The 60,948-nt window shown below is 41.2% G+C and overlaps 5 protein-coding genes across 7 annotated transcripts in view; 3 read left to right on the top strand and 2 right to left on the bottom strand.

Annotated features, from left to right (window-relative positions):
- The first annotated feature begins 2,236 nt into the window (after positions 1 to 2,236).
- Positions 2,237 to 13,493, top strand: LOC147862819 (uncharacterized). Its single transcript, XM_087321705.1, has 11 exons — positions 2,237 to 2,369; positions 5,599 to 5,658; positions 8,678 to 8,717; positions 8,797 to 8,908; positions 8,988 to 9,057; positions 9,189 to 9,227; positions 9,314 to 9,400; positions 9,490 to 9,550; positions 12,952 to 13,076; positions 13,183 to 13,271; positions 13,369 to 13,493. Exons 1-11 carry the CDS (start codon positions 2,322 to 2,324, stop codon positions 13,481 to 13,483), a joined length of 846 nt encoding a protein of 281 aa, XP_087177831.1. The 5' UTR covers positions 2,237 to 2,321; the 3' UTR covers positions 13,484 to 13,493.
- A 963-nt stretch (positions 13,494 to 14,456) lies between these two features.
- Positions 14,457 to 25,840, bottom strand: TOP6B (topoisomerase 6 subunit B). Its single transcript, XM_087321623.1, has 19 exons — positions 25,705 to 25,840; positions 24,177 to 24,229; positions 23,271 to 23,368; positions 23,079 to 23,184; positions 22,859 to 22,996; positions 22,709 to 22,760; positions 17,520 to 17,584; positions 17,284 to 17,390; positions 17,046 to 17,148; positions 16,865 to 16,950; positions 16,504 to 16,700; positions 16,303 to 16,418; positions 15,880 to 15,965; positions 15,669 to 15,741; positions 15,507 to 15,598; positions 15,268 to 15,406; positions 15,067 to 15,161; positions 14,814 to 14,988; positions 14,457 to 14,653 (listed from the first exon to the last, which is right to left on the bottom strand). Exons 1-19 carry the CDS (start codon positions 25,766 to 25,768, stop codon positions 14,492 to 14,494), a joined length of 2,007 nt encoding a protein of 668 aa, XP_087177749.1. The 5' UTR covers positions 25,769 to 25,840; the 3' UTR covers positions 14,457 to 14,491.
- Positions 25,841 to 29,288: 3,448 nt separating this feature from the next.
- LOC147862817 (putative pentatricopeptide repeat-containing protein At5g65820) lies at positions 29,289 to 30,624 on the top strand. The gene is made up of 2 exons (XM_087320632.1): positions 29,289 to 29,735; positions 29,844 to 30,624. Exons 1-2 carry the CDS (start codon positions 29,377 to 29,379, stop codon positions 30,433 to 30,435), a joined length of 951 nt encoding a protein of 316 aa, XP_087176758.1. The 5' UTR covers positions 29,289 to 29,376; the 3' UTR covers positions 30,436 to 30,624.
- A 2,378-nt stretch (positions 30,625 to 33,002) lies between these two features.
- On the bottom strand, positions 33,003 to 36,950 carry LOC147862816 (uncharacterized). 3 transcript variants are annotated; one of them, XM_087321829.1, is made up of 2 exons: positions 36,721 to 36,950; positions 33,003 to 33,335 (listed from the first exon to the last, which is right to left on the bottom strand). In XM_087321829.1, exon 2 carries the CDS (start codon positions 33,326 to 33,328, stop codon positions 33,152 to 33,154), a length of 177 nt encoding a protein of 58 aa, XP_087177955.1. In that variant the 5' UTR covers positions 33,329 to 33,335; positions 36,721 to 36,950; the 3' UTR covers positions 33,003 to 33,151. The 3 variants fall into 3 exon arrangements, with proteins under 3 accessions (XP_087177955.1, XP_087177954.1, XP_087177956.1); XM_087321828.1 differs by lacking the exon at positions 36,721 to 36,950 and adding an exon at positions 36,483 to 36,505; XM_087321830.1 differs by lacking the exon at positions 36,721 to 36,950 and adding an exon at positions 33,823 to 33,965.
- Positions 36,951 to 60,157: 23,207 nt separating this feature from the next.
- LOC147862815 (protein TIFY 10a-like) overlaps positions 60,158 to 60,948 on the top strand; it is a 3,105-nt gene continuing 2,314 nt past the window's right edge. Inside the window, exon 1 of the mRNA XM_087321601.1 lies at positions 60,158 to 60,313. Coding sequence (XP_087177727.1) covers positions 60,286 to 60,313 — 28 coding nt within the window. The 5' untranslated portion in view covers positions 60,158 to 60,285. The remainder of the gene's footprint in view (positions 60,314 to 60,948) is intronic.

The raw sequence follows: 60,948 nt of genomic DNA, 5'->3' as shown, positions 1-60,948 counted from the left end.
AGGCTTAGCCGGTTTGGCCTGATCCAAGCCAAACCGGCTAAGCCTAAACCGTTTACAGGATCTCAAACCTGAGCCGAGCCGAGCCGAGCCGGTTCACAAACCGGTTTAGTCGGTTTGGAAACCGGTTTAGAAACCTCCGTCTCTCTCTCTCTCTCTCTCTCTCTCCCAGATGATCCCTCCCACTCTCTCTCACGTCTGTGGTCTCGACTCTCTCTCCCTCTCCCTCTCTCTCCCCTCTATGTAGTTCCTCTCTCTCTCTCTCTCTCCCCTCTATGTAGTTCATCTCTCTCTCTCTCTCCCCTCTGTGTAGTCTCTCTCTCTCTCCCCTCTATGTAGTTCCTCTCTCTCTCTCTCTCTCCCCTCTGTGTAGTCTCTTTGTCTCTCCCCTCTGTGTAGTCTCTTTGTCTCTCCCCTCTGTGTAGTCTCTCTCTCTCTCCCCTCTATGTAGTTCCTCTCTCTCTCTCTCTCTCTCTCTCTCCCCTCTGTGTAGTCTCTTTGTCTCTCCCCTCTATGTAGTTCCTCTCTCTCTCTCTCTCTCTCCCCTCTGTGTAGTCTCTCTGTCTCTCCCCTCTATGTAGTTCCTCTCTCTCTCTCTCTCTCCTTATATGTTGTCTCCCTCCCTCTCTCTCTCTCTCTCCTTATATGTTGTCTCCCTCCCTCTCTCTCTCTCTCTCCTCGTCTATGTAGTTCTCCCTCCCTTACTCTCTCTCTCTCTCTTTCCCCTTGTCTGTTGTCTCTCTCCCCCTCTCTAAAGTTTATAAACGGCTTAAACGGTTTATCCGGCTTAGCCGGCTTGAGCCGGTTTGGCGAGGCTCAAGCCAAGCCGAGCCGAGCTCAAACCGTTAAGGCAAGTTCAAGCCTAAACCGAACCGAGCCGAGCCGCTAAGCCGCTAAGCCGTTTTCAAGCCGGCTAAGCCAAACGGTTTAGGCTTGAGCCGAGCCGTTGCCGATCCCTAGTGGCTAGTCCTTTATATACCGTAACATCTAAGGCTCTTGACCATTACTTGTTCCCACTTGTTATAGGTCTATACAAACTTGTCCCAAATCTTAAGATAACTAATTTCTCGATTATCTGACCCATAACCCATTAAATTTGGCTATAGAATTGGTCCATGGTTATGCGTATACGGTATAACAAGTGGCATGCAATCGTAACATCTTTTGTCAAAACTCGACTATAGGATGTTAGCTTCCTCGACCAATCCCTCAAACAATGTCCTATTTGATTCTCCGTAACATAAGACACCCCATTCAAAACCACATCCTTTGCTTCAAGTGCTTCTAAGCACTTTGGTGTCTACTTGATACTTTGTTCATTTCGCTTCGCATTAATGTTTCCCGCTAATAATTTAAGTATCATTTAAAAACAAAATATCTATATATGTTTGAGGATTTATGGTTCTTATTCACAACACCACCCACATATCACACGTGGTTTCATGGACAACAATGCTTTACATGTAGATGGTTTGATTAATTGAGATGCCTCAAATGAGGTACATCAATGATCTCTTAACCATTGAATAATTTTAGGTGAAACAACCATCAACAAGGCAAACCATCATATGCATTGTACACTTTTTGGGATCCAATTAACATGCCTCAAACCATGTTAATGATCTCTTGATAAGTTTAATTACCAAAGCATATAACCATAGGTTGGATCAACCATTGACAAAGTCAAAACTTTCTACATAATCCATATACATTAGTGGACTTATGATTATCCACAAGCTACAATTTCAAAGCCAATATGCCAATTCGTAGACAAAAAGTAGCATGTGTAGATTGTATGCATGTCCAAAATTTTAGTTTGTGCTTAACCATGGTTTTTTTGTATGATCGTGAATCTCTTAGACTTACATTTCATTCCCTAAAGTAAATTAATCACACATTAACGAGTGCAATTGAGATAAAGCAATGACAACAAACTAGTAATCACTAGCAAATTAATTACACACACAGTTAGCTCATTGAATGTAAAGTAATGAATGACAAACTACTAATCACTAACAAATTAATTACACATGTAATTAGCTCTTTGAATATAAAGTAATGAACAACAAACTGGTAATCACTAAATTAATTTCACATGTATTTAGCTGGTTGAATATAAAGTAATCATTGATCAACAAGAAGCAAGTAATCACTAAACTATCAGTAATTAATCAATTAATTTGATTGATCATTAGTCGTAAACTCAAACTTAAATTCATCATAGTTTTCTGCTCAGAGAAGAGAGAGAGAGAGAGAGAGAGAGAGAGAGAGAGAGAGAGAGAGAGAGAGAGAAGACAAAGGCGAAGAAGCTTGATTCTGTTCTCATGGCAGCTCCTGCTCTTACCACGCCGTTTCAGCCTTATGTTTACCAGGTAAGGATCTCACAAATTCCATACAAACTTTTCAGAATCTTTAGTTCTTCTTTAGATCCAACGATGTGTATCGAAACAGACAAAATTTTAAGTTCTGGATCTACCTCTCAAATTGGCCTAAGAGAAACAGTCATTGAAAATGCTCAGTCTTTCATCCCTTCTTTCATTGAAAATATAGCGCTGCCTCCCCACATCCAGATTGTGTTTTGTGTTTTCGAGACATAGATAATTTCTCGTTTTCCTGATTCATGAGATCTCGGAGAGAAAATAATGAAAAATTTCCGCAATTTTGCACAGTTCTGTAGCAAATGACGACAACCTCACGTTCCACTTCTGATTCTTCCGCAATACTTTTAATATGAAATATAAAACGTAAAGTTTCAACATCCACATTGTGTTTTCTCGACAGAGATAAGTTCTGGATCCCCGATTCCTGAATCATTGCTTAATTTCGGCATTGTTATTATCATTATCCCTGATTCATGGTATCTGGGAGCAAAAATAATCAACGTTTCTGCGTCACTGTACTTTATAGCAAATGGTGATGATAATTTCATATTCTACTTTGCCTTACATTGAGTAAAATGTTATTTTTTCAAATATATTAGTTTCTTCCAAGAATCTCAAAGGTGCAATGCGAACAACACTTCTTGCCAACAGATATGGTATCAGAAGCCAGAACTTTTGCCACACATGAATATTTTCACAGTTTAGTGATTTACTATCTGTTTCATCACCATTGATTGATCACGTTTGGGAGCCAAAGTGCCAAACGTTTCAACTTTTTTTAAGGTCATTCATGTTTGTTTTGCTACTATTGCAAATGATGATCACTTTCATATTTTGATTTGGTATATTTTCCTCCATTTATTTAAGTTTGAAGTTATTTCCTTGGATTCCTTAGATGCCTTTGAAGAACCTCAAACACAATTCCGAAAACTAAAATTCTTGCCAAGAAATACAATTGTACTTTCAAGACCAGGTTGTATTCATAATATCTACGTATCAGTCTTCTCACGACAGATAACTTTTCATGACTGATTCATAGTACTATTGGTATCCCGGTATCCCTCTATTATCACAAGAACTCCAATTTCATGACATTTCACAACCAAATTGTCTGTAATTTTGATCAATTTTCAGAGTTTTGTAGCAAACAGTGAGCACTTTTATATTGTTTTGGTTTTATATCCCTTTAACAAGTGCGAAATTATAATCTCGGAACTCCAATCTCGCAATGCAGATCAATCGTGCCATGAAATATGAATGTAGTCGCAGTAGACATTGTATTTCTAGTTATCAACCTTCTGTTACCTGCTTCATGATGGATTGCTTGTTTTCTTTCTTGTTGTTCCTGATTCACGGATTTGAGGTCCTTTGCTTTTCTTGCACTTAAGTTCTTGGTTTTCCATCTAATTATATTTAGTTGTTGTTCCCTTATATTTCATATTGTGAAATCTTTGCATTCTGCTTTTCAATCCAACCTTTTCTATATTTTTTCATAGTGCTGTAGACTTGAACCTTGTTAATCAGTTTGATCTCGCTGGCTAATTCAGCCTCTAGTAAATAAGACACTTTTTTAGTTTTTTCCTTCACCCATAAGAGAATGTAAGTAATCCGTTTACTCAATTTACACAGGGCATATGATATAGTAGTATAACTGAGTCTAAATGAGGGTATAAGTATACTAAAATAGAAATTTGGAAAGTAAGTTCTGGTTTCTAGAAATTTACAAATTGGTGAAACATTCTTGAACTGGCTTCTTTGCTTTTATATTGGTGGGACTAGTGCTAAGAACCCCAAACTCATCTAGGGAGGATTGAGTGAGATACCAAAGATATGATCTATTGAGCAAGATCCAAGATCAATTGAGCCTGGATTGATGGAATTCTGAAAAGTTCCTTTATATTGATTTATTGCATGAAAAGTTCCTGGAAGTTTGAGTGTGTAAAGGTGAAGTTCAGTACTCAGAGAAAATATGTAAGTGATGCAAAGTGTCTGTCATAGGCTATTGTGTGGTGTCCTGATGGGAAACTTGTTCCACTGTGATGGAACCAGCTAGGGAAGAAAGATTAATTAAGCATATTACAACTACCTTTATTGATGACATCCTCTTCTTTGTGGAGTACAATCTCCCCTGGGGTGACTGGTAGCTGCACAATAAGGAACCATCTTCAGGGTTCAGTGATGTATTAAATTAACACTCCCACCATCAGTTAATCTGAGAAATAGAGAATGCAGAGATAGGAGAGGCAATTATATATCATACACATGAAATCTGAGAACATAGGCAAAACTCTCGTGATAAAGCAGTTCATCCCATGAGATCACCTCTGGAAATTATTGGCAATCTCAAACATTGATCCCAATGACACTCCAAGTCACAAATTCTCCTCACAATTATTTTAATAATTACTCAGTGTCTCTTTAAAGATCTGGTGTACAATACTTATACTCCATGCAGCCATCCATCTCAAAAGATGTGCACAGTTAGAAACCCACCATCCAAAAGAAAACACAGAACCTCTAAAAAAATGCAGTTGTGGAGGTTGTGAAGTCCATTTTTGCCATTTTCTAATCGAAAACAATGAACCAGGGGCTGCTGGAGATCAAAATGAAGCTCCATGGATCCCATATGAAGTGATGTTTAATCCTCATCCAATTCTTTGTAAAGGCCTCATACATATACATTATCCTAGCAAGAGTGGAAACATGCAACTCACATATTTCCACACATTATTCTCATAAAATGAAGACCTATAAAAAGGAAGACTGATCAACGCGAAAAAGGTTCTCCACATACAATAACCAACATTCGACTCATAATCACTTTGTGTAACTCCTTCACCTTTGCATCTGAAAACATCCATAGAACACATGAATCCGACGATTCTAGAGAGCTGAAAATAAAAATATTCCCACATCCAAAACTTGTTCGATATTCAAACTACTCCAAAGCGCATGCTGGAACATTAATCCTACAAATGACAAAATTGATTGATCGAAATAGGATGCATGGAAGGACAAAATACTAGTTATTTATGAAATAGAAAGCGTTTTAAAACTGAAAGGTTTAGCAAACGAGCTCCAAATTGAAAAAATAATGCTATTTCTCTCCTTGCAATGATACGAAGAATCTTTTTGGCAAAAATATCTCCATCTTCATTGGCTTTTGTACTATAGGTTTTTTATTCCCATTAATTCATTCAGAAGTTCAATTGTGTTACAGAGTCCACAAGCAGTATGTATTCCTTTCCAAATACTTGGAGGTGAAGCACAAATTGTCCAGGTAATTTCATAATCCTCAAATTTGTATTTCAAAATTGTCATCACTTGCACATGCATATGCTTTCTTTCCCAATGTTATTTTTCATCCAAACGTCTAGAACTTGTCTTTTTAACAGCCAAAACAGTAAGAGCATTTCTGAAACTTGTTTGAAACACATTTCATTTTGATGGGCATCTGTGGAGCCAATTAATCAACTGCATTCAGTGCTGTAGCACAAACACAAGTGGAGGATCATCATGTTTTCCTTGTTACAAAAGATTTCTTTTACGCTATCATTGCATAAGGTAGGAGTTATCCTAAGCACTTAGATATAGAATGGCTGGGAATTTTTCGAGAAGACTTCAACAAGATATTTCCACTATTTTAGGAAGATCTTGAAGTGTCTCATTTTCAGAACCTGTAGATGATAGCTCATCAATGTATTCAAGTAAGAATCAAACTTTCAAACCATCCATATAGAATTCATAGATATTCCAATCCAACTTAGTTCACAAGTTGCATTATGACTTCCAACTGTTCAAAATGCAGTATCTGATTGCAACATGACACATTGTAGTCTCAATGTACAAACAATTAAAGATCATTTGCCAATTTATTAATACAATGACTAGTCTTCCCATTATTTTAATATCATGTTAAAGCTTGGCCTTGTATTATACAAATATGGGTTTCCTGCCTTCATGTTATAGGCATAACCTTACAAACCAATTCTACAGCCAATCCTAACAGCACTGTTTACTGATAATTTAAAAGGTAAAAAATGTAAATCTACGAAACCAATCCCTTGGAATGACCCTTTACAAGAATGTTTTACCATTTTCATTGAACGTGTATGCTTTGCTCCTACTCTTACATTGCATGTAGGGAAATATGAAACCGACCACAATCGGTCAACATGTGCATATGAGAGATGCAGAGATCAAGACAACAATACACAAGAAAGTATAGAGACACAAGATCTTTTAACGTGGAAAACCCTGAAAGGGAAAAACCACAGGAGTCCACAAACTCTAAACAAGTCACTATGGTAGGAGGGATATACAATAAGAAACTCCAAGGCAACAACCTTGAATTCTTCTTCGTCCATAGATGGTTACAGAGTTACAACTCTCACTCTCACCCTCCTACACACAAGTAACACTCACTAATACACTAGTTACAACAAATGCTACACAAAATTACACATAATGATTTGCCCTAGATGTATTTATACTAATACATACTATGTGCTATTTACAAATATGGCCTCTTCCGGATACATCTCCGGATCCAATCTCTCGTCTGGATCTTCATCCGGTTCCAGCACTCTTCCAATCCGGTTCTTGTTCTTCGAACTCCAATTCGATTTGTACTCTTCCCATCTGGAGGGACCTGTTTCCTAACATTGCAAGGCTCTTCCAAACATTTCGAGGTTGAAACTGATGCTAGTTATTATGCAATTGGCAGCGTTTTTTACCAAGACAGAAATCTTATTGTTTTGGAGAGCAGAAAACTTGATTTTACTCATTTTTTATATTTAATTAAAGAAAAAGAACTTTTGCAATAATTTATGCACTTAAAACTTGGAGACATTATCGGTATGTAAATCGTATTGTGGTCACAACATACCTCCGGTCTCTGAAATATTTTGTGATCAACATGATCTTGTTGGTTGTAAAGGTTGATGGGCAAATCTCATGAAGACTTTGATTTTTCCATTCTTTATTGCAAACGTTTAATGAACACAGTTGTTAGTGCTCTTATTTGTCTTCATGAGGTTAACATGCTTAGCTTCATTGAATTAAAATCTGATCTTTTTGATCAACTCCGAGGTTATCACTTTTAGCATGTCTGCAGAAATTTTGAGTAGGTGCAAATTCTCTCAGTTTGTGATGTACCATACTATCAGTTACATGGATTGGTAATAGTTCCCGCTCCAATGGAGCTTTGGCGGCTGCAACAGCTATTATGAATGAACAAAAAAATTCTCCCCGCATTTGCTAGAGTGAATAATCAAAAAGAAGATGAGAGAATGCTAACAATACCTTGATGGCAGATTCTTCAAAAGATACTAGAAGGGATCTTAGACTCACTAACAGAGTCTTGACGTCTCAAGATACCCTAATGAAGGGGATAGCTAGTCCCCGTTATCTAGCCCAACTCCTAAGGGCCCTAGACGTCCACATGTTCCCACGTGTCATAGGTTCTAATGGGTTTGTCCCAGTACCTAAGAACTAGTTTCTAAAATATCCTACCCTTAACCCATTGGTCCCATGTGTCATAGGTCCTTATGGGTTAAGGGTAGGATATTCGAGAACTTGTTGTCGAATATCCTACCCTTAACCCATCAAAATTAGCCGTAGAATTGGTCAAGGTTATGCTGGTAACACTTGACCAATTTCCAGTGCTTTTAACAACCTAAAATTTAGAAATTATGCTTTTTTGAATAAGGAAACTTCTCAAAATGATTGTAGATATTTTTTAACAAGCTAAAAGTTAGAATTTATGCTGTTTTGAGTAATGAAATTTCTCAAAATGATTGTAGATTTTTTTTTTTAATGAGCGAAAAGTTAGAATTTATGCTGTTTTGAGTAATGAAATTTCTCAAATGATTGTAGATCACATCTCTATGAAAATTTGACATACACATAATTTGACATCTCTATGAACTGCATTTTTCTTAAATAAAAGTTAGTGTGATTGACAACCTAAAAGTTATAATTTATGCTTTTTTCAATAATGAAATTTCTCAAATGATTGTAAATCACATCTCTATGAAAATTTGACATACGCATAATTTGACATCTCTATGAACTGCGTTTTTCTTAATTATCACCAAAAATATTATTGGGACAGAATAAGTTTCTGTAACTTTTCTGGTTACACTTAGGGTGAACATATTTGTTGCTTGTCTATAAAGAGGAAAAATCTGATGTATAATGATGTCGTCCAACATTAAAAGAATTTCTATTTTTCTTGGATATAAGCTGTCTTTTTCACTTTGTGTAGCGGTAATTCATTTTTGTATTTTTATTTGCAGATAATGCTGAAGCCTCAAGAAAAAATTCTTGCAAAACCAGGTGTGCAGTCTGCTGCATATGTAATTTTAAGGGCAAGTGGTATATTATACTTAGATAATGTTTTTTAAAATCTCTGTAGGATCAATGTGCTACATGTCAGCATCAGTACACATGGAGAATATCTTGCCTCCAGAGATTGGGGGTGTAAATGTTTTGCAGTTGCTTTTCGGGAACAGTCCCAGCACCACATCGTATATTCCTACTTTGGTTTCATATATATGAATAATTGCCTATGTGATTCTATGAGGGAATGACCTATGGAACTGGCAGGTACACCAACGTGGGTAACCAAGATGGTTATGTTGGCATTGCAGCACCATCCCTCTCTAGAATATTGCCGGTTTGTTTCAAATCTTATAACATGAACTAGGTTTCACAATGTACAATTTGAATTTGTTCATTAATGAACTGATTCTATTGTTTTATTTATCTACATGATCGTGAAAATTATATCATATCTTTGGTTAACAGATTGACTTGGCTAGGTTTGGAGGGGAGATTATTTGCCAGGTAAAAATCATATTAACCTTCTTTTAATGTGCATCTTGTTCCTCCTGTGTATTAAGGGATTCAATGAGATCTGTTTGGTGTCTCAGCCAGATGTCTACTTGTGTTCTATCAATGATGTAACCATATTGCCTACAATCATGCGAAGAGCTCGGGCGGGACTGTTTAGTGGTGAAGTATGTCTTTCATTATATTTTCTTCCTTTGCCTATGCATTGACTTCATTGACTTTCATCATAAGTATCTACTCTGTCAAACAATTGTAGGGATTTCTCATGCACAAGCTAACTGGACAAGGTCTTGCATTCATAACTGTTGGCGGATCTAGTAGGCTTTCACCGTTCCTAATCATGTTTATGTTGATTGACTTATTTATGTTTTTAAATCCATAAATGAAAAATATAAGAAAATAAATGTGTTGGGTGTGAGAACTCACTGTGTTCATCTATATATTAATATAATTTTTTAAGTCACCAGAAATGTGTTTCTTGAAAATTAGAAAGAAAGCTCTTACATTATCCTCTTATCTACTTTATTCTCTAGAATTCCTTATAAATCAATTGTTTATGTAGATCATGTCAAATCCAAACTAAAGCAAAAGTGTGTATTAAGTAGAAAAAGTTATACATGCTGTTACAGTTAGTGCACGACTTGAGTTTGTTCATGCCTTACTGTGACCTTTCTAGTTAGAGTCTGAGTATATGTTTCACCAATCTGATCTTATATATCTCCATCCAAACCAAAGGGTATCAATACAGCCTAAAGTTGAGAGCAAGAGAGAAGGGTAATGTATCAGCCATTTTTCAGCTTTATGTGCCTGTTATATGTCCCAATGTAACCCATGTCGACTAGTAGCATCCAGATGATAATTGAATTTCTAAATAGAAGGTTGAACAAGACTGTACCTGCACTTAAGTAAGGTAAGAAATATCAATGGTCAACCTTGAGAAATAGAAGTAGTAACTAGGATCAGGAGTGGTAATACCCAACTAATAATTAGAGTACGTGTTTGTCTGCAATCATATAAGCGCTATGAGAAGTATAAGAAAGTAAGTGTTGCAAGTTAAAACAATCTGGAAGAAATATAACATGGGTTTCCTTTCATAGTAAGATATTAGACGAAACATCCTCGATTCCACATGTGAATTGTGATGCTTCAATCCTCTAATGGATCCTCAGGCACTGAATGTTCTGAGTAAATATCTCCATTCTCTCTAAGGCTGGAGTCCACCATTGAGGCTGAAGCCATAGGACCTGCCTCCTGGATATTCCACTTGAATAAGTCAGTAGTCAGTAGTCTCTCACTCATTCAGTTACTCAGATTGTATACGAAAACCTCTCTGCTCAGGTGGCACATACCCGTAAAATTGCCGTGATACGAACTGCCAAAGAAAAAGGCCTTTCAATTGCTATGTTTCCATTATTCCATGTTGCACAAAAAAAGGAACGTGTTTTGTGTCCACCAATTATTGCGCCTATTGAACAAATTGAATTGCAAAAACCGTTATTTGCAAGGATTATTATGCATTCGGTGAACTATAGGATGCCATTTGGCAAGATTCACATATGTTTTCATGAAATGACCATCACATGCATCACAACAGATCCAGGCTGCGAAAACTATAGTTATGACATGTGAAATCCTTTTTTTTAAAGTAAAAAGCCAGAGTTCAGTCCACTATTGAGTTGTTTGACGTAGTTTGTAGCAGTGAAAACTTATTGCCACATGTTCAGTAGTCTCCAAAAGGTAGAAACGCCCATTCTTTAGGATTGCAGCCATGATTCTATGACACCCAATCATGCCTGGGGTGCACTCTTTAATCCAAATGCGAGGTTCCCGATCTAATGCATTCTGAATAGAGTGCAATAAGGGATGAAAACGTGAGATCACTGGGATCATAGACACTGTAAAATGGGTTGGAATTTAATTATGATTAATGAAATCAATATATACAAATCTTTAATCTCTGTTCAGTGCCGAGATTGTGAAAAAGACCATGAAGATTAAGATGAAGATGAAAGCAGAAACTCTATAATAAAATAACTTACAAATAAAACTTTTAATCATTGTAGAGGACACAAATAGCATAGTGGTTTCATCCCAATATTTTAGGATACTACAAAGTAATAATAAACTATTATAATTAATATACATAAGTTGGTGCTTGCATGTAACACCACTCCAACAAGATGTATATAAAATGCATATGAAGTTGTTTATTTTTTTTTGAAATGCAGTCAGTAAACTGACAAATAGAACATCTCATGCCAAATGGGTGTTGTGAATAGGATCCGTGAGTTGGCTATCAGTGAGTAACACAGTTTACATCTTAATCATGGCCAGAGTTATGCCTCCTCACCGAAGCTTTGGGACTGGATCCTTGTCTACCCTATGTTATGACATGGGTAGGAACATTCATCAATCTTTCCTAAGCTAATAACAATTGTGCTAATCAGTAAGGCGAACTACTCAGGCTGTACTACAGCTCCACTGCATGTGGTGGCTCTGCTGAGCACTGCCAAAGCTCTAATAATGGATACCCAAGATGCCTACATACTGTCTCCATAGATAACCAGTCTGCTAACCATGATCTGCTGAGTGTCATTCTGCACAGATGATGTGGACCAATTTATGCATGTTAAATTTCTCAGCCCAGAGAACAATGCTATTAAATCCCAAACCCAAACTGATAATCTCCTAGAGTGGGGAAAAGTAAATGAATTATCTGTAAAGGCTTGTTCAATAAGTTGGCTGAGTGTCATTCTGCACAGATGATGAGGACCAATTTATGCATGTTAAATTTCTCAGCCCAGAGAACAATGCTATTAAATCCCAAAACCCCACACTGATAATCTCCTTCTAGAGTGGGGAAAAGTAAATGAATTATCTGTAAAGGCTTGTTCAACAAGTTGGCTCTGATAAGGCAGTGTTAAACCAACCATTTGAACACCATTTGCCAATTTATGCAGCATTACCAAATTGGAATTGAAGCAAATATCATACACGGGGGAATTAGGGACACCCTCGCCTCACAGTTTTAATTACATGGATTTGATGCCACTTGATCAGAGTTTCTTGACACTGCACTTCAGAGAGGCATCTGCCATTTTCCTTGTCTGCAGAAGGACATCTTGTTGATACTACGAAACAGCATTATAACCTAAGTGATTCCTGTACACACCAAGCATCATGGCATGGCGTTGCCTACTAACATATCTTGGGTTGAGCTTACACTTGATTGTTTATATCTCAAGATGTAGCTTGAAGTACTCTTGGTAATTAACCATATTCTTTTATAATATATACGATATTCTTTCTGAAAGAAAAATAAAAAGAGATTCATTTGTGACCATGAACGCGAACATGCTACGTAAATTCGTAATGGTTCCTTGTACATACTACCTATCATGCAACCTAACGTATTATGGGCTGTGCTAAGACTCAAATGTTTTGTCTAAAGGTGCGGCCTCAAGAACCATGCTAATTAATTGTATTTTCTTTACATTACTATTTATGAAAGAAAAAAAATAGAGGTCCATTATTGCTCATGAAGAGGGAATACAATTTGTAAGGCTGTGATTTTCTGGACTGTTCTTTTTAGATTCTTCTGATATGTTTGTAATGGTTAACTCAGGTTTCTACTTTGTTATGCTTACTATCTTTGCATGTCGTACAGTGATGGAAGGTTTCTAACCTGTTATCATTATTTCCTTTGTACGTCGTACAGTTGTGCAAAAGAACCTGACTGAAGGGGAGACAATTGTAGTTGATGCAGGCTGTGTAGTTGCCATGACAAGATTAGTTGATATGCAAGTTAAATATACAGGCAGTGTGGGGCGGTCCATTTTTGGGGTTTGTCTCAATGACTTTTTAATGGCATAGTCTCATGTTTTAATATATACTTCTATTCTGTTAGATCTATATTTTGCCCTTTCTTATTCATTTATTCCTTCCTTAGGGCGGTGTACATGCAGCACATCTTACTGGACCTGGAGTGGTCTTCATTCAGAGTTTACCATTGCATCGTCTAGCCAATAAAATAGCGCGGTAAATAACCCAGTTATAAATTTTTATAATCGTTTATGAAACTGTCTCAAACTAACTCATTGGCAGCCACAATCAATAAATACATGTTTTTCTACAGGTCTGTAGCAGCTCCAAACTTCCGTGATAACCCAAGATTGTTGATACAAATAGCTGTCTCTCTATTTCTTGCTTATGCAGTAGCTCTTTATCTCTTGATCCTGACAGAAATATAAAAATTCAATTAATAGCATGATTTAGTGACTCAACACCCACATATTGTTGACCTTGAGAGTCAATAGTGTCAAATTCTTCATGTGGAAATTTCCAAAATACTGCTGGTAGTTCGAAGATTAGTTATATGGCAGGCTTGGAAAATATGCAGGCATTTGAAAGCTCTGGAGATGGCAACTGAGCTGGGAATTGTAAAGTGAAGGGCAGATTGATTTTTTACGACAAAGAAATTTAATGTTGCTGCAGTAGTTATACAGAACCGGCTTCAAACAGCATTTCAGGAATAGAAACTAGTGTCTGATTTCTGTTTCAGTGTTTAAAACAAGAACACTTGAGGAATAGTGACTAGTGAAAATTAGAAGTTATAGGCGATGTTAGTATTATACAAATAATTGGTGAAATAATGCTTGGGAGTAAGAAAAATGACATTTTTTTATTTTTTAAAGGTTCAAGATTACATTTTTTATTCCTTTAAAGGTTAACTATCAGTTCTGATAAAGTAATGGATTGTCGAATTTTGTTTCAAATTTCGTTATTAACACATTATTATATGACCAAGTAGAGTATCACTTGGATCTTATTAACTCTCCAATCTATTTCATTTGGTATCACTTGATCATTCTATTTCAAAAAACATATCTGACAATATCATACTCTATAAATTGTCCATCAATGCCAAAGTTTGGTATCACTTGATCATTACATTACAAAAATTACATTTCAGAACAGACCATTAATTGGTGTGAGTTAATATAACATTTTGATGTTGATGATACATGTGGAACTTCAATACCAACTACATTTATAAACAATTAGATGCTCATTGGAAAATTAAACTATTCCTCAAATATGTGTGCTATTTAGTTGTCAACTGCTTGCTGGGTTTCTATCAAACAGAGATTCTATTTATATTCCGCATCCAAGCCATTGGAAAATTAAATTACTCCTCAAGTATGTGCTATATTGAGCTGTCAACTGCCTGCATGTATTTCTATCAAAAGAGATTTTATTTATATTCCGCATCCAGAAAACAGTCTGAGGACACCAACAGGACTATGCAAATCAGTTAGAAAGGTTTGCTTCTCTTCTAAGCAATGCAAAAAGATGGATTCCCTAGCTGCTCCCACCATCCCACTTTGAGTTGCATACTCCAATGCCATTTCTATGTCCATCTGGAACCATAAAAAGTGCTTTCAAGCTATTAGTATGTATACGAACCATTATAGCTTATTAACCTTCATCTCTGACCATGCATGCACAGGTAATTTTGAAAGTAACTTGAAATCTAGACAATTCTACAAAGATAAAAAAAGTCGAAAGAAATAGGTGTACCTGATCCACATGTTGACTCAACTTCTGTTTAATTAAACCTTCTGTGACATCACGCGAAGCAACCTTCTCAAGGAGCTCCTTATCTTCTTCGTCATATTTCTGTCTCTTGGACTTGTGATGCTCTGACATTGTCAGCAAAGTATCATATATAGCCCGAGAAACACCAGGAATGTACCTGTTATAATACAAATATTAGCCATATCAGAACTTGCTCGCATGAAACCTAACAAAAAATACAGATTCAATCATGTACTTCACTAAAGCCTTCTTTCTCTCTTGCTTGTCCCATGCAGCTTGTTGTCTTGTAATTTTTGCTTTCAATTGGTTGCAGCACTGCTGAATGGCCATCTGCAATAGATGAAAGAAACATATTATGAAAAGTTCATAGAATAGCTAGGACGCCTTAGATCTTCAAATTTAATTTGTGAGACAGCTAAGATTTCAGCTTTTTAACCTTCACAGCAGAAGCGATTTCTTCCACATCATCTCCAATGTATTCTTTACCAGTTCCTTTGAAAGGTATCTTTGTACTTACAATGCTTACAAAAACTCCAACCTTATCCTGGTTCTCTTTGATCTTATAATTGCTCCAGCTGCGACATTATTTTCAAGTAGTGATTGCATGCCCAATAAAAGATCTACCAACAACACAAGCTTTTGCACTTAATCACTCCAATAATCTAGGAGACATACTTTATGCGCTTCATTGCTGTCCGTGTTACAACATCACCTCCCTGCTCAAACAGCAAAGGTATCCTATTTGCAAATCTAAATATATTCAGGCCCTGTATGAAACATTACTGACAGTAAACAACTGTTACGTAAGGTTTTTTTATCAAACAACATATTTATTACCGGTTTCACATCCCTGCCTCCTATACTAACACCAGCTTCAACAATAAATGGATGTCCTTCAAATACCTGCGGACTGATGGATATGCAAGAAATAAGGCAACAGGAATGACGTAAGAAAAAAATGCATTTCTGATTCTAAAAGCATCCTAAGAAGAGAACACGGTCCTGAGAATAAATATGAGCTATCGTTGAGAGATCTTGAGATTTTTACCTGCCTTGATGAGTAGCAACCATATCTGGATGCAACTCCTTTAATATACCAAGTCTCAGGTTATATTCCCCTGCTGGGCTGAGGCACTGACAAGCAACATTCATTTAGTAATGCATCTTGATTGTGAACTTCTTTACAGATTGCAATATATCATGATTGGCATCTTCAGTATAAGATCTACATATACAATAACTTATAAAGATGTAGATGGACATTTCCCAAGATAAAAAGAACCCCTCAAAAGTAGAAAGGGAATGCAAAAAATAGAAATATGAAGACAAGCTAAAAAGTGCAAGGTCATCAATTTTATCATGCACATCTGATGCAAGTAAAATTGATAAATCAAGGAGATACAATGAGATGATTACAAAATGGCCGTGAAGAAAAATTTCCCTTTATGGGGGACAGTGTAATCTACTATACCTCTCCACTTGGTTCATCAAATTTTGCTTGTCGAAAGAGTTGATGGATACGAACAATTTGCTGGCCTGTCAAGGATTTCACAGGCATCTTTGGTGAAAAGTCAGGACCCATCTCTCCTGGAAAAATATATGACAGCTAGTAAATGAAAATGACGTGTATGGGCATCCACTTCACTTCCCGATTCTCTTGATTCCATCATACCGATAAGGCGTTCAGCATATGCCTTGCCAATGTTAGTAAATTCATGCTGAAGAAACTGGATGAGGTTCAATTTTGTTGTTTCAGTGATTAGGCGTTTTATAAGAAGGAGATCAACCGCAGATGGGTGAAACTTGGTCTCCACCGGTGCAGGAGGCATAACATCTGTCCGTCGTGTAAACCGAATGGTCATATTTTTGCTGTCCATAAGCATATCGACAATCAGAATTCTAAAAAATGTTAGCACCAATACAAAAATTAACGGGAATATTTTCAAACAGGTTAGCACGATATCTGCAGCCCCTGTCACCAAACAAAGATAAACAAAATAATCTGTAAATACTATTAAAAAAACAATCCTTACTCTGATGTTTCTGTGATGTATCTGAAAAGGAACTCAGAATAGGGTGTAATCACTGCCATTTGGCGCATATAGTTGATAATTTTAGACTAAGAATACATGCAGAAAAAGAAGAAGCATCAGTCATATTTAGCCAGATGAGTATGAGAAAAAGGCCACAGAGAAGAGTGGAACAAAGAACTACACGATAAGTTGTCCAGTTTCCCTCGATAGTAACTGAAAGTTCTGCACCATGCCATTTTGATGTATTCTCTTTCTTCTCATGTAAGTGTATATGTGGGATGTTCCTGATGCAATTAGAAAACTTTCTCAGAGAAATATGAGGCTAAGTACATTCAGTCACACCAAAAGATATCTCAAAATTTAAACCTATAAATGTCTACATGCCAGCATAATTATATGCATTCAATCATGAAACATACTTGTGAATATCTATATCCAGGATGCAGTGAGAGACAAAATTCTGCCCCTTCATTGAAGCTATTACATCAATAGGTAATCCTGTACTCATTTTTGCCCAAATCAATGCCTGCAAAATAGAATTTTGGATCTACTCAGCAAAGGAGTGAATATACTGGTAAAACTACAGTAAGTGTGGTGGGTAACAACATGAAAATGGCTAAAATCAAGATTGGTTTACGTTCGAGTCTATTATTACCATCTTAGCTCCTAATCCAAATTTCCCTCGTGTCTGCCTGAGGCCATACTTTGTACCAGAGAGAACTGCATCCCATCACAAGAGCACAAGAAATTCTTACATATAGATCATTGTGACATTCTGAAACCCTTTTTCTACGAAATGGCAATGAAATCTATTCAACGGACAATTTATCTTCAAAAAGAAGCGCAAAATATTTATCAATAGAAATAACAATATGACATGCACAGGACATTGGCATGCTTATTTGTAAGTAAACGACAATGGAAGCCAAACATTTTGCATTGTGGAGATGCATTGCTAGTACATTTCCCAATGCACAAGGATATGGATGGAAGTCAGCATGTCGCTCTTAAACAAAGGATACCAATATGCACTAGAGGCATTGGAGGAATGCTTGTACTGTACAAAAAGGATCTCCATGACAGTGCATGTTGTCCATAAGGAAGCAGAAGTGTGTTATACGTAAACAAAAATCAACAGAGATCTTAGAGAGCTATACATTGCGATTGCTACTTTCCACCTTTATATTCGAGCGAGGTTTGCACCTCTTAAAGAATCACCATATTTACCATGATCCAATGATATGATGAGATTTCTAGGGGATATAATACTATTAGGAGACGAACCAACTATGTTTGACACAAGTGAGGTCATGTATGGAGAATCTATGAGTGAAGTAACAGAATATGGCAAACAATTTCTAGCCTTGGGAAGTGCACATGGATTTGTGATATATAATGGTTTGTCATAATGGATCAGATAATATGCTTTTATTATCATCCATAAAGAGACGAGGACTAAGTGATGGAACCTGAGTACACAAGTTTCCTTTTTAAGAAGGGATATTCATATTTCGAAGCACAAAGTGAATATGTGTGAATAAGCCTTTAATGCCATACCTTATATGCCTTTATATTTGAAGCATTTTGATGCCATAATGCAACTTCAATACCTACCTTGTGTTATTGAGTGCAAAGGAGTGTGAGAGCTCTATGAGAGTTAATACTCATGTTGGTAAAATGGTAATGATATAAGGTTGAATACGATCGATAGGCATTCTTGCCTTATATTGAACCTGAAGAGAATATGTGATCGGCCACAAGCGGTTCACAAGTACAATGAGAAAACAATAACCGAAACCCCTGAAGACAAAGAATGCGTGGACACAGAGACACAAGATATTAACATGGAAACCCTGAATTGGAAAAACCACAGGAGCCCACAACCTCCAAACAGAATGACTAAGTGGATGAGTATACAAGAGACTCAAGGCAACAACCTCAAGCTCGTCTTCATCTTACAGTTACAACAACACTCACTCTCTCTGCACTTTGCTCACTCACAATACACACACACGTAACAACTTTGTACATCTTAACATAATGATTTTCCCTTCGTGTATTTATACGTATACACAAGTATGGGCTATTTACAAATGTAGCCTCTAATCAGCTACGGCCTAGTCGGCATTCAGGTCTATGCCGACCTTCATCCGATTCAGCTCTACAACTCATCCCATCCAGAGGGACCAGTTATCCCAACAGAACCCAACATTCAGGGTTGATGTTTGCAATGTAATACTTTAAATTTGTCTTTTTAGCATCTTCCCACTTCTTTTTAGTGGTTTCATTAACCTTTCCTCAATAACTATGTAATGCATAGCATCGTAATTGACTCATTCAAGTGTGGCATGAATATGCAAATGTACTATACGGTATCCCTAGGCAGCTCTTGCTCCCCCACCTATATGGCTCACATCTATGTGAATCCACATTTTTTACTCCACAAATGCAGCTATAACATTACTACACTAAACTATATGGCTCAACCCAAGAGTCAGAATTGTGTAGGCAAAGAGGATAGACACACAGGTATTGGATAGGAAAATATACTTTGCATCATGTATTGACCCTCCATGCCCTTAATGAGGATGAAAAGCCCATCAAACGAGAATTTATTGCTATTTAGTGGATCTCTAAAAAGCCATCAGCATGATCTGTGCACTTGATTCATGTGGCTGCTAGATGCCCTTGATGTCTCCATATGTATGCAATGGGCAATCTATGCACTATGAATCCATGTTAGGAAAAGGCCCATCTCCCAATGGGTTGTCAGAGGCTATAGCTAGTACAATTGGAGTAAAATAAAAATGCCAACTATCACCAACATTACTATATGCTCATGACGTCGTGCTCATCTCAGACTCTCCCACGGGACTACAAAGACATTAAATGCCTTGAAAAATCATTTTGTACAGATAAAGATTTTTCAGTAAACCTAGAAAAACTCAAGTAATGGAGTTTAACACCACTAAGCATGGGTACCAATATCAGAACCAGAATTCTTCTTGGGAGAGGAAAATTAAAAGTAACATTCATAGGCCTTGGGTATCCTTATAGGAGGTTACCCTTACACTAGCACTAAGTATTTACAAGTCAAATAACTGAAAGATTTGGGAGACATGCAGTCTCAATGATTGCCCATTATAAGGACCAAAGCATCAGTGCCCCATTTTATAATTTGAACACAGATGAGAGCAGCCCCAATAATAATCGAGGCCTTATTTCAATTAATGACCAGTATCCAACAGCTTTAGGAGCTCCCAGAATGAAGGTACTTATGGTGGCAGTTATGTCATCACAACAAGTTGTTGAACACGGCAATAATCATTGTTGTTATGCTGACACATAACAATGGTTCGAGTCACTAAGCATAAGCATAAATGTGTTACGCCATTCCAATATAGCTTGGATTGTCCCCATCAACCCATGACTAAATGGAAAAGAATAGAATGATTCAAACTGATATGATCTAATTGGATAACGAATGAATATGAACCAGTGACACATCTCTTGCTAGGAAGATTCCTCACTACAAGACATACTTTTTACACACCTCCGAGGATGGATTTATCATCAGGCCCTCTTATATGGACATACATCTATCCCATGCACTACGTAGTGTGAGAGGGCAGCAAAAAACCTCTTCACATTAGTTAGAAATTGAGGTAGACAAATATGCACTCACACATCTGGAGGAAAGGATCTGCCAATTGTGTTATTGAGGAATGGATCTGAAAAATACTCTGTTTCCCACTTTACAGTTTTTTTAAGAAATAAGAGGGAGATACCATTGCCTCTTTAAGCAAAGCCTACTATGCAAGGTACTGGTATACGAGAACCAAGGTGCTGGCGTTTATTCTTGCTAGAACTCAAGAAACACAAGAAGAATTAGAAGAGCCTATACAACCACACGATCTCATCAACAAAGAATAATTACAACTTTCTGTAGCCCCATCATTACTACTTGTGCTACCGAATACAACATTACAAAGGGGTTATGTATTAATAAATTGGGCTATAAAAAAATTTCATACAGATAGGCGCCAGATTCATCGCCCATGTTCTTATCACCCTTTCATCAACAAATAAAGGCCATTATATCTCACCATCACAGATGCTTCCCTCAATTCAAAGATCTCTCCATTCTGGAATGCTAGAGATCTTTCGAAGACAAAAGTTAAAATCTACCTAATTTGAAAATCTTAAATTCATACATAACAGGTTTCTTTAGTCACTTTTGCTTTATACTTAGTTACATTTGTTTTTGTGTGTTGTTCTCAAAGAGGAGACAACATTTAAGATGTAATTTATTTTTTTGGTTTTATAGGCCATTTGAAGATGTAATTTCTTGTTGATATATCTTTCTTTCTTTCATCCACCCTCGTTTTACATGGGAGGATGGATACACATCTCCACGTGCTCAACAATTTGGTTTGAAAGTCAAAACTGTTACAAATTGTACTAATGATGAGCATTACAGTAAGACATTAAGGGAAAAAAATGGATTAAAGGTGCTTAACCACATGTACATCCCTTGAATGATAGACATGAGAAACATGAAATACCATTGGTATTCCATACCACCAAATGTTACCTTATGTTATACCTTGGTAATTGATTAACCAATCCAAAGAAGAAAGCTTACCCTCACCAGTAGAGTCTAAACAACATCTCAAGATGTCATAATGAAGGGGGTATAGCCAGCCCCCTTCATACAGCCCAACACCTAAAGTTCCCAACCACCACGTGTTTACACATGTCATAGGTCCTTATGGGTTTGTCCCACATCCAAGAATTGAACCATTAAAATTGGCTTTGGAATTGAACCTTAAGGTTATGCCTTTGATGTACTCATTGCATTCTTAGCAATGACAAACCAAAATCAAGGAATTTAGATTCTAGAACGTGCTCTTTCTCCCAAGTGGTATCATGCCAGTTGATCAAACCACTTAATTTTGAATTCTCAAATTTGTTTAGATCTCAAATGATTCGTTCAAGCATCGAGAATTTATTTTGAAAAATGAGGTTTAGAAGATAAAGCCTTGTTAATTACAGAATCTATTATCATTACTATGTTGTCGTAAAAGCAAATATGCTTTGTGAGGTTAACTAACACGAAATCATGATGAACAAACTCATCAACAAAGAATAATCACAACTTACTTTAGCCTATCACTCCTACATGCTACAAGTCAATCAAGGGCTACAAAAATGGGCTCCCAACCAGGACATAACGAGGGGGTTACAATAGATTGGGCAATAGCAATTTGTTGTGCACGTATGCCCCAGCCTCGTGGACCATGGTTTTACCATCCATGTCCTCAACAAATAAAGGCTATTATTTCCCACCATCACATTTGCTTCCCACGCTTCAGAGACCTCTCCATTTTGGATCAACTTATGTTAGAGATCTTTCGAAGATTCTGACTTGAGAATTTTACATGTACCAATAACAAGATTCTTTAGTCTCTTTTTATCTCTTTTTATCTCTTTTTTTGTCTTAGTAACACTTAAGATGCAATCTCTTAATTGGACTTATAGGCCATTTTCACATCTTAAAAGATGTCAATGTATCTTTCTTTCATGCATGAATTGGAATGTCAAAGCTAGGAATTTAGTAGGTTCACAAAACAAATCAATTGTAATGAACATTAAGAAACACATTATTAGACAACAATATGCATAAGAGTATTGAATCATTCTGTAAGGACAATGTTTGGGGGGATGTAAGAGAACTAAGATCACTTAAGTGCAAAGAACGCAAACACTTTATAATTGCTGCCCAGCTCTTAATTTCTTTTGTGTCAGAAGGGGATGATGATAATACGAGAAAAAGAGAAATACCTCTACCAAGCATATTGGGAATGTCATCATGAGGCATTCCTTTCCCATTGTCCTAGAGTTGGATAATACAAAGTACAAAAACATTTATAAATATCATTTCAGAGACCATGAACTTTCCAACCAGCAAAATCTTGTTTTGAAAAATTGTACCTTGCAAGTCACTTTGAAAAAGGAAGATTCTCCTCGTGATTTCAGAGTTTTTTTTGCAACGGTTTCTTTTACCTTTTTACCAGATGCTACGATTTTAGCTTGCTTCTCTTGTTCCTTAGCCTCCTTAGCTAGGCGTTTCTGCACAAACATTCCAAGTTTTTGTATTTACGATTTGTGAGATACTGCAACATATTATCAAGACTAATTACAGTTCACTCACATCTCGTGCTTTCTGAGTCTCATAATCATCATACAATTCTGCATCAATTCTTTCCCGATCTATGAGGCCAATTAAAGTATTGAATTTAGATTTGCTGATCTCCTCACTGCCCATAAAAGTCAGTTGGCCAACTTTTCAGTGTCACAAACAATTACAATCAAATGCATGAGTAATGTCAATGAGAAATCTCACATTGTTACTTCAATCACGGGGAGTTCTGCAATAGACTCGGCTGAATCAAGGGCATTTTCCACAAGTTCTCTTACAGTTGTATACAGACTCTTACCTGGCTGTAATAAAATAAGTCATTTAGAATCCCAAATTCCAATACAAACATCTTTTCAGCCTAGAAATTAAGTGTATGCAAGTGAGCGAGTGAATTGAACTGAAAGTTAGATAGATGCATTGACACATATATATACACATTCATGCCCCATGGAACCCAAAAAATAATACATTTTCTTTCTTAAAAGAGATAAAATAAAACAAATGAAATGAAATGCAACATAAACATCTTGAAAAGGCCAACATGACCTACGAGATCAAAAGCTACATACATTATCGAGGCAAGATGCAATATATACATCTAAGGGACATCGTTAGCATGTCAAACTATGGTCGATCCTTAATCGAGATGCTTTCACTTGCATGAGTTAGCGTCTACAAGAAATATACAAGACAATTAAAGGGAATTTTTATGCAAGATAAGTCAAGGGATTTCCTATGCAAGTCCAAAACTGTGTCGAGTAGTTGACTTGCGATATTTCTGGGTTTGTGTGATATAATATCTATGCCTGCCTTTCCAACCTAAATACTCAATAATGTAGAGTGTGCTATGCTAGAGTGGCAATATGGACATGACCATGTCCTTCATTCCAAATAATTATCAATAACTTGTCTTTCTTAAGACTCCAAGCCTCCACCAAAAAGAGATAATCTTCTCTATATAATAATTTAGACTTTAACCTGACATTAGTATCATATGCCAAATACATTGTTATAATTTTGGACTCATAGATCATTTGATATTTAATTGATGTTGATATGACATTTTATTTCATTATACCTTGTTCACAATCAAACCATAGAATAGCTTACATTATCAAAGCCTGCTATGTTTTTGTTCTCAGAGAAAAACTCTGCTGGTGATTCTGCAAAATAGACAGATGAATATTGACTTCTTGTAAAACACCATTTGCATTACAAGTTTCAGACTGAAAGCTAGGCTAATATTAAGCATGCAAGTATCAACAACAAAGTTCATCAATTGCATCACCAATTTTTATAATTGCCTCTCGATTACGAAAATCTGATTCCATTACCAAATTCATACTTAAGTCACTAGGTTAAGAAACATCATTGCAATTACACATTTCATATTTTTAGTTTGATTAACATCAAATAAGCATGAATCAGAAACAAAGTTTCACATTTAAGAAAAATGTTGCATTTAGGAACAAGAACCACAACGTGACATGATAACAAATACATACATAAAGTTCACAATATCAACAACAAGCAATTCTGAGGTCTCGAGAAATTATATAGTTTAGGATTAAGAACTGCAAAGATATATTAATGTATGCACGCATCTCCGGCTTGAAGAAGGAAAGGGAAAAGAATCAGAAGAACATGCATTACTTGAATTTACCCATGTTTGTGATCTCCATGGCCATTTTTGGCATCAAGTATATGTCACTCTCTCTCTCTCTCTCTCTCTCTCTCTCTCCATGGACTTTTCTTGCTAGAGCTCAAGAGACATCGGGAAAAGTTGTTGAAGAATACAGCCACACAAGCTCATCCACAAAGAACAATCACAACCTCCTTTACCCCCATCGCTCCTACTAATGCTACAAGTCAATCAAGGGATACACAAATGGGCTCCCGACCAGGACATAACAAAGTGGTTACAATTGATTGGGCAATAGCAATTTGTTGTGCACGTATGCCCCGGCCCCATGGATCACGACCTCAACACCCTTGTCATCGACAAATAAAGGCCATTATCCCACCATCGCAGGTGCTTCCCTCGCTTCAGAGACCTTTCCATTCTGGATCGACCTATGCTAGAGATCTTTCGAAGACAAAAGTTACAATACATCTAGCTAGAGAATCTCACATGTGCCGAAAACCAGTTTCCCTTGTCTTTTTTTATCTTATTTACTTTTATATTTACGGAGTAATATTTATTTTATTTTGATTTGTTGCTCTCAAAGACAAGACAACACTTAAGATATAATCTCTTGTTTGGTCTTATAGGCCATTTTGGCTTCTTAAAAGACATTAATCTCTCTCTCTCTCTCTCTCTCTCTCTCTCTCTCTCTCTCTCTCTCTGTGTCTCTGTCTATTGTTTCCTTTTTTTATTTTTTCTACTATTTCCTTTTCTTTATGCTTTTTTCTATTACGTTCACGTTCTCTTTTGATTTTCTAAATTCCCTACAGATATGTAATGATAACAGTCTTAATGCACGAGGTGTCTTAAGAATTGGTATCGATTACTTAGATGGTTTTACAGCTATTTATCATAATGACACGAAAGAAACATAAAAGCTCTAGGTTTCCTCCGAATATCCATGGTGATGATATGAATACAGAGAAGAGAGAGGGAGGGAGGGAGAGAGCTTACTTTGTTTGAGGGAAGCTTCACCTCTGGAGGCTACCTTGTGCTTCGCCTTCGTCTGATCCTCCATCGCCACTGTTTTCTTCTCTGTGTCTCCTGCCTGCGGGGAAGAGTGGTGGTTTAGCTCGTAGCAGTGATTTTAGTGAGGCCTTCACAGTCTCCACATGACATTATTATGTTACTGTCATTCACACACATTGGACGTGCCATTTGCCTTGAACCTGTTATTTGTTGCAATGAGGAATGGCGTTTTTCTGTCCATTTCTGGCCCACTTTGGACGATTTGGGTAAAAACCCAGACATTGATGACATGCGCCTGAACCTTAACGTACGAATCGAGTCAACTGAAACCCTTACCGAGCAATTGGACTCACCCTGCTGTGACAACCTTCACATCCCTCAACCCAGATACCAAGATGATGGTTCCATACTTCAAAAACCATACTTGGTGTCCTTGACGACCTATAAAACATGAGACATGCTCTTCGAGGTGGTCATTTCAACTCATGGCATTCCTTTTATGTATAGGATTACTCCAATAAGCAAATAAAATAGATGGAAAGCAAAATATTGTAGCGTTGGAACATAATAAGATGTATTACCTCTAACTGTGGCACCACAAGTTTTTGAATATGTGACGCATCAAAGCCACCCTCTCATCATCGTTGCGCAACTAGGTCATCCATTGGAGTCGATAGGCTATGACAGTAATCGCGATAGAGCTAAACACTATCAGAACAAACAATGTGTTATCGCATTTCCCTATTGGTTTGCAATTATTTTCCTTCTAGATAGTAGAAAGGAGGACAGAAGAATGGTTTCTCATCAAAGGGCTACCTGAAAATCCATGACTAATGCAATAGCATACCATCACCATCTCAATCACCACTTCACCCTTGGTACCAACAAAGTTGTCGTGAAAGAAGGATCTCATACATATGAGTAGAGCCTTTGAGAAATCCCAACACCTTAGCCTCCTTGTTGAGCACCCTTAGAAACAAGGTGGTTGTTTCAGACATAATATTCCCTCTTAGCAATAAATTAGGATATTGCCATGGGCCCCATGAATACCATCCCATTGTTGTTCTCGACCAACGAGTCTCTTAACACGAATAGCCCAAAACCATTGAACTCCTATTACCACCAATCAACAGACATGCATTGTTGTCTCGTAGAGAAGTACACCCCAGGTACTTACCCAATAACACTACAATAAAGGTGGATTAATTCACATCAACACCTAATTAACTACCTTGGATTTTCTATCAAGTTGTCAAACTTATGTTAGATAGAACTATAATCAAAGAATAACATTTCACATTCACCATCTATCTCACTACTAACATGAAGTAGTTGAAAGTTGATCAACATACATGGGAGTAAGACCCCTTCGTACCTCATCCAATGCTACAAAGACTACACAAATAGTCAACAACCTGCTCATTGGCAACCCCCTACCCCATAGGCACAACAAACTAAAAACCATGTCATCCCAATACCAAACGACAATATATGCAAAGCTATATCAAACACCGAGCTCATAAAAGGGGTTGAAAGAGGAGTTGGTCACAGTAGAGCATTGGCCTTAGAAGCAACACCATGTTGCATAAATGATCGAGGTCAAACTTGTCCATGCATAACACAAGCAATACAAATCTTCAAAGTTGCATGGCTAGGTTCTTGCTTATGTGGTACAACTCAATAAACAATGTTCACTCATGATCAATTAACTAACACTAGAGATAACACGACGAAGTGGGAAACCAAGGTATACTAAGAGACCTTGCATTGTTACACCAATTTCTTCATAGCACAAGAGGGGTAGGATGTCATGCAAGGTTGTGAGCTTGAGGTAAAATCAAAGAAAATTCAATTGGGCATATGAGGAGGCTTTGTCGCCATTGTTGCAATGAGAGCATAAAGTCGTTGCATTGATTGTTTGATGGAATTGAGTTTATGTACTCTCGTGGATGGAGAGTTGGATGCAAGAACAATTGTTTTTCAAAGGAAAGGGCTTGAGAGGCTATGTTAGACACTAAGGCATCTTACAATACAACATTTTATAATAATGATGATATCATAATGTCCCACATAACTATGCATGATCTCAGTTGATCTAGTTATTTGGGAGCATTCAATTCAAGCATCATGTTTTCCTATATGACGTTATAAATTATTATGGGCCAGAATTCATGTTGAAGTTTTGGAGGCATTTGCATGAGTTTATATATTTTGTGAGCTCTCTTCTAGTTATCATCAATGGGACAAGGTTTGAGTGAGCACACAAATCAATTGATAAGGATTTAACTTGGTTATCCATGTACTTTTATTCATGCATGCATTGGGATACGAAATTGAACTACTTTACCAAGGGACATTATAATGGAATATAGAGGTCGATATATGACATTTTCTTCTCATAATATGTTTACTCTAGTCATAAGTGATCACGCTAATTAGCTAGACCATGGTTTCATTACTTCCATTCTTATTTGCAAGACTATATATAGCTTATACTAAACTAAGTACCATGTTAAGTATGTTAACATAACGACCTCATGGTCTCCTAAAGAGTTGACATATTCATCTCAAATATGTCCCGTTTGTCTTTTCCTTTTCATTCTCTCTCAATGTGCTAAAACGTCTTTGTAAACCATAGGTCACATTCCTATTAAGACATATTTTTTGTCAATTACATATGTGGGCTCAAATTTCATTAAGTACAATAACATTAGGTCATTAAATGACATTCAAAAGAAAATTCCAAAACTTAGTTGAAATGTCACTGGAAACACATTTCAAAGCCCGTATATAATCTACACGTATGCAAAATTTCCAATTCGGAGAAATGTGACACTAAGTGTTACTGAATGACACTGGAATGACATTTCCCAAACTTTGTCAAGATGACACCAAAGCTGCATTTCCAAACATTGTCAAGATTGATATAAGCTATGTACTTGCGAGAGATTGAGTTCGAACATCAAACCTATTGAAATGGCATTGGAAACCCATCACCAAACATTCATTGTATGGATCAATAAATAAGCTACGCATGAAGGTTCAAATGTCGCTAGTTACCAAATGACCTATGCGCAAGGCTCAAATCTAATCACCAAACGTTCATTGGATGGAAATCCATCATCAAACATTCGTTGCATGGATTGATACATAACCTATGCATAGATGGATACATCACCAATCGTTGCATGGATCGATACATAGCCTATGCATGGATGGATACGTCACCAATCATTACATGGATCGATACATAGCCTATGCATGGATGGATACGTCACCAATCATTGCATGGATGGATACGTAACCTATGCATGGATTGATACATTACCAAATAGTCATTGCATTGGAAACCCATCACGAAACATTCTATTGAAATGACATTGGAAACCCATCACGAAACATTCTATTGAACTGACATTGGAGATCCATCACGAAACATTCATTGCATGGATCAGTACATAAGCTATGCGTGAAGGTTCAAATCTCAATGGTTAGTTACCAAATGACCAATGCACCGAGGCTCAAGTCCCAATTGTTGCCACAAAATGACACTCCGGACATATCTAAACCTTTCTAAAGCTCCGGAGGGTTTTCGCCAAACACCATGAATGAAATAGCAGTGAATTTAGAGAGATGAATGGCGCGAGCCATGGATGAATGGCGAGCTCCCTTCTTCTACGCTTCTGCAGAAACCACTCTGTACTTCCATCTTCGTCGACAACAACTAACTGCTTCTCCTCTTCTTGTTCGCCATGGCAATGGCAAAGAAAAGACATTGCAACAAGAAACAAAGTAATGACGATGACAACAAGGAGCTTCTCTATGATTAGGCCCTATCGGTCTCGCTTCATCCATCGCCATTCTCGAACTCTTCTCTACATCATGCACCTTCGTGATTGGGATTCTTCCTTAGAGAGAGAGCTCTCTACTTGTGGAGCCATCCTCACTCATAACATTGTAGACCAAGTCATGGGATGTATACCGAGCCCTCGCCTTGCACTTCAGTTCTTCATATGGTCTGGTGAACAAATTGGTTTTCCACATCCTTCTTCTCCTTCGAATTTCGACATCTTACGATGGTATGCTCGCAAATCTCAAACACTTGTCTTTTTGAACATTCTCAGGTCTCTAAGAAGGCCTCAATATTGTCTCTCGCCGTCAAAGATCAATGTCTTGATCCAAGGATATGGTTGGGCAGGCATGTTGGATCGATCTTATAAGGTTCTTGTGGATTCTCAAGGTTTCAGGAATGCATTCTTGGTGAATTGCTTCCTCTTTTCCATCATAAAAGAACATAGGTATGACATGGTTTATGATGTTTATGTGGAGATGAAGAAGTGGCATGTGAATCCACCTTCTGTTTGCATTGAAAAGCTTATTTACGGATTATCTAGGGCAGGAGGAGTTAGAAATTGCAATGAAGCGGATGAAATTTTTGGTCGGATCATGAGATTAGGGCAGGTTCCCAATGCTGAAGTTTGTAATGCTTTTACAGTTGCAACTAGCCAATCTGGTAAACATGAACGAGCTTTCGAATTGTTTGTATATATGAAAGAACATGATATTGTTCCAGAAAAAGCCACATTTGGTGCTCTTGTGGAATGTTTGTGCCATTGTAAGCAACTACAGAGGGCTTCAAAGCTTATTGAGGAGATGAACCAATTGGGTTATAGCATGGATATCAAGATTTATAAAACCCTTCTCGGTGCCCTCTGAATGATCATATTGAAATTTAACCAACTCTAATAGAGAAGGATTTTTCTTATATTACTTTTATGGAAAGCTCCTTTATTATATGCGAGATTAAAGACACAGAAGCAAATTTCACACTAACTGAGATGATGGGCAAATAAATCCATCTGTCATTGTTGTTTTGAAAATATGTTGCTCCCAGGGTTCATGTTTTACGGTTTAGGTTCAAACCTGAATGGTTTATGTGAAAGAGCAATTTCAAATGCATACTTTGTGGTGACTTGTTCACAAGCTTGTTAGTCAATTATTCCTCTTGATTTGGAAATATGTTTGTTCTTGAATGGTTCAAAATATTAGAATGGGTAGCCCTTCAGCATGGTCATAGGTGCAAGCATATTAATTGCTTTTTCTTGCTTTGAAATACATGTTGATCCTTGAATGGTTATCCCACCATCATGCCTCGTTGTGGTACACAAGCTTATTTATATCTTGTTCCTCCTACCTTCTTTTGTTATTTAGTGTACTTGAATCTAATTGTGAGTTCCCTTCGGGAAGTTGTTCCCCAGAAATGCGGTTTCTTTGCTTCATGGGTGAAAAACTTCTATTTTTTTGAATGATAATACCCCCATCATGCCTTGCTGTGGCACACAAGCTTATTTATTGTTTGTTCCTGCTGCTTTCTTTTGTTATTTTAGTGTGAAAAACTTGAATCTAATTGTGAGTTCCCTTCAGGAAGTTGTTCCCCAGAAATGAGGTTTCTTTGATTCATGCGCAAGTAACTTTTATTTTGAATGATGATCCCTCCATCATGCCTTATTGTGGTACGCAAGCTTATTTATTTCTCATTCTTCCTGCCTTTTTTTATTTTGTTTACCTTAATCTTATTGTGAGTTCCCTTCTGGATAATTGTTCCCCTGAAATACAGTTTCTTTGCTTCAGAGGTGAATAACTTTTGTTTTCTGCTCCTGTTCACAAACATTCTCTCAGGAGTTCTATCATCTCTGCTTCTCAATACTTAGCCTTTGATAGTGGCCATGGAGGTGGTTTTGTTCCATGCTTCATTGTTGTTATACTAATGTTGTCTTTAGAACTTGCAATAATCATCAGCCGTTTACGACGAGAGGATTCATGATAGATGTATTGTTTTTATATGCAATTAGACGACAAATAAATTTTGACATGTAATGTCATAAGTTATACATCTACTCATATTTTTTATGGAAAAGTGTATTGTAATCTAAAGCTTCATGCATGGCATATTTAGTGTGTGTGAAACAAATTTGTAAACGTGAAAAAATGTTTTACAAGACGAATTTGACAAGCATTCAACACTTAATTATGTAAAGACATAGTAATTTTCTTTTCTCCTTTTTAAAGATGAGATCAGGAGGATATCTTTAGTGGCTATCCCACAACTCTTTACAAAATGTATACAATTGAATGCAGATATGGGATAGTGTGCTCTTAGGTTTGGAACCTAGGAGGGTTGCTCCAAGAATTGTTTCCTCCAGGGGTGTAGACACACTTGCACAAATTACAGGTGATGACTACAAAGATGGTGGGGAAGGAAACATTGCTTGACATTTAGAGATGAATATAAATTCATTCGATGGGTAATCATTCTGGTTTGGGGAGAGAAGGCTCACCAACAATAGTGTAGACAATTATCTGAAAGGCTTGCAAAACTTTTATATAATGAATCTATGATTCAAATTATAGCCTTTTTTATCATAGCGCTTAAAGGAAATTTCATATCTTACTCTTGCAATACTTCATGATATGTTTGCCTTGTTATATACACTTCATCGATATGATACATATTTTCTTCTTCTTTTACAATTGATTTCCTTGTCTAATCACATTAGCTTTGTTTCAAAAAAGATTACATCTACTAATCATACATGGATGAGAAAACAAAATTATTGTTTAGTGAAAGAAGGCATTTTATCGCTTCTTCTTCAAAGAATGCATTCGATTGAAATGATACTTGTAGATATGAAAGGGTGGAGAAATGTCTAATATATAAGTATACAAGGACACAAGATTTCTTTACATCCCTAAATTATTCAATATTTTTTTGCTTGTGTTAAACAATACCCTTCATAAAACCTTCCTAAGGTGTTCCAAAAATCAAGACTTTGAAGCATGGATCTAGCATGATTCTTTTCAGCATTGTAAGTTCATTCATGACTAGAACTAGTTCTAGCACTCATCTTAAATTTCTATAGCCTCCTAAGTGCATGTAAATGAAGTTCATTGGGCCAAAGATAGGACCATTGCTTTGTAAACATGGATGATAGAAGCTATTGATCCCCATGTAATATCCATGATCTTCTAATAAGCTTCCTCCCCTATTGATTACATCTTCCCCATTCTCTCCTTCGTTAAGTCAGGTGATTAGCTGAAGATAATTGCTCTATCAATGGACATGAATCAGAACTGCAATTTAAATATAGTTTTTTATTTTTTTCCCCATATTTCACAAAGCTTCAATGGAATAAACAAAGAATCAAGAAGATAAAGCACATTTAAGAAACTTCCAATCCAAGTATCTTTCAAGATTTCACCCAACCTCAATGGAATCAACAACAGGGCCAAAATGAAGAGACTTCTCAATTCAGAGTAAAGTTCCAAATACAAAGAAGCGAAAAAGGGAGGCAATACCTTTTTCTGTTTGTTTTATGTTAGCTTTTTCATTATAAGCCTATCCAGGTATAAAATTCACCTTGCATTGTGTTTATTATTTATGTTCTGTTTTTGATCCTGCAACTGCTGCAGTTGTGGCTGCAGTCATAGCTGCGGTTGCCATCCCAACCTTTGCACCTCCTGTAGCTTTTATCACAGCAGCTCCTTTGGCAAATATTGCGACTGCACCAGCTGCAATTGCCCTCAATGCCACAGTTAGCTTAGCCTCCATTATGTCACTGGTTGCAAAATAGAACGTCCCAAAAAAGATGTCAAATGAACTTTTCTTAAAGGGCAGAATTTATAATGCATATGAAAGAGAATTCTCTCTCTATCACTACTATATGCACTACATCATTAGATGCCACTGTAGAATGTGGAATTTGAATGCATGACCTTCTGCTGGTCGCTTCTGGTAAACATTACCAACCGAGCAACAACCATCTGCAATACATCTCTCTCTCCAAACAACTTCACCACCATTCAAGAGATAATGGAGAAAACTGATTAATGACACTTTGGCCAAAGCTTGCTCAAGCTTCAAAAGCATCGGGAATCAACCCTTATATTACCACACAAAACGCAATGGAATCACACATCAGTAACTTCTTCCATAGGCCCACACCTCAACTAACAATGTGCTCAGGTGTCATCGCAATGTGAGGTGAGGAATGCTGCTAACAACGGAGACTGCAATTACAAAGATCCTTGGCACATGGGCCATACCAGCGTTGCGAATCATTGCTTGCCTTGTCTGATCTGCCCGGGGACACCACATGCACTTGATGAACTTCATCATAGACTCCCTCCACCGCATAACCAACCTTGGATGCTGTCCACCCTCCAATTACTCATCCCATACATTCAATTATACACTTCATGCTTGTGAACCACCTCAAGAATCATTCCATAACATGCATTAAGATCATTATCATGGATCTCTCAGAAAACGACAGCTTCAATTTTGATTTAGTATGAATAACTTGAATCTATATATATTTAAAATCATGATTTGTGTCACAGGACAATTTCAGCTTCTAGTAGATGTTAATACCTTTCTTTCTTCTTGTGGTCCCATTGGTCATGTTGGGCCCACATGAACATGAACATATCATCATCATCTCTCTTTCTAGACACACACAAGCAATGAAACATTGTAGACTTCTACATATTAACTACTTAGGAGGATCCAGTTCCATGTTCCTACTCAAGCAGTACTCAAGAGTCCCCAACGATAAACACGTCATTTGCCACAAAACTTTATAGAGAACTCCAGTTGGATGTTCCAGGCATTCACGGGTAGCAACATCCTGAGAGACAAAGTTGCTTACTTTGGACAATTCAGAGTATCATCATGCATGACCTTGCCGTCGACTTAGGGAGGCTAATATCGACGTCATTAGATATAGGACCTATGAGAGAGTTCACGAGGTTGACATATACATCTCTCCAGCCATAATTAAACTTGATCTCTCTACCTCTGTAATCTGCACTATACTCTTTGTCTCCTTTATGCTGAGCTAGGTTAGACCCATGTCTTTACTCTCACCCAGAAAGCAATTTCTTGAAATAGCTAGTATGAAGAGTAATACTTGCACCTTCAGTTTCAGTCACCTAGCAGAAAGGGGAAAACTTGCGTTTAACCCCATAATCAGTTTTTCCCCTTCTTTTAGTTATTGACTTGGTTCATCTATATATTCTTCTCACTACTTCCTATTAAATCTACTATCTTGCGATCATGGTCAGTATTTTGTGTGACTTCCATATAGTCTGCACAAAATCTACTCACCTCGAGCATTTTGAGGTCACATGGATGTCACATAGACCTTTACCTCGTTATACATGCATTCACAGACCTATCCCCGAGCATTTCTTTGTAAAGCTTACACCACTCCAAGTTCAGGACCCTACTGGTTCTTTCTCAACTACATGCCCATGATGGTCGTCAAGAGGGTTGGAAATTTTGAAGGATGGAACGTCACCGAGCTCCTCAAGATGTGCAACAAGGAAACACAATGAAAGGCTTTGAACAAGGAAATGATGAAAAGGTACTCCAGAAGAGAGCAAGGTCACTTGCTTTGAATGTATGATGTAACCAACTCTATAATCCTAGATGACAGAGTTGAATACTGCCCGAAGTACTTTGGTATAAGTTGAGTTGGTGTTGCTCAAGGAATTCATCCTTGACGAAGTGAAGAGGGTGACTTGGTGCGACTTCGACAAGTTGGCGGAGTCTGAAGGGAGAAATATGATGGTGATGACAGTGGTCAACAAGTTTGAGTGTCAATGGATGTATACATTCATCTGAGACCGGCTTTAATCTAGTCTAATATTAGTGTAGTTCATTTTTCTGTAAGAACTCTGAGGCAAGTATATCTCAAAACATTTTTTGTAGGAAGAGGGAGACACCTCCACAGAGCATTCAACCTGAAGTGCAGAGATTAAAACCAAGGCGTATGAATGAAACCAGATTGGAGAAATTATCTGATGTAATATGGTGGATTCAGAAAAAAACCAATTAATGGGACTAGTTGAATGGGCAAAATCCATCTTTCATTTTTCTTAATTGTAGCCCGTAGGTTATTGTCCACATCAAGACAATCGTGAAGGTCACAGGCTCATGCTGGGAGATCTCTACTACAGATGAATCCCATGAAGAGGATGCCAATCAAGTTTGTGATAAAGAATCTCAAATCAGCTGATTCTCCCTCTATGAAGAATCATCAACAAACATCACATTATGTGGCAATATTTGCTGGTGGTGGGGAAGCAACTTACATATGGGGATATGACTCTTACAATGGTATCTCATCTACACGCCTCTTGTAGTTCTTTGTAATTGCCTTTTAATTAGTTCGGTGCAGATAACGGATCCAGCTTGGGAGGAAAAGGTTCCCATGGTATTGAATTAAGATATTGGCTTCAGCAGTTCTTATTTTTGTTCACTGATTATTTTGGATTCCCAAATTCATCGTCGCTCATTAAGGAACATCGTAATCAACACCATTATTTACTGAGAAGCAGTAAAATGTGAAGTTCTCTTTTTGGTTCGATCATTATCATAAGTTTCCATTCTAATACGAACCATCATTTTTTAGCCACCATCATCTTCAATCAAGGTGTATATTGTACAAGTTCACATTTTGGTTCATTGATCGTTTTTTGGTACTCGTGGATCATCACCATCATCAAAATCAAGATCAATATCATTATCATTGATTTTTTCTTCCAATCCAATATATGATTTCTCCTACCGTCATCAATTACGTATTATATTGATACAAATTCTCCTATTGGCCTATTGATCATTTTTTGCACCTTGTGAATGATCACCATTATCTGGTATCAAATTGAACCATATGGTATGGCATCATACCATATCATACTGTATCATACAGTATCACTGTCATTGTCGTCATCACCATCAACCCCACCATAATCATTATCGACGTCTATCAAACAGTAAGATCTCTCGTGGCATCTTGCTCCCGTGACGGGTGTCAAAATATCGTCGTCATCACCACTACCAGTGCACCAGCAGCAGCAAATTGCCACTATATGGATTGCTTAACCAAAAATCATCCATTTCAGTACGTATCAATCAAAAAATAAAGAAAGACATACCTTCACAACCTTCTCCGTCTCCGGGAAGATGCAGACCCGTGTTTCGAGTGAAGCAAAGGAGACTGGAGACAAAGAGCACAAAGATCGCTATCCACGCTGAAATAATCGAAGGCAGGGAGAGCTCGATGCAAGGTCAGAAGATGCTTACGCTTGTTCTGGAAAAAGGAGGCAACACCTCTGGTTTTTTTTTCCGGCCTCTGGGAGGAGCAGTTGTTTGGTGCCTTCAAGAATTTCAAGCCCTTTCTGCGACAGATATTTATTTTCTGCACTACATATATCATATATGTATGTATATGACTACACATACACCAACAACAGATGCATTAGAATTTAGAAGTCTAGAACTTAACACTACACTAAAACTACAACATTACATACACTTGGGTTTTTAACATACTTCGCTAGTCTCGGTCATGAGTCCCCGAAGACTCATCGCAAATTCCATCTCTTCTACGCCAGTATTCGAACCCATTAGTCTTCATGCCACCATGAGCCTCATTAGTTTGGCCATCTCCTCCATCCTTCGACAACCACGTAACTTATCGGTTTTTCCAAATCAATCATAATTTCCTTCAGTAGAATGGAAGCCCGGAAATAGATTGCCATGGCCATGGGGCTACCTGCAAGCCTTTTTCCTTGGAGTTGCACAACACCAATCGTTGCTTAGTCATCTTGCGCGATGGAGTTGTATGTAATGGTTTTCGTTACCAAAAGACGAACCAAACGAAGCATTTTTTATAGGAAGCAACTTGACTAGTCTCAACTCGTTGTAGTTGTCGGCCATTGTAATGTTGTTTGAGTACTTTTTCCAATAGAATATGCCTTGTTAGACAAGTTAAGACTTGTTGTATGTAGGTGGCATTTGAAGCACTAATATCAATGGGACTAGTTAGAGAAAATTGCACTTGAACTCTGTAAATTGATCATGAGATAGAGGATTGGGAGCATCTCACCATGCAATTTGATGCATTCACAACCATCCAACAATGTTTTCACATTGTTAATGTACCACACACTCCAACCTAATACAGATTCTCCAAGTTGGACACACCAAGCCCGCCCTCTATGAACATATAAATTTGTGCTTGCTCCTTAAGCATAGAAGTGATCTTAAGTAAATACATGAGCCACGTATAACTACACCTTCTAGACCAGGAAAGGAGTTTGTCTTGCAATATTATTCTTTTATTGTGTCTAATCATATAGTGAGAAAATGGTGGATGAACTTCATGATTTCGATGAAGGCAAGTTTTTTGAAGCTTGTTTTCCTCGCGATGCCTCGTATATCACAAACTCATGATCTCCACACCATTAACATAAACCCAACATTGGTAGAATATTAACATAAACTCGTATTATCACAAACCCAACATATTCACACCATTAACATAGACCCAACAATGCAATACCATTAACAAAAATAGAAAGTTCCATTTCATTAAATTAACCAATCGTTGCCATAACATTAACATATACCCAACATTGCTAGAATATTAACAAAACCCCATATTATCACAAACTCGTCATCTTCACACCATTAACATAGATCCAACATTGCAATACCACTAACTAAAATAGAAATTGCCATATTAACATTAACCCATCATTGCCATATCATTAACATATACCCCAACATTGCTAGAATATGATTCACATAAACCCATATTATCAAACATAAGCCCTACCATTTCAATATTGTTTGCATTTTGATTTACCTTTATTATATAACCTTGCATTCTATTCCATTGTTTGAAGAATCATTCATGTTGAGAGATCAAGCTCAACTTAGTTTAGTTAGTTAGTCAACACATATAACTTAGTAGTTACCGAGATAGAATCTAGTTAGTGTGTTGACCATAAAGACTTAAATAGGATTTTGTACTTGAGTGGGATACATTGTAGATCCACCACTCCATGCTCATTTAATATAGGACTTACACGTTGTACCTATATTCCCATGGCACATGTGCACCCTTGCACATGAAACCTATATATACCTCATTAAAGATAATTTTGTATTTGATGATAGATGATGATAATGCTAAGTTAATATACTTACTCATCCCCCATCTTGTGTCATTCATAAGTGCATCTCTCTCTCTCTCTCTCTCTCTCTCTCTCTCTCTCTCTCTCTCTCTCTCTTCCTCTCACACACATACACACATATCACTTAATCTTCCGCTTAACTTAATCACATAATTAGGTACTAATTAACCCACACTTAATTACTTACCTAATTCTTAACATGGTATCAGAGCGTGTGGTTTACAAAATCCACTAAGCTCACCCGACTCCGTGATTGTGTGTTCGAGACGCCGACGACAAAATCCGGCTATCGGCTACCGTAGTGCAGTTACGTAGCATGTGTACATGACCGAAGGAAGAAAAACAAAAGAAGAGAAGACACAATCAACATGAACACAGAAATGGGTAGCTCGCTCCCTAGTGAAAAGCTAGACCAGAGCATATTATTCATCTTGGGAGTACAAGATGACCCAATACCTCGTCGGCCAAGGGTATTGGAGCTACATCAACGACACTCAAGAAAATCTACTCGACTCAAAGAATGCCGACTACGCAACATGGGAGCAAGCGGCAAGTCGAGTCATGTATTGTTTGGCAACATGTGTCCACGACCACATGCTTAGCCATATTCGAGATGCCAAGACACCCAAAGAGGCGTGGGAGAACTTAAAAGAAAATGTTCGCCGCCAACACGACCGCCTGAAAGCTTCAACTCCGACAAGAGTTGAACAACATTCGGCAAAAAGACATGTCCGTGTCGAACTACACCACCAAGATCAAGAGCATTTGTGACTTGCTTGGCTCCATCAAAATAAACGTCGACGAAGACGAGATGGTTCAAGTATGCTTGGGCGGCCTTGCACAACGATTTGATCCATTACGACCGACAATCTTGGCGAGAGAAAACCCTCATTCATTCTTCAACCTCCAATCAATGCTATTGGTCAAAGAAAACCACGTCCGAACCAAAAGCAAGACGTCAGAGGACAAATGTTCTTCTCGAATTCAGACGGTGGCCAAGGAGGAGGTCATGGCAGTAGAAGAGGTCAATTCGACCCATCACGCGAAGGGAACTCAAACCTTCATAGAAACCATCAAGGAACCTTCGGAAGAAGGGGGAGCGGCAAACGAGGCCCGCAACTTGCAATTATTGCGGCAAAATCGGCCACCACGAAGCGGAGTGTTGGAAAAAGAGAAGTGAGTCAGCTTCAACAAGTCGACACCTCACAAACTACGCATCGAATTCTGACCACGACAATCGTAGCGGAATGTTCACGAAACACGCTGTCGCGTTGTTACACGCGTGCGTGGAGAAACGAGGCGGGACCACCGGGGTCTTGAACCGAAGAGCAGGTGATAGAAGGAAAAAGAGAAAGAGAGAGACGCCCGGTTGCGTATGAGCAAAGGAACACAAGGGCACGGCCCGTCAACGCAGAAGGCACGAACGAACACAGAGACAGAGAGACACGAATGTGTGTATATTAACGAATAACAAAATAAACAACAGAGCATGCGAGCGGTTACAACCGAACAGGCCGGCGAACAGATGCTGATGCTTGTTCGTCTGCGCACAAAAGGAGATAGGATGGAGGTGCTGCCGGAAGCACACGAGCGTTCCTCGAAGCAACGCGAGCCTCCCGAAAACCTGCAGAGAAGAGCAATAGAGAACAAACAGAGGAGAAGCGTTCGGTTACGGTCCGACAACACTTCGTCCTCCTCAATGCGTGATCCCTTCTCCCTGCGTCTCCCTCTCCTTTATAGCTTCAAGAAGGGAGCCGTCTCCCTCATTTACTTCCTACCTACCGAATCTAACTACCCAGGATATGCCTTTGTACTTAATTCCCTATTATATACATTGAAGGGCGCGCACGCGTGAAGAGCCGATTCACGCGCGCTATGCACCGATTGCGCCAAGGGACGGTTTTCTTCACGACATCCGCCCCCACCTAACCGCGCATCCACCGGTATGCGCCAAAATTGCGCTCTGGTTGGAGAAAACCGGTCTGGGTTCCGGTTCCTCATCCATCGGTTCGTCCTCCGTCTCGGACTGTTCGTCGTCGTTGTCCAGGCCTCTTAGATCCGGTTTGCCGTCGTGGCGCTTCTTGAACGCTTTGATCCGCTTCCCTGCTACCGGTGTCGCCCTCCTCGTACCGTTGAGTTCCGCCAGGTGATACATCCCGTTGTCGTTGGCGCTCGTTACCACGTAAGGCCCGAACCACCGCTTTGCAAACTTCCGTGTTGCCCGGTGCTGGTTGTCGAGGATGTTGTTGTAGACTAGCACCCAGTCGCCTTCCTCGATTTTCTTCGGTCGGAGCCGGTGCATTCGGTCGAACCGGGCTTTGTTCTTCATCCTCGCCGTCTGAAGTCTCTCCGCCGCTCGTTCCACGTCCTCTGGCCTCCGCTCGAGCTGCCGTATACGCGCCGCTAGCAGTTCTTCCCGACTCATCTCGTCTCTCCAGTCTACTGTCGCCCAAGAGGAGATCGTCCGTTCCATCGGCATGATCAGCTTCTGTCCGAACATGAGCTCTAACGGCATGAACTCGGTTACCGAACTGTGCGTTGTCCGGTCCGCCCACAAGGCATAAGGTAACAGCCATGGCCAGTTCCCGACCTGGCCTTCGCATGCCCGGACTAGCGCTTTGACGATCGGTCCGTGCCCGCGCTCCACCTTCCCGTTTGCCTCCGGATTGTACGCTGTGGTGAGCAAGAGCTTGACCCCTAACTGGTCGAACAGCTCCTCGGTCGTTTTGTTCTGCAGGGCTCGGCCTTCCACCTGGTTCGTCAGGTCCTCCCAGGCCAGCATTAGATATCGCATCTGCCCTATGCCCATCGGCATCGTCACCAAATCTACCATCCACTTGAAGTGGATGGCTGGAGGGTATGTAGGGTGAATCTCGTCCCGATGTCAGACTATGGAGTGCATCTGACAGCTCTCACAAGTTGTCACGAACTGATGCACGTCCCAGTACAGCCCCGGCCACCAATACTTCCCCTTTAGTTTCTCGGACGTGGCCCACGTCCCACGGTGTCCAGCCCAGGGGCTGTCGTGGTAGGCCTTCAGCAACTCCTCCTGTTCCTCCTTCATCGCCCCTACTCGGAGCGGGATGTCGTTTCTCTTCTTCGGGTGCTTCCACAAGTATCCGTCCCGAAGAAAGAATCGGTACGCTTTCTTCCGGATCCGGTTGGCCTCGTCCCTTGTCCATGACGCGTCCGGCATCATCGTCCTTAAGAATCCCCCAATCTGCAGCCACTCCCCATCGTACTTGCTTTCGTTGAAATCGTTAAGCGCCGGAGTGCTCCCCCCTCAGTTGTCACGTAAGCCGCCTTGAAGAAGTCCACGCCGACTTCCTCGTCCTCCGAAACCATGCCGCCCTCGTTGTTGAATCGCGCCCTCGAAAGCATGTCGGCCATGGCATTGTCTTTCCCGAAAATGTGTCGTATTTCCGGATCCAGGGACTTGATGTACGCTATCCACCTGAGCATTGCCAGGTCCGGGGTTGCGCATCCGGAAACCATGCCGAGAATCGGCAGGCAGTCCGTCTCGATAATCACCTCTGTCCCGATCAGATAGTCTTTATCGGCCTTCACCGCCGAAACGATACCCCAGAGTTCACGTTTAACCTGGGCGTATCCTCGCTGTCGCTCGCTGAGGACCTTCGTGTCGAACCGAATGTCGTCCTCATCTTCTTGGTTGACAACCCATCCGATCCCGGTCGGACTCGTATCTACCGTTATGTAGATGGGAGTGCCTTTCTCGTAGACAACCTTCCGGAGTGCCGGTGCTGCAGCAAGAGCCTCCTTCATCTTTCAGACCGACTCCGCATGCTCGTCTCGCCACTCGAATTTTCGCCCATTTTTCAGCAACCCGTATAGTGGCTCGGCAACGTGGGCGTAATGCGGGATCCATATGTGGTAGAATGCGCATGCTCCCAAGAACCTCCGTACCTCCGTGACCGAGTTACAGTCGGGCTTCATTGCGGAGATGGCTTCCACCTTAGCCGGAGACGGTTTCCGGCCATACGGTTCGCATAGATGTTCGACGACCATGATCTTTGATTGCCCGAAGGCCGATTTCTCCCCGGAGAAGGTGAGCCTCGCGTCCTCTAGCCTCTGCAGCACCCTCTCGCAGTCGTCAACGTGTGTCGCCACGAATTTCCGGCATCCGTCCGGTCCGATCGTTTCGTCCTTGTCTTCCACCGGACATCCCTTGATCGGGATATCGTCCAAGAACAGCATGGTGATGTCCGGGATACAATCCCTCAGCACGTTGTTCATCGCATTCACCATGTGGGCCACCGAGTTCGTCCCTCCTTGTGGCAGGGTACACATCCGCACTAGGCCGAGAGGAGTCCGCATCGTCGTAATGTCTCTGCTCTCTACGGCTAGTTGGAACTGATCGTACCCCGAGTACTGATCACCGACCGAGTAGATCGACCTTCCGGCGAAGGCCTCCGCGAACTCGTTTATCGTTGGTCCGATTCCTGCGTTTCGAATGGTCACTCTATTGACCGGTTGCAGGTCTTGAATGAAGCGCAACGTCCCGTTCTTCTTCGGTACGGTAAACCACCGGTTCGAGTACGGGGCACTCGACGGTTCGAGGATGCCCATATCGATTTTCAGCCTCAACAGCTCCATCAGCTCCGAGATGTGAGCTCTCGGTACCGGAATTGGTTTGAGATTCCACGGCACATGCGGTACCGTGAATATCACCATCGGCTTCACGACTATCGGGTCTACGCACCCGATCTCTCCCGGTGAGAATGCGAAGGCTTTCCCGTGCCTTCCGAGCATTCTCCGAAACCGATCTTCTTCCGCCAGCAGTAGGAACCCGCCCCCACCGATTTTGAGCTCCCGTAGCGTTCTGTCGGTGAAGGTGTGTCCTATGCAGGCCGGATCTCGTAAATTGGGGTCTGACGCGACCCCCTTGATTCGCAACTCGCTGCCCTCGGGTAAGGGTGCCGCGACTGGCCTTACCTTCCGGTCCACAGTCTTGTACTTCGTGTTAACCCGGGCCGTCCGATCCGACTCGAGCCCTCGACTGAAGTCCGCGATGACTTCATACATCTCTTCTGAACAAACCGGTATCGTCCGGTCCTCTTTAAGGCCCTCTCTGACCACCTCTCACAGTATTCCCAAGGTATCGTCGAAGGAGACCGCCTCCACGGCTCCGTTGATTTCCTCGCTGGGGCCGAGAACTCCGCACGCCCGAAGTCGCTCTTCCGCCCTTGTCTTTTCTCGACCTACGACGCCGACTGTCGTACACCCTCCGTTGTCGGAGAAACAAAACTTCCTACTTATGGTACAAGGTTTCCTCGGTTTCGCCTCTATCGTACATTTGTGGGGTTTTCCTGGAGTGTCCGGACTGTCGCGGCCCCACGCCTTGGCAGCCCTCTCTAAAAATCCTCTCGGTTCTCGCCACCGAGGGACTCGCAGTTTCGCTCGTGGTTTGGTCGCACCGTCAGGAACTGGACCGAATGACGCACGTCCTGACTCTTGACCCTCGCGTAAGCCGACCCGTTGTCCAGCACCTTGGTCTCCATTCGCGCTGCCGTAATGTACGGTTCTCCCAGTATGACCGGGTGCGAGGACCTCTCCTGCACAAAGAAGTGCTGGTCTATCTCAACGTCGCTGATCTTGACTCGCACGTTTGGGCAGGCCCCGTGTAGTTCCTCGGTGGCGCGCGTCGCCGCCCGTATCTTCCACCTGTGCCTGGTGTTGATCGGCCATTTCCCCTTCTTGTAGAAGTCCATGGACATCAGGTTTATTTCCGAACCATGGTCCACCAACGCCACCACCGGTTCCTAAACATCTTCGATCTTCACCGGGGTTTCCATGGTCGCTCGGGCCCAGTGTGGCCTCGAATAGTGGCTCTCCGCCCACGCGTCTTCCAGCGCCATGTCCTCTATGTGCGTCGTCCGCACCTCCACCGGCCTTTTTGGTTCTGCCTCCGTCGACAGCCTCTTCCTCTTCACCAAGTCTATGATGGAGTCATGGAACTCTTTCTTGGCGATTCCGAGCACCTCTCGCAACGACAGTTCCACCTTGTTGTCGAGGATTCGTTTTTCCAGGACCTTTCGGAGGTCCGTGGTCCTTTCAATCTCCGTGCCCAAACGGTATCCGCCCTTCTTGTGGTTATCCCGGGCACTGGACTCACCGGCCTCGTTCCGTTTCGGCCCGAATCGGGTTTCGTATCTTTGTGAGGGTCCGGCCCCTCCGGTTTTACCTACCCGTTTGTCTTCAACCAGAGCCTCGTAGTTCTGGCAAGCTGCTTCGATGAAACCTGTCTTTTCTTCGACCGGGTCACTCCACCCGGTTACCCCCTGGATCCGCTTCTCCGCGCGGTCCGCCTCGTCTTTCTTTAGTCGGGCACCGGCGAGGCCTTCCAGCACCGTCGGCTAGAACCCGGCTTTGCTCTCCTTCCGGGCCTCGCTGCCTCCGACCCGAATACCGGCTGATGCTGAGTAGTGGACGGTCTCCGCATGCTGGGCCGTCGCCTCTTCCATCAGCCTTTTCATTCCTCATCGCCCGTCGTTTCGGTTCAGGGCCCTCCGGGTTTCGCTGACGTGCACCCGACCTTCCCACAGGTACACTACCCGGCTTCTCAAAGCCTCCGCAAAGTCCCCGCAGTCTTTCCGGATGTGGCCGACCTCGTCGCACCACATGCACCTATTTCCTGACGGAGGCCGTCGGTCACGAGCCTGATCGCCGCCTTCCCTACGAGCTTGGGCGATCTAGAGATCCTTAACCGCTCGTGTCAACTCCTCCAAAGTTGTTCCCCTAGACGAGCCTCTGACCACGCCGGTCGAAACCGAACCGGTTTCGAGCCACTCCCGGGTCTCTTCCCATCGCGCCTGCGGTATCGGCTCGAGCTTCCTTGCTGCGACAGGTCCCGCCCCGGTCGCCTCTGTATCAGCCCACTCCCACCGTTTGTCAAAACGACCGCAGACTCTTTTTACCGCGGCCCAGTCGGCCTTCAGCCCGTCTTCGGTTTCCAGTAAGGAGCCCACTTGCCCCCGATCCCGTGCGTCAACCGATTTGACAAACAGTAGGACACGACTTGATTCCAGAACGGTCCGATCGAGCGTCGAAAGGCGCGCAAAGCGTTCCTCAAACCCCTAGAGGAGTACCGACGCATTTCTTCCTTTGTTGGGGAACTCCACCCATTCCATGAAGCCCCGCTTCGAAAGTCGAAGCGCGTCATCCAGCCCGTATTTCTCCAGGAGCCATCCTTTGAACTCCTCCCAGGTCCGGCTCTCCGCCCGGACCTCGAGCACCTCCGCATGGATGCCCGGCATCGCCACTCGAGGGAATCCGGCAAGACGCCTCTCTTCCGGAATATCCGTCATCAACATCTCCGCCCGGTAGGATGCCAAATAACTCGTGGCATCCTTTCCACTGAACCGGCCGATCATACCGACGATCGCCTCAATAGCCCTGTCAAGGGCTCCGGTGCCCTCGCACGCTCTCACTAACCGGTCCACGGCCGAAGCCATGGCCTCTGCAAGATCCGACCCCCTCATCTTCTGCTCCTCTGCCGCCTTGTTCACGTCGGGTTCACCAAAGATGTCGCGTTGTTACGCGCGTGCGTGGAGAAACGAGGCGGGACCACCGGGGTCTTGAACCGAAGAGCAGGTGATAGAAGGAAAAAGAGAAAGAGAGAGACGCCCGGTCGCGTATGAGCAAAGGAACACAGGGGCACGGCCCGTCAACGCAGAAGGCACGAACGAACACAGAGACAGAGAGACACAAATGTGTGTATATTAACGAATAACAAAATAAACAACAGAGCACGCGAGCGATTACAACCGAACAGGCCGGCGAACAGATGTCGATGCTTGTTCGTCTGCGCACGAAAGGAGATAGGATGGAGGTGCTGCCGGAAGCACACGGGCGTTCCTTGAAGCAGCGCGAGCCTCCCGAAAACCTGCAGAGAAGAGCAATAGAGAACAAACAGAGGAGAAGCGTTCGGTTACGGTCCGACATCACTTCGTCCTCCTCAATGCGCGATCCCTTCTCCCTGCGTCTCCCTCTCCTTTATAGCTTCAAGAAGGGAGCTGTCTCCCTCATTTACTTCCTACCTACTGAATCTAACTACCCAGGATATGCCTTTGTACTTAATTCCCTATTATATACATTGAAGGGCGCGCACGCGTGAAGAGCCGGTTCACGCGCGCTATGCACCGATTGCGCCAAGGGACGTTTTTCTTCACGACAACGCGTCGAATTCCGACTCCGATTATCATAGTGAAATGTTTACAAATTACGCCCCAAATTCCGACTACGGCGACCGTGGCGGAATGTTCGTAATGAGGCATAGAGCGAACTCTATGACGGTCTCCAACTCCGCAAGCACCTCCAACTCGGAAGACGTGTGGTTCATCAATTCCGGCGCCTCACATCACATGACATCTCACAAAGAGTGGTTTCGCGATTTACGAACGCCGGATCGACCCGGCTTTACAGAGACGGGAGGCGACACCATGCACCCCATTCGGCACATCGGCAATGTTCCATTTGGGAAAGAAGGCGAGCAAACTTGCATCAAGAATGTCTTGCACGTGCCCACAATAACGAAGAATTTGGTCTCGGTCGGCCAAATTGTGGAGCAAGGCATGCAAGTTCGCTTCAACAACGATGGATGCTTCATCGAGAAAGATGGTCGAGTTGTAGCTAAGGGGCGGAAAGAAGGCCGAATGTTCATCCTCGATTCGAACGAGGTGAAATCGGCAATGTGCGCTAAAGCTCTAAAAAACGAGATGAACATCGAGTTGTGGCACAAAAGAATCGTCCACATCAATCTCCAACAGCTCCAAGGTATGCAAACAAAGGGAGTTGTCATCGGACTTCCGACATTCGAGTCGAAACGAATTGATCGAGTATGCGAAGCGTGTCAACTCGGCAAACAACATCGACTCCCATTCCCGAAGGAGAGCTCCGCGAGCAAAGGCCTCCTCGACGTCATACACTCGGATGTATGGGGACTGGCTCAAACGCCGACGATCGGCGGATGGTGATACTATGTAACCTTCATCGACGACTACTCGTGCTAAGCTTGGATCTACCCGATGAAGAAGAAGAGCAAAGTGTTCTCCCACTTCCTAAAGCTCAAGGGGCAAGTCGAAAAAGAAACCGGCCGGCACATTTGATGCCTACGATCGAATGGAGGCAAGGAGTACTTCTCCGACGAATTCACCTCTGTAAAGAATCAAGAGATGGATTCTTGTGAAGCGGAAGAGATGTGAGTTATGTGTGTGTGTAAGAGAGAGAGAGAGAGAGAGAGAGAGAGAGAGAGAGAGAGAGAGAGAGAGAGAGAGAGAGAGAGAGAGTGAAACACAGAGAATACGCAAGGTAAAAGTATATTGACAAGGAGAAAGACTCAACTTTATACAAGGTTGGAGGAGGGTGCTTTATGTAGTCACCCTCTCTCTTCATTAACTACAGCCTCATGGAGCATGGGAAATGTGAAAGCTCATAAGTTATGTGTCATAGAATACTAAATGCTAGAATACAAAGTGGTGACATAATGGTGACTCTTGACCGTTGGAGTGTCTCTTCACTCTCAAGGTGAGTTCACACACTAGACCAAGTTGAGCTTGATTCTCAACACGCCTCCTCAAGCTCAAGTCGGGTCGGTTTCAGACGGTATCCGAAATCCGCTTCAACTTGCGTACTGGAGTCCGCGTCGGCTCGCTTTATGCGGAGTTGCGGAATCCGTGCTCCAGCTTGCGTTGTGCGTAGTTACGAAGTCTGTGCTTCGGCTTGCGTGCGTAGTTGCAAAGTCTGTGCTTCGGCTTGCGTCTTTCTTCGCTGCTTTGCGCGGTAGATCGACTCTTCGCTGCTTCGTTGCGTGGTTGCGGAATCCACGCGTTATTGCATAGTGTCTTCAACACTCCCCCTCAAGCTTGGCAGGTCAGGGATCGTCAATCCGAGATCAGTCATGAATTGCCATAACTTGTCGGCTCCTAAGGCTTTAGTGAAGATGTTGGCCGTTTGAAGATTGGTGCTTATGTGTTGTAGGTCGACATCGCCAGCCAGAACGCGCTCTCGGATGAAGTGATAGTGCACTTTGATGTGCTTTGTCCACGCGTGGAACACCGGGTTCCGAGCCAGATAAATACTGCTCATGTTGTCGCAGTAAAGGGAAGTCGGATCCTTGATGGGTAGCCCAAATCCTTCAAGATCCTCTTGAGCCATACGGCTTCACACGCAGCTACGGCTGCGCTCTTGTATTCCGCCTCTGTACTCGAAAGAGCGACGGTGGGCTGCTTCTTGCTACTCCAGGATATTGCTCCGCTGCCGAGGGAGAAAACAAATCCGGAGGTTGATCTTGTATCAGCTTTGTAGCCGGCCCAATCGGCGTCTGTGTACCCCTCGAGTTGTATTGGCCTCGCGGTCTTGTAGAGGATCCATTGTGCTGCTCACGTATCGTAGAACTCTCTTAGCGCAATCCAAGTGAGTATCACACGGTGTTTGCATGAATTGGCTAAGGAGACCGACCGGATAACTGAGATCAGGTCGTGTGATCGTGAGGTAGATGAGACTCCCGATGAGTTGCCAATACTGAGTCGGCTCACACGCTTTGGTGCCGGAGTTCGCATCTAGTTTGAGATTATGATCGAGCGGGGTTGCCACGGATTTGCACTCAGCCATCCCGAACTTGTATAACAAGTTGAGGATGTAGTGCCGTTGAGAGATCATGATTCCGGCCGGAGTCCGAATTACCTCGATGCCGAGGAAGTAGTGGAGCTCCTTCATGTCCGTCATCTCGAACTTGTCGGAAAGGAGGGATTTGACCTTAGTGATTTCGACAAGATGCTCACCTCCAATGATAGGTCATCCACATATAAGATGATGACGATCGGACTTGCGGAATTGCTTCGTATGTAGAGGGAGTTGTCCGATTTTGACATACGGAAGCCGATTTGATGAAGATATTGTGTTATCTTCGAATGCCAAGCACGCGGTGCTTGCTTGAGGCCGTACAGTGGCTTCTTGAGTTGGCATCCAGCTTTCGGATGGGTGCTCGAGTTGAAGCCGGGTGGTTGGATCATGTACACCTCCTCTTCTAATTCGCCTTGTAGAAAGGCGTTCTTGACGTCCATTTGATGGAAGTGCCACCCTTTCGCCGCGGCAATCGCAATTACGGTCCGCACCGTCGTCATCTTTGCCACCGGGGCAAAGGTCTCTTCGTAGTCGACGCCATGCGTCTGAGCGTATCCTTTCGCTACAAGTCGAGCTTTGTAGCAGTTTACGGAACCATCGACGTTATACTTCACCTTGTAGATCCATTTGCATCCAATCGCCTTTTTGTGTGGTGAGGTGGGAACGAGATCCCACGTCTCGTTCTTCCGTAGTGCATGCATCTCCTTGTTCATTGCTTTGATCCATCGTGGGTCCTTCGCAGCTTCCGAAAAGGTTTCCGGCTCCCGTACTGTCGCTACCTTCATCATGAAGGCGTAATGGTACGCCATATAATCGTTGTAGCCGAATCGGCTTATGGGGTTCTTTTCACGAGTGGATCGACGGAGTTTTTCATTTGCAGAAATGAGGGCTTTCTTAGCTCCGATTGGTACCTCGAAACTGCCGAACTCATTGTCGAGTGAGTAGGTCGATTCATCATCATCGAAGAGATCGTCTTCATATTCCGCCATTTTCGCCTTGCCTTTGTCCATCTTCGGGCTAGGCCGTGATGTGCTTTGATCGCTCAAAGGCTCTTGTGGTCCGCTCAGTCGGGTCGTGATCAAACTTTCTTCGATCATGTGCGTAGGGCGATCTTCATCCTCGATCTCTTGTTCGGCAGATTCCGGGTCGAGCGGAGTCGGAGGCGAAGTTGTCTCTGGTGCGTACCAGGATGCGGACTCGTCAAAAACGACGTCTCAACTTACTCGAGATTTTCGAGTTGAGGGGTTGTAGCACTTGTACCCCTTTTGTTCGAGTGAGTATCCTACGAGGATACATTTCTCCGACTTCCGATCAAGCTTTTGACGCTTCTCGTCGGGGATGTGCACGTACGCAATGGAGCCGAATATCCGAAAATGTGATAGGTTCAGCTTCTTTCCGAAGAATCTTTCATGCGGAGTGACCTCGTGCACGCCGAATGTTGTGCACCGGTTCATTAGGTAGACGGCCATATTTGCCGCTTCGGCCCAATATGACTTGGGCATATGCTTCTCATTCATCATGGCCCGCGCTACTTCGAGGATGTGCCGATTTTTGCGCTCGGCTACTCCGTTTTGTTGCGAAGTGTGTCGGCAAGTGAATTCTCGCCAAATTCCTTCCTTTCGGAGATACGTCGTGAAATCGTCCGAGAAGTACTCCTTGCCGCCATCCGATCGAAGGCATCGTACATGTCGACCCGTGGCTTTCTCGACTTCATTCTTGAAATGTTGGAAGTGTCCGAACACTTCGCTCTTTTGTCGCATCGGGTAGGTCCAAGTGTGACTAGAAAAGTTGTCGATGAAGAGCACGTAATATTGGCATCCGCCGAATGTCGCCGTTTGAGCCGGACCCCATACATTGGAATGAATTACGTCGAGTACGCCTTTGCTCACATTCCGCTCCTTCGGAAATGGGTGTCGGTGTTGCTTGCCGAATTGGCACGCTTCGCATACACCTTCAATCTCCTTCTCTTTGAATGTCGGGAGTCCGATGACAACTCCTTTCGATTTCATTGCTTTGAGTTTGTTGAGATTGATGTGGCCGATTCGCTTATGCCATAGCTCTATGTCAGAGTCGGCTTTCGTGCTTTTCACGAACATGGCGGATTTCATCTCGTGCGAATCGAGAATGAACATCCGGCCCTCTCTTCTTCTGCGTGCGATGATTCGGCCTTCTTTTTCGATGAAGCACCCTTCTTGGTCGAATCGTACTTGCATCCCTTGCTCAACCATTGGGCTGACTAAGACCAAATTCTTTGTGATGGTGGGTACATGCAAGACATTTTTAATGTATGTTTGCTTACCTCTTTCGCCGAACGGAACATTGTCGATGTGCCAAATCGGGTGCGTAGTGTCATCTCCGGTTTCTACATAACCGGGTCGCTCCGGCTCTCGAAGTTCGAGAAACCATTCTTTGTGGGATGTCATATGGTTTGAGGCTCCGGAGTCAACAAACCATACGTCCTCCGGATTGAGGGCACTAGTTGAGGTAGAGGCCGACATAGACTTTGCTCTATGTTTCATCATGAACATTCCGCCACGGTCGGAGTTGTATGCGTACATTCCGCCACAATCCTCGTAGTCGGAGTTGTGCCCGTATATTCCGCTATACTCTTCGTAATCGGAATTGTGCGCATAATTCGTGAGTTGTCGGCTTGTGGAAGCTGATTCACGCATCTTCTTTCGGCACTCTTCTTCGTGGTGGCTGAGCTTTCCACAATATCCGCATTCGATTGCATTTTGACGGCTCGGGCCGGAGTGGAAGCTCCCCCTTCTTGTGAAGGTTCCTCGTTGGCCTCCGTTTTGCGGCCGAAATTGGGAGTTGTTGTCGTAAGACGGACCTCGTCCGCCTTGTCCTTGGCCGAATCGGCCTCTCGCTCGTCCGTGTCCTCTTCCTCCATTAGAGTGCGTGTAGAGCATGTGGCCTTCCGACTCATTGCTCCTTGTACTCACGTGGTTTTCTTCGACCAATAGCATTGATTGGAGTTCGAAGAAGGAGGGAGATTTCTCCCGTGCTAGAACGGCGGTTCGCATCGCCCCGAACCGTGGTGCGAGGCCGCCGAGGCATATTTGCACCATCTCATCATAATCTATACTTACGCTTATTGAGCCGAGCGAGTCGCAAAGCTCCTTGATCTTCAAGGTGTATGTCGTGCTGGACATGTCCCTTTGTTGAATGTTGTTCAACTCTTGGCGGAGTTGAAGCTTCCTCGCGATCGTGTTGGCGGTGAAAATCTTTCGTAGATTTTCCCACGCTTCCTTCGGCGTCTTGGCTTCTTGAATGTAACCGAGCATGTGGTCGTGAACACATGTCGCCAAGCAATACATCACGCGGCTTGCGGCTTGCTCCCAAGTCGCGTATCCAGGAGCCTCTTCCGCGGGTCGGTCTTCATGCGCTCCTTTGATGTAGCTCCAATAGCCTTGTCCGACAAGGTATTGGTGCATCTTGTACTCCCAAGATGCGAAGTTGTTTCGATCCGACTTCTCGGTAGGGAGAGCACTCCCCATTTGAGTATTCATTATGTTGATTCTTCTTCTTCTTCTTCTCTCTTCGAATGCGAGCTATGTAGCGAAGCTACGATAGCGATGAGCCGATTCTTGGTCGTCGGCGTAGAGCACAAAACACGATCACGATGAGGCGAATGGGCTAGATCGAGCTACCAAATCGCTCTGATACCATGTAAAGAATCAAGAGATGGATTCTTGTGAAGCGGAAGAGATGTGAGTTATGTGTGTGTGTAAGAGAGAGAGAGAGAGAGAGAGAATACGCAAGGTAAAAGTATATTGACAAGGAGAAAGACTCAACTTTATACAAGGTTGGAGGAGGGTGCTTTATGTAGTCACTCTCTCTCTTCATTAACTACAGCCTCATGGAGCATGGGGAATGTGAAAGCTCATAAGTTATGTGTCATAGAATATGATTCTATGACTCATACTAAATGCTAGAATACAAAGTGGTGACATAATGGTGACTCTTGACCGTTGGAGTGTCTCTTCACTCTCAAGGTGAGTTCACACACTAGACCAAGTTGAGCTTGATTCTCAACAACCTCCTACCTCCAAAGTGAAGGCATTCATAGAAAATTCTCATGCCGACACGCACTCCAACAAAATGGAGTAGCCGAAAGGAATAATTGGCAAATACTTGAGGTAGCACGCGCCATGATGCATGAGAAGCACATGCCGGATTTCTATTGGGCCGAAGCGGCATCCACGACCGTCTATCTCATGAATCGATGCCCCACGAATGGAGTGCATGAGCTAACTCCATATGAGCTCCTTGTTGGAAGGGAGCCGATCCTGTCGCATCTCAAAGTGTTCGGAAGCATTGCGAATGTACACATCCCGAACAAACGACAGAAGCCCGACGCGAAGTCCGAGAGATGTATCCTCGTAGGATACTCATCCGAGAAGAAGGCGTACAAGTGCTACAACCCGTCAACGCGAGAAGTTCGCGTAAGTCGAGACGTAGTCTTCAACGAGTACGCATCCTGATACACACCAAAGACCTCTTCGACTCCGACTACGCTCGATGCGGATTACGGAACAAGAGGTAGAAGCCGAAGATCAACTCGCGCATATGAACGAAGAAAGTCCGGTTACAACCGAGCGTAGTGGCCCACAAGAATCTTCATGCGACCCAAGCACGTCACAGGCAAGTCCGAAATTGGAAAAGGGCAAGGGCAAGATGCCCGAAAACGAAGTCGATTACCCCGACGACAATGATTCAGATGGATCGGCTCCCTCACTAGACAGTGAGTTCGGTGTACCCATCAAGCATACACCCAGAGTAAAGAAGGCGCTCACATCAGCGAGCGAAAAACTTCGACGTTCTTCTAGAGTGAAGAATCCCGTCACTCAACTCGGCTACAACGAGTATATGGCCCATCATTACGCCTTCGCAATGAAGGTAGTGGCCGGAAAAGAGCCCAAGAGCTCCACCGAAGCAGCTCGAAACCCACGATGGGTGGAAGTAGTCGACCTTCACCCACACACTACAAGCCTTCGTCACCGGCTTGAGGGGGAGGAATCGAGATTGCCACGGCGAGGAAAGCCGAAGGCCGGATGGAAGTTGCACAGAAGCCGGACAACACCGAAAACAACACTGGATGTCGGACGCCTCACACTTGAGCTTGAGGGGGCGTGTTGAGAGATCAAGCTCAACTTAGTTTAGTTAGTTAGTCAACACATGTAACTTGGTAGTTACCTAGATATAATCTAGTTAGTGTGTTGACCATAAAGCCTTAAATAGGATTTTGTACTAGAGTGGGATACATTGTAGATCCACCACTCCATGCTCATTTAATGTAGGACTTACACGTTGTACTTATATTCTCCTAGCACATGTGCACCCTTGCACACATGAAACCTATATATACCTCATTGAAGGTATTTTTGTATTTGATGATAGATGATGATAATGCTAAGTTAATAAACTTACTCATCCCCCATCTTATGTATGTATGTATGTCTCTCTCTCTCTTTTTCGTAATTACCTTACCCTAATGGTAAGTTGTTAGCACTACAAGCATTGCGTTGTGAGTTCAAAACCCAACTTCCTCACCTCTCTATTATATACTTATTATATATCTCTTAATTCACTAGATGCCACTGTGGAATGTAGGGTTTGAACCCATGACCACTTGGTATCCATTGGGCTCTCTCTCTCTCTCTCTCTCTCTCTCTCTCTCTCTCTCTCTCTCACACACACACACACACACACACACATACACACATATCACTTAATCTTCCGCGCTTAACTTAAGCACATAATTAGGTACTAATTAACCCATACTTAATTACTTACCTAATTCTTAACAATTCCCATAAAAAATTATAGGAGTCCTTGGTGTTGTAAATAAGATCACTAAGGAAGGTAACATGCCAATTGGTTGGCCTAATATGAAACATCCACTCGTAATTGTACAAGAGGAGAACTAGGGTTTACGAAAGTTTAGTAGTTCATCAATTGGTTGATATGTTGGTAGATGATTACATGCAAGATATTGTGTAAATAGTTTGATTGCAATATTAGTGCCTATTATTTACCATCATTGTCATTCTCTTTTCTCATAAGCTTCTAACTATCTACCTTGGTTCTTTCTAGGTATTTGCATTGTGGTGGTTTACGAAAGTTTAGTAGTTCATCAATTGGTTCATATGTTGGTAGATAATTACATGCAATATATTGTGTAAAGAGTTTGATTGCAATATTAGTGTCTACTAATAACCATCATTCTCATAAGCTTTCGACTATCTACCTTAGTTCTTTCTAGGTATTTGCATTGTGGTAGATGTCATTAGCTATTGCAATTTGTATTATACTTCCATTATGCATTGTAGCTCTATTGAGCATTGAAAGTCCAACAAGGGGTGTGTAAGCTTCGTTTGGTTGTAGCATCTTCATATGTGTGTAAGTTATGGAGAAATAGTATGATATTCTCAAGAAGGAACACTACAAAACTGACAAGGATGATGATAGGGGAGGAGGAAGCATTTTTATGGAGCGACAGGAATGCTGGATACATTAGTTGTATGCTACTCTTACTGTTAATATTTGTTATTCATCCAATCTTATATTCAAGTGACATAGCATGATGGATGCGAAGGATGAGGGAATAAGAACATTAAGGTTGTTTGGTTTGGCTTTGCTTGGGGAAGCCATCCTTATGGGAAAATCTTTTTAGTTCGTGTTTGTGGTAGAGATGGAATCTATTGTTGAAGGAGGTTGAAGCAGTTCTAGGGAGCGACAGGGAGGCTAGATTATGTTTCATCCACTCTTCAAATTGGGGGATGGTTTTCTCATTTTTTTGGGGAGGATGAGTGGAGACAATTTGTCAAACGGTGTTGTATTAGGATGTATACATTTGGTTGTAGGTCTTATGTGTTGCTAACTATGAGCAAGTTGAAGAAGGATTGTGTCTCAAGATGCAACTACTTTGTGTGAATTGGACAAATTAATGGAAGTGGCTAGAAGAATGCCATATGGCCTTCATTTTGTGTGTTTTGAAGTTATGAGCAAAGAGGTATGTTGAGTAGGACTACCAACTAGAAAAGTAGTCCCTTGGACTACATTGATTTCTGAATATGCTGAGTATGGTTATGTTGAAGAGGTTCACTATATGGTGAACCAAGAAAGCTCTAAGCTATTTTGAAAGTAAGCAACGCCAACACATTTACTTGTATGCTGAAATTTTGTAGCATGATTCGATCTATAAACAAGGAAAGGGACAAATCTTGGCAGTGTATTCCTTTATATTTATTTTGAACGTGGTTTATTTGCGAGGGGAAGGAAGCAAAGCTAAAATTATTTCAAGAGGATGCAGTGTGATCACTTCTTGCCAAATACAATCACCTCCATTTGCATATTCAAGGCTTGTTCAAGCACAGGGGCTTTACATAGAGGAAAAACACATAAAGTGCTCAAGGGGCTTCCAGTTTGGGTTGTGGCTTCTAAGAATGCACTAATTTCAGGATATTACTAGTATAGATTTGGCCATGTAGCATTGAATCTTTTTGAACAAATGCAAAATGATGGTCTTTCTTTGGATGTAATCACCTTTGTAAGTTTGCTAAAGGCATGTGGCAGTGTAGGAGTGGTTGATATGTATAAAAAGTCACAATGAAATCATGAGTAAGAGGCTGTTAGAAGACAATATTGAGCTTGGGAATGCTTTGGCGGACATGTATGCTACATGTGGCAAGCTTGAAAAAGCACAAAAAACAGTCAATGATATATACAATTCAAGATGTGGTCTCTTGGAATGCTTTGATATTGGGATATGCTGAAAAGCACTAGATTCTTTAAAGAAAATGTAACTCGAGGGTCAAATCTTGCCGGATGTGGTACAATGTTGTTAATGTTGGCATTTACTCAACAATAATTGAGGCCTGCAAGCTTTTTGATGTATTATTGTTGATTCGAGATGTGGTACAAGGAACTGCCATGTTATTGGGCTATATTTAGCATGATAAGAATGAGGTTGCTATACAAATTTATCCTCAAATGCTTGTCCAAGGTTTCCTCATACCTAATATGATAACATTTTCTGGTATGTTAAAAGCATGTAGCAACAAAGGAGAATTGGTTGTACATACTAAAATGAAATTAGATTTTGTGATAGGTGGAGGAATTGCGGTATAGGTTGGCTTCAATAGTTGCACAATCTCTATGGAAAGCATAGTGTTGTAGTTGATGTACCCTTTTTAAAGCTAGTGGAAGGATATTTTGTTTAGAAATAAAAATAAAAATAAAAATGAACACTGCAAAAGTGTATATAAGAAAATGAGAAGAGACAAGATAATAGGTTGTTGTGAAGAGAGCAATAATTTGTCCAAATTTCTAAGTGAGAAATTCACAACATTTATCCAATATCGTGCCACTAGACTATTGTCATGCCATTGCACTCATCATGTTCACCATCCAATGGAGCCCCACTACTAAGAACTTGTAAGGCAAACTTATTGTCTTAACAAAAGAAGGTTCAAAATATATGTAAGTTTGACATAAACAACCCTTTTTTTGATATTTTGATTTAGAGGTGATATTTGAGACAAATCGATAGAAAATGATCCAATAGCATGCATGACAAAGTTCAGTTGGAATTAGACCAAATGGCCATGTTAGCAATACATATATCCACATTTTGAAAATGTCAAATTTCAAAGTCTTAAGATTATGGAAACTTATTAAGGTACTAGAAGAAATATATTATTGCATTTGAGAAAAGCACAATCTTGAAAAAAGGTCCCTTTGATGAGGAGGTTGTTGTATGGGATATGGATGAAGGAATCAAACTTCGTCGTTACATTAACAAGATTGATGTCATTGGCCAATAATTGAGGAAACTAAATATGAGGAGATCCAACTTGTTACTTGTGTACATTTTGCCTAACTCATGTTCACTTTTAGCACGTCATTGTTGTGATGTGGCATGTGTGAAGGGAGGAAAATACACGATAATGTCAAGTTGTACCAAAGCTCAAGATTATGGTAAAAAAGCAGCCATTGAAATAGAAATAGAAAGAATATGATTAAAACATATTGCAAATAGAAGATTCGAGTGTTTAAAACCCAATAACGATGGTTGGTAGGGAAAAATGGAGTTACAAAGCACAAGTGATGACAATGAAGCATGTGGTAATGGTTGACAGACATTTTACCAGCGCAAGATGCTCATGCAAGAATAAGAATAGTTGCATCCTAGCCAAAAATAGTGGTGCTTGCTAAGAAGGGTTTCTACTTTCATCAAACAAGAGAAATTGAACATCACGGGGTAGTGAATCATGAGGGCTTACCATAGGTCTATAACAACCAAGGTTACGTCATCATCTATTGTAGGTTTGAGGATATCCCCCCAACTCATTGTTATCATAATTTCTTTTTACCCATTGTAAAGGGGATCAACTCTTGAATAAATTGGCTCAATTAGTAATGTATGACATTTATAACAACTTTGTGACTTTACCAAGCGGTTCCAATAAGCTTCAAATTGTTTTCTTCACATACTTCTACTTTTTTTAATATTTTATAAAAATTGAGATCGCCTCCTAAATCAAGAAGCTCATCCACCACTTGCTCATAAAAAGAAATTGTTCTCTTTTTTCATTCGTGGGTCATGTTGTCGGCTTTCTAAAAACATTAAAAAAGATTTGTAATCATCATGTCACACCATCTTCCTTTTATGGTTCTCAACTTATATGTGTCCATCAAACAAAATATATACCACTTCAAATCGGCCAAAAACATATAGATTGGTAGATGAGAGAAAGCAACAACTTTTAGTAGGTTGTGCCAACTATGAGAGAGAGAGAGAGAGAGAGAGAGAGAGAGAGAGAGAGAGAGGAAATTTACATTAGTGAATGGATTTTTTTATATTGTGGTACTCTAGGTAGATTACCGCATTTATGCTCTTGGAGATGGATTGGGCCACTACATTAGGTCATGTAATTCGAGGAGGAGCAAATGTCAGGGTCTCCGATCTTCTCCTAGGGCCTCGGAGGGAATGTACAAGTTGTATCGAAAGAGAGAAGGGGGTAAGGGGGGGGGGGGGGGGGGGGTCAATTGGAGGAATGTATGGAGCCACGGGAGAGCTTAACACAGAGTATCTCCAAACGTGTGTACCAAGTAAGAGAGTGGGTGGCGGTGGAGGTCTTTCGTGGAAGCGGGGGGGGGGGGGGGTTAGTTATAAGCTATATCAAATATGGAAGACAATATGGGCGGAGACGAGAGGGTTGTGTGGTTGGTGGGTATCGATCAAGTGGTACACACTTGGTAGGTACTAGGCAGGTTGTCTTGTTAGAGTACGTACCCACCTCCTTCCCCTTTTTTGTAAATTTCCCAAACTAGCAAGGAAATTACGTGGAAGCCAAAAAAGCAAAGAAAGTATTTTTAGAGAGAAAAGAGAGGAGCACGTGATGAAAAGGAGACCGAAGACCACCCAGGAGAAGAGAGAGAGAGAGAGAGAGAGTGTGTGTCTGCAGACAAATAAGAAAGAGAAGTCCAGAAGAAGACAGAGAATTCCTTAGAGAGAGAGAGAAGCACGTGATGGAAAAGCACAGAGAAAACCGCCATCATCGATCGCCCTTTGAAATGGCCAAAGGTCACTCTCTTACTCACAGACAGAAAGAGAGAGAAAGACAAGAAACAGAAAGAGACAGAGAGACCCAGAAAGAGAGAAGAAGGGGGGGGGGGGTTCTCCTTTCTTTCTCTCTCCCCCCCTCCCTCCCTCCTCTCTTTTCTTGTCACAAAGTCACAGCGACAGAGCATTTGAAGCAATGGAAGAGAAAGAAATATTGATCCTTCATTAATTCTTTCCTGCTCTTCTGTACTTCTCCTCCTCCTTCTCCTCGTTTTTCTTCTGTGATCTATTCAATAGCTCCCATGGAAGCTCCGCCGTTGTTTTCTTCAGGTAACAATAACGATTCTGTCGTGGAGTTTTTGGGGTACTTAATTGGCACAGACTGCATGCTATTTTCTGGTTGTAGAGTTTTCGGATTTACTGTCTGATGTTTTGAAAATCAAACGTCGGATTCTAGCATGGATTACTTAAGACTTTCCTGTGAAATGTCAGGACTTTTTTCTCACAAATTGCAGAAACTGTTAGAATTACAACCTACTGCTATAGATCGGACAGTTAGTTTGAACTGAAATATTAGGTTTACTTTCAAGGATGAGTGTTTGATTTTAGGTTTAAAATGTCACAGATCACAGTCTGCGGTGTGAAAATCAGACTTTGATATTATTTTTACTGGTCATACAGACATTGGTATGGAATGGATGACACACTTTATTATGAAAAGCTATTACTTTCGTGTAATGTTTGGGTTTCACACCATAGGAGCCGCACTTGGTATGAAAGTTTAGGATTTAGTGCCACTGATTACAGGCTTTGTTGGGGAAAAAGAATCAGTGTCATAGGTAACAGATTATTCATGATGAAATTTTAGGGTTCAACTTTCCAGTGCCCATCACTCTGATATGTGGTTTTTCCCAGTTTCTTTTGTGCCATCTATTCTTCTCCGTTGTGTCGTTGACCATACATCA

This window comes from Azolla caroliniana, unplaced genomic scaffold, assembly GCF_043228905.1.
Source record: "Azolla caroliniana isolate FFs.n. ecotype wild unplaced genomic scaffold, voAzoCaro1.0.p SCAF_6, whole genome shotgun sequence".
NCBI classification, from domain to species: Eukaryota; Viridiplantae; Streptophyta; class Polypodiopsida; order Salviniales; family Salviniaceae; genus Azolla; species Azolla caroliniana.
This window is presented reverse-complemented; position numbering and strand designations above follow the sequence as displayed.

Excerpts from the sequence above, each read along its gene's own strand:
- LOC147862819 (XM_087321705.1), top strand. The coding sequence starts at position 2,322 with ATGGCAGCTCCTGCTCTTACCACGCCGTTTCAGCCTTATGTTTACCAG. Across the intron at positions 2,370-5,598 it reads TTCAGCCTTATGTTTACCAG|AGTCCACAAGCAGTATGTAT; the intron begins GTAAGGATCTCA and ends ATTGTGTTACAG. Across the intron at positions 13,077-13,182 it reads TGGGGCGGTCCATTTTTGGG|GGCGGTGTACATGCAGCACA; the intron begins GTTTGTCTCAAT and ends TTCCTTCCTTAG.
- LOC147862817 (XM_087320632.1), top strand. The coding sequence starts at position 29,377 with ATGGCGAGCTCCCTTCTTCTACGCTTCTGCAGAAACCACTCTGTACTT. Across the intron at positions 29,736-29,843 it reads GCACTTCAGTTCTTCATATG|GTCTCTAAGAAGGCCTCAAT; the intron begins GTCTGGTGAACA and ends GAACATTCTCAG.
- TOP6B (XM_087321623.1), bottom strand. The coding sequence starts at position 25,768 with ATGGAGGATCAGACGAAGGCGAAGCACAAGGTAGCCTCCAGAGGTGAA. Across the intron at positions 16,701-16,864 it reads TACATCACAGAAACATCAGA|CAAAAATATGACCATTCGGT; the intron begins GTAAGGATTGTT and ends GCTTATGGACAG. Across the intron at positions 15,966-16,302 it reads TTGATGAACCAAGTGGAGAG|TGCCTCAGCCCAGCAGGGGA; the intron begins GTATAGTAGATT and ends GTTGCTTGTCAG.